General features: G+C 40.6%; 1 long non-coding RNA gene across 1 annotated transcript; it reads left to right on the forward strand.

Annotated features, from left to right (window-relative positions):
- The first annotated feature begins 1,033 nt into the window (after positions 1 to 1,033).
- On the forward strand, positions 1,034 to 39,343 carry LOC148183102 (uncharacterized). Its single transcript, XR_015773866.1, has 5 exons — positions 1,034 to 1,124; positions 2,265 to 2,670; positions 3,214 to 3,321; positions 8,510 to 8,654; positions 39,245 to 39,343. It is a non-coding gene; the product is annotated as an uncharacterized LOC148183102 (long non-coding RNA).
- Positions 39,344 to 72,089: the final 32,746 nt, after the last annotated feature.

Consider the following 72,089-nt stretch of genomic DNA (forward strand, 5'->3'; position numbering starts at 1 on the left):
AATCGCACCAGGCTGGCTATGCTTTGCAAACCAGGAGATGTTGTTACCTCTTTAAAGGTGAAAACCTTAGAACTGTTGAACATTCTCTAAAAACCAGACATTTTAATCCCTATCTCTACTCTTACCTATTCTTGATGTAAGCAGTCATATTATGAAATTTAAAATATTCATCATGTGACTAATTATTTGCCTAAATCACAATTTTTTCTTTTCCTTCACAGATAACTGATATGGCAATCTCTGATTTTCAGTTCTCCAGATTTAAAATTTAAATACAAATTTATTTATTTATTTATAATCAGAGGGGTGGCTGAGTTTTGGTCCTGCAGACTTGCCTGTCACTGCTGTTCAGTAACAACACAGCAACACAAAAGAGAAGCACAGGTTCTCAGAGTGCCAAATATCTTGAATAACTCTGCATTATACAACTATAATTGAGATTATAAATGAGTTGATAATTTCTCAGTCATGACCTTCCAGTCATACAATTTTCCTAGGATGACCTTAAAACATTTTATAATTTTGTTTTGTGTATCTGTCTGAGTATTAAACTGTGCTCGTGTGTCATTTCACACTCCTCAGCTGAGGAGGGTCCTTGCTTTGGCAGAGCTGGGTGCTGATGTCTTTATGGATGGAAAATTTTGGGTTTCTATTATATCAGTAACTCTAGAAAATGTGATACTGGGATTTAGGGATCTAATCTCCTGGAAATCAATGGGTGAGACCCAGCTCTATTACTGCAAAGCTTTGAGAGACAGGCTGACACCAGGGGCATATGCAAGAGCTGTTTAATCGTTTGCTTGAAACTGGAAGTCTGAAGAACATTTTTAGCCTGGCTCTAGCATATGTATTTATACAATCCCCAGATTCTCTTTATATTTTATTTTTAAAGTAAGACTTTAAAAAGCCTGAAACTTCAAATGTCATTCTCTTGGAATAGGACATTATGGAATATTTATTCTTCCTGTTGTGCAATATTTATTGTCTTACAGCCTGCATCTACGGTCTCACAGCACAGAGAAAAGGAATCCTGATTAAATCTGACAATTTCAGTTTGCTATGAGAACATCATGGGCTATTTTGTGTTTCCCCAGAAGCTTGTTGGAATTTACCTTGGAAGTTTTGTAAGTGCTTCAGGTTTGTTCTTCTTTATATGTGACCTGTCTGTATATTACAGAAAATGTTCATCCTCATTTCCTTGGCAATGATCTTTGCCTTTCTTGTCTTCTGCATGAATTAATGTTTCACTGTACAATAACTGAGGATTAGATGATCAAAACAGCAGCCACTTTTCCACCCTCTGTGGGCCAAAATCATGTGAGGTCCATTTTCAGGATGCTACTACAAGGCAGAGCCGGTCTGTAGCCTCACTGTGCTGTGGAACAGGGAATTCCACAGAGCCTGAGGTCAGGCAGCTTTGCAGGAATCTTCTTAATGCTCCATGACACTCTGGATCCAAAAGCAGTAAATCCCAAGTTTCCCCCCTCCTGGGCATTACAAATGATGTCTTAATCTACCAGCACTAAGAAAATTCTTTTTCATCTCATTGTTTATAACACAGGTTTAAATTTATAACAGAAAAATACAAAAGCAATTCCCACAAGCTTTCAATTTAATTTTTTTAAACAAAATGAGCTGTCCTAAGTCTGTCTACAGCAGACACTATCAAGACAATTCCATCTTGAATACTTTCTGTTTTAAAAATGTTCTGCCCAGAATATATGTTTTAAAATTTTGATTAGTCTTTTTTAAGTGATAGACATCTGTTGTTGAATATGTTGGGATGAACAGGGAAAGTTTTTCCGACTAATTACAGTGTTAGCACTTATGTCACATTCCAGATTTTTTCCCAAACTTGGGAGGTAGGTGAATAAAGAGAGAGATCCTCCTTCTGCAGAGGGAAGGGCAGAGGTGGAATAACAAAGTAGACCCAGGTTTTGGAGTCTGCAGTTCACAGTTCCAAGCTCACATCACTACATACCAATACACCAGTAGACACCGGTTCATTCAGCCCTCCAGAAATCTAATCATTTTTGGATTTCCAGTGTCCAAGTTCACATAAACATTAATTACCACACACAAGAATGGCTATTTCAAGACAATTAAGAGATATGAAGAGAATTGGTGGAAGAGTGAATCAGGGGTCATGGTGTAGTTCAGTATACAGCCAAGCAGTGCTCAATCTGACAAATGAAAACAAAATACAAAGCTTGAGAGGAGCCAAACAAGATCTTAATAAATAATTGAGAGTTTCTGTGTTTCAGGGAGTTGGGTTTTCTTGGCGACAGCGGGGGCAGTCGTTTCTGAACAAACAAGATTGAAATTTGTGTCTCAGTGAAGCGGTGCTGGGAGATTGTTTGTCCTGCTGCACCGGGGCCGTTTCCGACGCTTGGTGCCAGCTGAACTTCCTCCATGTGCTGGAGGTGGACAGGAATGTGGTGCATTCACAAGATGTGCCTCAGCTGAGGTCGTTCTGTGCTCCAAAGGCATCTCAGGCAGGGATGAGTGTGGGAACTGCTGGGGGCATCTGCTTTGAGCTGATGAGGAGCTGACTTGTACCTGTGCTTTGGAGTCCAGGGGTGCTGAGCTCCTGCACCCAGCCACTGCCAGGGGGTTCCTGTGAGTGCAGCAGCTGAGAACAAACAAACCAACAAAAACCCAGGCCTGCAGGTGAGATTTATTTACTGCAGTTCATTCCTGTCCTGAGTCTGAGTGTGCTTTGGGGAATAAATGCATTTATACAAAAGGCCAACCCTGGGAAAGACCTCCATAAACAGCTGCCAGTTCATGCTTACAGAAGGGCTTTGCCACTGCAAGGCATTAACTGTTGTCAAGTGCAAAACAGAAACCTGAGGAGCAGGAAGCAGGCAGGGCTGTCTCTCTCCTCATTGTGTGTGATGGTGAGGAGCCCAGACTCTGGATTATCGTCCCTTTCCATTCCCTGTGGGATTTTCCTCCCTACCCACTGCAGCACAGGCACGGCTGGGGGTGAGCAGCCAGAGGGGCTCTAGAGCAGTGAGCCACGAGGGGAGCAGGGTTCACCCTCCTCTGCATTTGCTGCCTCAGCCAAATTCTCCTCTCGTTCCCTCTGTGGCCTTACACAAAGCACCCCCATCTTTCTGCACCTGTCCCTCTGTGCAGCTCCTCCTGTCCCTCAGCTGCCAGGGGAAGGGAAAACCAGCTACAAAATTAACACTTTTTCCTTTTCTACAGCTCTCTTGCACCATCCTTTTCTCCCCTTAGGCCTCAAGGGGATTGTTCCAGCCCTGACTGCCATCACCCCCTTAACTCCTGGCACCTGCTGCCTGCTCACATTAAAAGGTTTGTAGCTTGAAGATGGTGTTTGCTGTAATTAGGAGGGAGTGTGAAACACCTGGTGCCAATGAGCTTGATGGATGCCTAAACCTGATTGGTTGTGAGGAGAGGTTTAGATGTTGTCTCCTGCTCCTCAGCTCTGCTGGAAGGCAGCTGGGCTTTGCTGCCCAGAGGGTGTGGACGTGACCTGAGGTGTGTGAGTACAACCCCCACTGAGGGCTGGGAGGAAAAGCAAAGTTAGAGGTGGTCTGGTACTGCTGCTGACTTCAGTTGGATCTGATACACTGGGTAGAGTTAATGCTTGGAGTTATGGATCAGAGCCGTGACGAGAACCTTAATTTGTGAAAGAGAGACCACTCTGGATCTGGGATAATTTGGGATTTCTAGGGAGGAGCTTGCCAGCTGAACAAAGCAGTCTTGGTTCCTGTTAGTATAGCTCAGCCTTCCTAGGAAGGCACTTCAATGTGTGTTTAGTTAAGGAGAAAATGGGCAGAAGAAGTGGAAAATAACAGTATATCTCAGAGAAAATTCCAGTGGGCAAGAGCTATTAGTTGGCTTCAGATAGAAAGGCTGGGCTGTTTGAAGTGATCTGCTTTTTGGAGGTGAGGGAGAGGGGTACAAGTGTACACTTTCAGGGTGTGAGCAATTAAAGGGCAGCACAGCTGCTAAAAAATTGAAGTTGATGTATTTGCCTCTCTAAATGCAGCATGTTTGCCAGAACTCTGTAGTTGGATTAAACCCAAAGCATATGTTCTCTGACTTCAGAATTATCCCACACTGGGATGCATCCATCACTCCTGCTCTCTCCTCAGCAGAACAGCTGAAGTTCTGGAAATGAACAGAGTTGCCCATTTGAAGTCCAGCAATCCTTGCACCACTTCCAGTTCAGTGCTTATCTTCTTTGTCCACTTCTTTCCCCATACTGGTGCTTGCTACTTTCTTTTGCTTTCTAATTTCTTGATTTTTAATATCTCTTCCTTAGTTTTTTGCCCCACTTTTAGAGATATGGCTCTATCCTTTGTTCAATGATATTCCAAATAAAGTAAGTTTATGTTCTTGGTTTTGCTTCCTTTACATTTTGGAGAGGCTCCTCAGAAGTACCCCAAAATAACCCAAACTTTCATGTTTTCACATGAAAAAAAAATCAACTGCAATAGGCTTCTGGTTTATTCCTGTTTATTGTTATCAATATTTCTTTGGTGTTTCCTTGCTATTTTCAGTCTTGTTTAGATTGTAAATAAATTGGGTCAGGATCTTGTCTTTTTATTATTATTATTGAAAAGTAGTACAATTAAATTTTGGCTTGTCCTTAAGGCTCACAGTGAATCCTAAACTGCTGATAACAAAATAATTCAGCAGAGTGAAATTGGTCTTTCTGTGTAAGGTATTTTCTAGAGTCATTGTGAATCCATAAAAAAGATTAATATTTTCCAGTGAAACACACTCATGATGACCTCGAGCTGCCTACTTATCTTTGTAAGTGACATGAAATCCAGCACGGCTGGAAATCCAAATCCTGTCATTTTGACGTTGTGTGTGTTCTGCTGATTACCTGCCCAATGAAATAAAGAGGCAAGATGAACTTTTTGTCATCCTGAAACCACATCTGTTCATGAAACCTCTTTCTGGGAAAGTGGGTTGGAAACATTTAGGTGAAGGTTTTTATTTCAGTATAGATTTGCTGTTTTGTAAAAACATAAGAATGTTATTGATAGAATAAAAGACTCCAGACTTTCCTCTTGCAAGCTGTGGTAGTTGCACTAAGTCAATTAAAGAGAATAAGCTCTTTACATTGCAGTGGTTTTGCCATTTTTGTCTGAGTCAATTTTGATATATTAAAATTGAGACTCTTTTTTTTTAAAAATAAGAATTTAATTCTGCTACTTAGTAGAACTGTAGCTGATGAATTCTACTGGACAGAGCTGTAAAAACTAGATTTGCTGCAGTTACAGGAATATATTGATGTCAATACAGAGCTTATTGTGCCAATGGCAAACTGCCAGGAGCATTGATTTTTTTCTTCTCTGTTCCTGCCTTGTTTTAATTTTCTCTGACTATTTTATCTCATCTGCACCTCTTTTCCAAATCTGCTCACCCAAAGCCCAGCAGACCTCTCTGCCCTTCTGGTTTTGGGTGAGGCCCCACTCACCCAAAAGAGGGTCCTGACTTCCAGGGTTGCCATTGTTTTAGCTGCCAGCTTCAGTTCAGGAGGTGAATTCTTTCTGTAGCCATCCTAGAGGAACGGAAGGATGTTACAGCATAACTGGGAGCTATTTCCATGTTCTGGCCATGAGCTAGTGGCTGCTAGGATAGGTCATGTGTGGCTTCAGTTGTATATGAAAATTGATTTTTGTGACCTTCCCTTTCATGGTATTGAGCACTTCTGACCCAGGGGAGGCTTCAGATCCAAGAAAGGAAGAAGATGCATAATTAAGAATTAGTTGATAATAAATTTAGATTAGAGGACAAGAATAATAAAAACTATTAAGGGGTTAACAAGTCCAAGGCACCATTTAGGATGCTGAGTTCCCTGGTGACTGATTGCCAGGTACAGGGTGTGAGCCCCTGGGATCTGCCCAGGGGAGGAGCAGAGGAACCAGAGGGCAGCAAAAATCTGGGAGAAACAGTCATGAGCATGGCCCAGAAAGATAAATGGCAGTAGGACTCCACAAGATGCAGAGAAGAAAGCAAACTGGAAATTGCACATGATTAATCTCCTTTCTGTTTTCTCGTTGTGTTGTGGAGACTTGAGTTTATAATCTGAGTTTTGCCAAAGGAATATCTGGTTTGTATTATCGGTCTTGTCTCCATATGGAAACAAGTCAGATCAAATGTCAAGATTTCTTATTCTTTTAAGTGCCATTGTGTTTTACTGCATCTTTTGATATCTCTCATAACAATTTTCTTTTTATTCATCATAAGTGATTAATTCACTAGGCAGTCGGCCTCCCTTGAGTATTGCAGGGCTCTAAATTGCTTATTTTGCCAGAAAGTGTTTGTTACTGGATCAGAAAAGCTTGACTGACTACTAAGGAGGGAATTCTTCCTAATAAATATTTCTTCTGGGTAGAGCATGCCTCTGCATTGGAAAAAAGAGACTATTTCTGAGAAGTATTCAGTGTTGTTTTACTTACTGTACAAGTTGGAATTGTAAGAGGCACTTTGCCATTCTTGCCTTGTGAAGATGCTCTGAAAGAAAGAAAAAAAAATTCATCTAAAGAATATGATTTTTGATTTGGGAAGGAGATTTTATAATGCACAATATTACAAAAAAAACCCCTCAGATCTATGATTCACACCTTAATGCAGATACGATATTAATATTAGACTGATGCACTGGTGCATTTTTCTGGACTCTAATTTCTGAAACTGCTCAGGGAGAGGGAAAGTCTTTCTGATTTTTGTCGATATAATTATATAGCTCTCAAAGGATTTGCTTTTATTTTCACCAGTCAGGAGAGAAGTAGTAGACTCATCGTATGAAAACAATAAATTCCACTTCCTGCCTTGAGATCTCTGAGTCAGAGAGATGAAGGAAGATAAAGGAAAAAAGCACTCAGACAAAAGGGGTGAAAGTCATGTTTGGTCTTTTTGGAGAAAAATGAGAGTGGAGTTGCTCTGACTGGGCTGTAATCAGAGTTGTTTCAGTGGGGAGGGGTGGCAGGAGGTGGGACATTCCCTCTGCCAGATTTTGATTTAAACCTGAGCACAATGCTCATGCACCTGTTGAGAGCTGAAAGCTTTTCTAGAGATTGTGGTGCTAATTGTTGCTCGAAGCTGGGGGATTATGTGTAACCTGAGCACCCAGCACTGCACTTCTCAGGGCAGCCCTGACAAGCACCGAGGGGGAAAGCTCCTCTGTTTTCTACTTTTAATGCCACAAAATAGGGATTTGTAAAGTTTGTCTTTAATCTCACCTTGCACTGATGTCCTCTGCAGAAAAAGAGCTACAATCTGCAAGTAAAGCCACTGTAAATGAAAGTATTTTAACTTCAAAAGAATATTATATCACATACATGGCTGAATGAAATCTCTCATTCTCTGTGCAATAGGACAATGTGTTGGGGTTTTCCCCTCCTCTTCTGCATTTTAAAAATACCTTTTATTGTATAAACACAATTAATCTTAATGTATCCTCTGATGCCCAGAATTGCTGAGCTAATAGAACAAACAAGAATTAATTTTATTCCTTTTTAAGTCTTCATTCACTTCACTGAGCCATCCTCAGATCAGTGCATTTGAATATGAGGAGAATTCATGCAGTTTGTTCTTGTCCCAGTGAAGCAAAATGACTTGGATGGCATCAGCCTTTTCTCAGTTGTCTGAGGCCAGGCAGTAGAAAGCAACCCTGGAGGAATTGTGTGCCATGCAGAAGGAAGAGCTGTGAATCATGAAATTATGCTTAAAACCTTGTTCTCCTTCACTTATAATCCAAAATAACTCTGGAAGCTTCTTAATGTTTACATTAAAATGCAGTTATGGATGAAAGTTCAGCACAGATTTGGGGTTCTTAATTTATTATGGCCTGGACTCTAATGAAAAATAAATAAGTAATTTATTGTAATGTTTCTTACATAAGCAGTGCAACCTGCCCTTGGAGAACATTATGAGTTACTTTACAAGCAGATCAAACCAGCTGCATTCATCGTCTGCCCTGCTTTTTTTCCTAAAGTTATCAATCTGTACTTAAAAAATCATTGTGGAAACACAAAGACCCAAAGAATGTTTCCTCCACAGGTGTGCCTTTGAAAGATACTGTGTAGCTATAGAACATATAAATGTTCATGTGAAGTAGGACAATTTTGGTGATAAAATTTTGAAGACATTCTAGTACTGGGTTATTACATGAGAAAATTGTGTTGAATTCTTGTCTTCCCCCTTGATAACATCGGATTCTTGTCTGAAAGCTGCTTCATTTTCTGTACCAAAGTGCTTTGTATTTAGGACTAGCTCAGCTTTTGTCAAAAAAGGCATCTGAATTTCAGTAGTATTTTTATTTATTTGTTTAATAACAAGAGCTACAAAAGATGAGCACAGACCATTCCTTTGCACCAAGGCAATGCCATTGGGTTGCAGAGACAGCTTTTAGTTTACACACCTACCTTGAACATGCTGCAGTTTATCTCCTTTTTTTTCAAAAGGGAAATGATCCAAATATTTACAGCAGAAGCTAAAATGGAATTGTCTTATTTAGGTTCAAACCCAGCAATGAAGACACAATTTCTGCAGTGAGGAGCTGGGTGTTGACTTGGTAACACTGGCAGAGAAATGATTAACACCTGAGACTGATGAACAGTGGATGAAAGCTCCTGTGTGCTTCAGCTGTGGCTTCCATCAAGGTAAAATATAAAACCTTCATCAGAACTGCAAAATCAAAGAGTTTATCTTGAATATTTCAGTGAAAGAACCATTATTTCTGCAAGTTCATCATTTTTGTTGTTTATTTACACTATTTGAAGGAGTGGAATGCATCACTTGCACTTGTCATCTTTAAAAAGCTTTCTTGAAAATGTAAAAATAGTCTGGTTTGCCTGATTCATCTTATTATTGTTTAGTATTTCCAGTGGATTATCTACAGCTCACTAAGCAGGCAGACATAGTTTCATAAGGAGTATTCTTCAGTGCAATAGGGATAAAAATCTAAAGCAAAAAATGTCATTTCAGTATGGTAATTGCAGCAACTTTGTATTATTTTAGCTCAGCGTGGTTGCAAATACAAATATGCTAAAAAAGAACCAGGAGAAATGGTACATTTAAGCACAACATTTTTAAAAGGCATAGTCACTTACTTGTGTTAGAATCTACTCATCTATAGGCCTGGAAGTACTTAGAACGCTCAGGTTTTTGAACAACTGACTGATTTAAAAAAATAAAAAGAGTGGTGAAAAGAAATCTTTTCGTTGAAGAAATGTGAAAGTAACGTTTTTGGCAGGCTGCTTTGGGTGATGTCATTCTCTAGAATGTGCTAAAGTCTGGTATTTTACAACAAGAAGTGATTTCTCAAGGCAGGCAGAGCCTATGGACACTTAGTGCTGCTCTCAACTTCAGCCAGCCAAGACCTGTGCATCTTTACACCCTGTTTGATGCAATAAACCATGCACACCCCCAAACATGGCACTCAGGCTTTATTAAAATAATGTGTAAACACATTTAAATGTACCTTTACATGCTTGAAATCCATTTGTTGTGTGGGTTTTTCTCTTGGCTGAGGATCTGCTCAATGCCAGTGTTGGGTATTCATTGCCTTCTGTATTAATTCAGTGTTAAAGTGATTGGATTCTGTGTAAATTATCCAAGAGGGAGCAAAAATCCAGTCATCTTTGGAGGCTTAAAGGATTGTTCCATTAAGGGCCAATAAATGTAGATCACTTGTGTGAAAATACAGTGAATATTTGTATTTGTTGCATTTTAAATCACTGCTTTTCTTCCATCAGTTTGAAACACTGGGCCCAATAGTGTGGAATATTAAATATTTTATTTAAGTATTTTATTTTAAAAACTGTAAAGGATACAGCTGATAGTAGTGAATCCTCAGGGCCTGATTCTGCAGAAATTTTGTGGATTGGTAATGGAATAAGGTGTCTCTTGATTGGCCTTGTGGTTATTGCATCTGAGAGGAAAACTGCTGCATACTTTTCCTTCTGAGATTTACTTCTAGTGACAAATACCATGGCAACAGTCTGAGTAAAATTTTTGTTACTAGACATATATTGAAATAATGTTCTATCAGACATCAGTGTCTCATGAGCAGGTTTATTCCTTATTTCTGTTTGCTAGCATGAAAATATTGATTTGGTACTTTGATTTGAGGACTTTCTATTAAGTCTATATCTATTAAGGAAAATCTGTTTTCTCACTTCTTCCCCAAATACCAATCAATGTGAAACCACTGCATAAAGGTCTGGGGAAAAAAAAAAAATCCCATCAAAGCCTCTAAAGCTTTATCAAGTCTTACTGACATTAAAAAAATGCATATATTTGATCTAATCTCAGTGGACACCTTTTACTTTAAGACTACCATTTTATAATGTTGAATATTCTTAACATTAGTGTATTTAAAAACCAATATTTTTGAAGATTTATGCTTGTAGACAGATTATAGCAACTCTTCAGCTGTGGAATCCCAAAAGAATAGCACTTGTTATCGACACACCTGCATGATGGTGGAGGGTGCATCAGGAGCTTGGATTTTGTCCCAAAGATCTCAGGTAGGTTACAGCAGAGGAAGGGTGTGGCAGCATTTGAAAAATGGAGTTAAGACAAAAATTCCAACATTTCTTCTTCTCATTCCCCACATGAGCCCTGGATGAAGAATGTTTAAAGCTGTCTGAGAACTAATGTTTGAAAATGTCTACCCACGTAAACGATTTTTTTTCAGGGTTCACATAATGAAACGCAAAATTTTATCTGATTCTGTTTCAAAGGAATTACCAATATTTTTCATTGGTACCATGAGCCATTTAACACTCAATAGACTCGTCAGGTGCTGAAGGTCTAATTTAATTTAAAAAAAAGTCACTATCAGCAGGCTCAGTTTCCACTATCTCTGTAGGACTCCTTGTCTGTCATAACCAAAGCAGAAATTTGGAGCTTTGTGCTTGGTGTTGACCAAATAATTATATTTAAAAGCAGGTAATTTTAGCAAGTCTTCATTAACAAAATGCAAAAGCATTTTTGTTATGACTACTAGACCTTCCTAATAAAAAGAAATAATCGATGTATGTTTGAAATATAATAGGCTTAGTATCCAATTGCAAAATGTAAATAAGTGTAATGGAGATTTCTGTAATTAGTCAATATTTTTATCATTTGTATGGTCTGGGACATGTCCAGCTGTGTTTAGATGTTTAAATGTGTCATTGGAACCTGCTCTGCCTCTGCAAATTCTCTTGGGAGCAGCTGCTGCCTGGGCTGGCCTTGCTGGGGTACAGGAGGATTCTCCCCTTTGTTTTGAGCTGAGATTTTATTAGGTTGCCGTGTAAATCAGAGGGATGGATGCCTGCTGAGTCCACTCTGAAGTTGAGATTTTTGGTTATTGCTGCACTGAACTTGGATTTTGGTGTTTTAAAGCTTTGGGAGCTCAACTGTATTGAGTTATTTGTGAGCAAGCAGGAGTTGGGAGAGATTCAGCCCCATTTGCTGACAAATCCAACAGACACACCTACATTCAGGAGTGTCCTACAACAGCCTCATGCATGTGTAGGTCACACTGAAAATGAGGGAGGAGAGACAATTTCATCTAGGGGAAAACTGCTTTATCATATTGTATAACCCATGTCCTCCATTTCCATTGTAGGGCTAATTTCCTCAGGATTTGGACTTTCTGGGAGTCTTGTTTTAATTTTACAATGTAAAGAATTACAGGGGCAGAGACCGTGTCTTATTTATTGCTTTTATGAGTCATTTAGTTCATTTTTGGATGCTTGACAGATAATAATGTGTTTGATTGCATCATGTGGTACACCAGGTCTGGAGGAAAACAGACTTTCAACTCTGTAATGAAGTCTTAAGTTTGATTTAATGTTTACTCATTCAACAGCAGATGCAGGCCAGAATTCAGCTCATTTAAATTCTATGGGCTGGCTCAGCCAAAGGCAATATAAAATCAAGTATCATCAGTGTACATCTAATAGTTCACACTGTGTAACGCTGTCTAGATTTTCATCATTAATGTTCTTGGACTAAACATGGAGCATTGGATAGAAGAAAACTTGGATGGATTTCAGCTGGAAAATATTCCCAGTATCTAAGTATTCTATAGAATAACATGTTAATGGTTGTCACTTTGCAGTAGTCCATATTCACTCCATATTTCCCAATTGTTGAGCCCTACTCTAATTAACCTCTCAATAAAACACAACAAAACCTTTCTCCCCTTTTTTTTTTCTCCCACCCCACTTGTGTGGGCTTTGGAAAGCCAGAGTTGTGGAAATATCAACAAATTAATTCTTAACAGAATAATTGAGCTGACAGCTAAAGAGATGCTCACTTTCTTAAGCACTTAAAAAATTAATTCTTTTGTTAGAATTTTGTTCTCCATTATTGGTTTTTCCATTGAGTGAAGCTGAGTGTGCTGCAGAGGGCTGGGATGCTTTTGGCCAGGCCTGGGGATGTGGTGTTCAGCCTGAGCAGCTGAGGGAGGAGCTCTGGATTCCTTTTCCTCCTGAGGGATGTGGCAGTGGTCAGTTTGAGGACAGACCTCGTTCTAGGGCATGTACTCAGCCAAGGAAATTTGATCAAGTTGTGTCATGGGAGCAAAGATCCCAACCTGCTGTGGCTGGGGAGTGCCAGAAAGGCAGGGCAGCCCTGCCTGTGGTTAAACTCTTGTGTCAAATGGGTGAATTGACAGAGTGTTGGTGTTGGGGCTGCCACAGCTCATTCAGTCCCAGGGGTGCCTTGGGATCTGAGCTTCCAATCTCCCTGAGAAACCTCAGGGAGCTCAGCCATAGCAAAGGGTTAACGAAGAAAAGAAGACTTAAATGTGGTGGAACATTAATTGGTCCTTCCAGGTAATGAAGAGAGTTCCAAAGGGGAGAGGCCTAAGTGGTCAAGTCCAAATAATGCAAAACTGACTTAATATATTTGATTCAGACTTATAACACATCTCAATTGAATGGCTGGACAAAATCACACAAGCTAATTTGGACTTCCAGAGCAAGATCAGGGAAGGGAGACCAAAGCTGCTCCTAGGAGACCATAGAATTCATTAGTGAATCCTAATCATTTACTGGAGAAATTAAAAGAAATTGTCTTTAATGAGGAGAATGAAAGTTGGAAACTATTTTTGTGCATTTTTGTGTTTTAACAACTGATCCTAAACTAGCTTATGACACATGAGAAGATAAATTCCAAATCTGAGTTGTCTAATTGGCATTAGATATAGGCACTAACTGGAGAATTATGCCCATCCAAAGCTGGAGGTTTTTTCAAAAATGGATTTCTAGAATTTAAAAAAAAAATAAAAAAAAAAAAATCTTTGTAGCCATATGAATGAATGAATGAGCTGGTATTTTATTATGACTAATATCTTTACTGAAATTCCAGATGCATTCAGGCATTAAAGACTAATAATGTGACTTAGATCAAGGGGTGATTTGTAGATGATTTGTTTTTTTGGGTTGCATTTTTTGTCGATAAGTTGCTGTGTTTTGAAGGACATAAGGCCTAATGTCAGCATAACCTGCTTCTGAGAAGATAAAGGGAATATCTGACACTTATTTTGAAATCTGTAATCACAGCTGGGGAAGTTCAAATATTTTCCATTCTAACTGCAATAACTCAAATTTCTAAATTTCAGCTTGGTTCTTGGATCAATAGTATGTAATAACATTCTGGCTGAGTTATCAGACAGTTTCTTCCAGAGCCTTTGTATTTAGATTTATTAGACACAATCCCAAGCTTACAGAAGGAATTCTTCATTCTTTTAAGTGCTACTGCTTTTATCCAAAATGTTACATATATGAGGTAAAACAGTTTATTGGGTACTCTAGGAAGATTCAGATAATTCTCTTGCTCATTATAATTCTTTATATTGTATGTCAAAATTCCCTAGGGACTTCTGGGGACTCATCCATGCCTCTGTGTGCACACAACCTGCTCTTGACTTTACCTTTTGAACTCTGTATGTGTTTGTTGCTGTTAAAAGAGCAAATCCTATGCACCAGAGGTCCTCATGAGCTGCCAGATCATGTTCCCCCATGTAAAGATGTTTTTAAAGGAATAATGTGAGTTGAAGCACTGTCAGACCAGAGCTTCCAAAAATGTCTGTAGTAACCACTAAAATGTTGACTCAAGGGCTGGGTTGTTTCTCTAAGCATTTTGAACAGGTAGTTTCTAAGGAACAAACCCAGAAAGAGCAGGCAAAATTGTTTTCCCTGAAGCCTGTGATAATATGTACGATGTTTTAAGCAGGACTGGTATTTGCTTCTTGCTTAATGGCTGTATCTTGATTTGTAGCTCTTGCCAGGGCTTGGTCTCATGCACTCTGACCACATCTGCTCAAAGCCAGAGGACTTGCTGGCAAAGGAGCAGGAATTCTTTCAACAGCTCTTTGAGTAAGGATCAGCTACTTTTAATTTACCATGGGATGAACACATTTACATGATGTTCCCACAGCACAGGTAATACACCCTAAAGGTTCAGAAAGTTTACCCTGTGCTGATTTGTTCATGTATCTCTGTTTTAGTTTTCTGGTAGCTGCTTTATTGTGTGAATCAGCTGTAATTACCATGAACAACACGTTTGTCATGTAAAGGAGACAAAACCTATTTCAAAGACATTTTTAAATTTCATTAGATTAAATATCATTATGGTGAAACCATTCTGTAACTTCCTCTGAAAGCTTAGCAAACAGCATTTATAATTAAACACGTTGTGCTTTCCCTGTATTCCTTTTGTATTACACAAATGGTTGGAGCAGAAAATGGTCATGAAAGCCAGGAGTTCCTAATAACTGGTGTGATAGAAAAGCAAATTGGTAGCTCAGTACCTTTTAAAACAGCTGTAAAGTTTTTACTTGGTAGCAGAAGTCAATTGATTTTTTCCTTTCTTCCTTACTTTGCTTTTGGGCTGTAGTCTGAGGATATTTTTTTTTTTTTCTGCCACAGCTGCCTGCGAAAGCGCCAGGTTTGGCAGCTCCCACCTGTGTAAGCACTTGAGGTAGAGTGGTGTGAATTAGCCAAAAACTCAAACTGTTATGCACCGAGGTGGCTGAGGAGGGAGCTGCTACCAGGAAGGGTTTCCTGCCGTGTCAACTAAAAACATTTTTATAAATATGGAACTCTGGTTTTTGACTTTGGCTGTGTTGTGTATATTCAGGGCTCTTTATGTGAGATTTTTGTTTCACTGTCCAATTAGGAAATCAGCTGGACTCCCCTGGCCTTTGCCCTTGGAAGCTTTGTTGCTTTTACATATTCATGTATTGCACCAACATCAGTAACAGCTGGGAACATGAAACACAAAACTAAACTTTCGAGAAGGGGATTGAGCATTTTTATCATTACAATTTTTATTTTAAAAAAAATTTAAAAAAATCTCTTGACTTTAGCCTTGTAAAAGTGTTCCCATGCTCATTTAAATTGGGCCACTGGAAATCACCTTCCACTGCCCAGCCTGCTCAATCCGCAGAGAGCATACTTTGATTTCCATCTTTTCTATGAGCAATGGGAACAGCATGAGCCTGTTGCAAATGCATACCTTAAACATCTCGATTCTGTGGCCGGTTTCAGGTTGTATTTATTATTTATTCCTTGGGGTTTGTTGCTGCAGAAATAAACTGCTCTCTTTCTGCTCTGCAGCCCTGGGTATCCACCTTGGGCTTTTCCCTTCCTGAGAAGGGATTTTTTAGAGGCACTGAGACCACAAGATCTAAAAACCAGTGAAGTCCACCCCATTAGCAAGGACTAAAGGAAGGGAAATTTCAGGTTCTTTATTGTTGTGTTTGCAGCCAGCTCTGGTGATGGAGGTACAGACCAAAACCAGGTGAGCGAGGACCCAAATCACAGTTGGAGTGGTCACCGTGTTTATCCAGAAACTGAAATCTTAAAATGGAATCTTAACTAGAAGATCTTAAATCTTAAAGAGAAGCTTTTCTCAAAGTACAGCTCAGACAAAGAACGTTGAGGAGTGTTTATGAAATGTGGTCTTTGGGCAAGCGGCGAAATCCACGGAATGAGGAATTTTGAATCTGGATTTGCCTGTGCATTTTTTTCACGTTTGTAGCTGTGTGGATGAACTCCTTTGTGCCAAGTCAAAGTCCCCCTCTGGAAAGGAAAGGTTTTCTTGGTTCTTGCCCCTCTGGAGGACACGGGGAGGGGTGGAGCTGAATCAGGTGGTTGCTACTAGAAGTGGTTGTTACTATATTTGAGCACCACCTTGGCCTCGGACTGAGAATTGCTCTTGGGGAGAAGGGTTGCTTTGGCAAAAGGGGAAAAGTGTTTCCTGGGATTGACAGCAATCCCTGCTGCTCCTGTTATCTGGTGTTTGTGTTGTTGCTGACAAGTGATGGTCCTGCTTCGGTTAATGCCAGTCAGTCCCATTTAATGCTGGGATGCGGAGAAGCCACGTGATTTATGGGCCACAATTGTCAAAGAGAACAATTCATTAAGCTCCTAAATCTGTTGACTCCTCCTTATTTCCTTTTAACTCAGTCTAGTGTGTTCCCTTATTGCCATCTTAAAGATATTGTAGCTGCCCAAATCTGTTCATATTTCTGTAATCCATCTGTGTTACTGAACACCTTGTTTTTCACTGCCAGCTTTGGCTGAGAGTTTCATGATTCAACAGAGAAATTCTACTTACAAAAAACCTGTCTCAATTATAAAAGGCTTTAGAGGGATAGGGCATAGTTCAGGAGTCCTTCCTTTAGATTCTAACTGTTGAATCTGGGATCCAGTGTGAATACATGATGTTTTGGATCTAGGAGTTGGATGTGTTTTTTTCCTTATTGACCTGTGGCTGATTATCCTTGGTTTATGTGGCTGGAGTTTGTGCAGTGAACTATCATGGGTAACTGAATATTTTGTGTTAATAAATTGAAGCATGTTTCCAGGTTGGGTCATTAGCCAGTTGAGCTGGGACAGTCACTTGAGGGGGAGCAGCTTCTGTCTTTACAGTGGTTTGAACAGTTGAGTTCAGAAGTTACAAACCCAGTCTAGCAGTCTGCACAGTTATTATGGGCCAAAAAGAAAGTATTTACAAAGAAAAAGAACTCAAAACAACCAAAAATAACCACACCACATCTAGTTATTGTAAACAAACTCTGTGCAAATTTATATCCCATGCAGTATCACTGCCTTTACCACAGATGCACAGTGTGAATCAGTGACTGCAGTGATTCATTCTGCAGTTCTTTCCTTTCCTTGCTTTATTTTTTTTAGCATAAATGTGACACTTGCAGAAATCAAGGAGAAAAAACCATTTGGCTTTGGCAATAGCATAGTGTGGGTAGAGAGTATAAAATTCCAAACACAGCTGTGCCAATGTGCTTCAGTCCTAACTTACAACATTTCCTGCTCTTCCAGAGCTGGGGCTGTCTCAGGGATTGCCAATCATGACACTTTTTATGGTGGTTTTGTGCTGTGCACCAGTGGGGACCAGAATGAAACCAGCAGACTAATTTTAGTTCATGATCTGAGGTTTTGAATCCAGGTCTGCAGAAGTGAAAGATTAGTGTGTATTAGCTCACTGAAAATTTGAGCCCACTCTCCAGCTGGACTGCCTTGACCACCTGCTAACTTGTTGATATGGTGAGAGATTGGGCACTTTGGATCCAATTCTGACCTCATGTGCCCTGGTGCAACTTCCACGGGTTTGTAAAATCAGTTTCAATTGTTTGATTTAAAATTTAGTTAGGCCTAAACCTCTCTGCTCTTTATTATTTTAAATAAAACCATAGCACATTTGCTTTTTGCTTGTCTAACCTTTTCCCTTTTCCTTCCAATTTTTCAGTTTCCTAAGCCATCCTTTTTCTACTCGTCTTGCTTTTCATAATGCCACCAAAAAATAGCTTTGTGTTTGTCTGCTGCAACCCTTTCTTCCTTCAGTGGTATGGAATGTACCTAAAATGGGTTTGTTGTCTTGGTATTGCCTTTTCTCTGCCATTATAAAGTTTCATGGCAATAATTCAGAGACTGGATAGAGCATCCTGTTTTGTCATTGCTTCAGAAAAGGAGAGCATTGGATGTATGGGATGGTCTGCAGGTGGATCATGGCATCTTATTCAGAACTAACTACAGTATTTCACATTCTTCAGCGCTTTCTCTGAGTCCTGGAGGGATTTTTCCTGTTTCCAGTTGCATGTGAGGACTTTTGAGCAAGTTGTTACCTCCTGGATAAGTCACTGACCTGGAATGGCTTCATTTCCTAGCTCTGACACAGATTTCCTCTGTGGTTTTGACCATATCGTTCAATTGCTTGAAGGCTGGATTTCCTTATCAGTGTGCTGTCTCGAGATAACAGAGCCTCCTTGCATCCCAGCAGCTCTGGAAATAGGTGCACGCCAATTTGTTTGGCAGAACACACGAAGACCTTGTTGTTTCAAGGAAGCTAAATCTTTGCATGCCTTCAATTCTGTTGACTTGTCCAGTGTTTACAGAGGCAATCAGATTTTCAGAAATTAATCATAATTTTTTCTTGACTGGTTAGTGGCACCAAGTAAAGAAACACGTCAGCATAGTACTTTCCCTATTTTATTTAGTATTTTCCCTGTAATTTAAAGGCTGTTTTTAAGTTGCTTGAAGTGAATGAAACTGCTTGTTCATTTCCAATTTAAAAAAAAAATTAGAGTAACTTATGTTTGCCCATGTAGAACAGAAGAATGCTTTAATTTTTTTATTTATAATGAGGCCACTACTATGTTAGACTGTATTTTCTAAGACACATTCCCACATCAAGAATTAAAAATCTCTATTTTTGACCCGACTAAAATTCAGGTGCCTGTATTTGGGAAAGAGGGTGAGCAGAGGGCTGGAGAAGCTCTGAGGAGCTGAAGGCTCGGGTGCCATCTAGTGCTGCAGGACCCAGGGATGGCTGCAGCCTCTGCTGCTCCTGTCACACCTCTGCTCCAGGGCAGGCTCGGAAGATGAATGAGCTGACTGGAAATGCACCATGAACCCATTTCCCCCTGAACTTTACATGATTTGAATGAATTGCTGAGAAACTCTGGGCTGGAGTTGCAAGAGAAGTATGTAATATATATATATATGTGTGTGTGTGTGTGTATACATGCACAAGACATCACAACAGGTTGAACTTAAAGGATCTGATTCTTTACCTCATAATGTTGTTTGAAAATGGAGAGATTGAGATACATTTACTGATGAGAGAGCAGTGTGAGAAAAAAAGAATAAACTCATCATGCTTCAATTAAAATAAGCATCTAGGAGTTTGGGAGCTAATCCAAACTTAGAGGAATCTCTTGAGGCTTCAGTATAATCTGGATTTCCAAGTTTTGCAACTTCTTTCACTGTTTTGGTTGTTTCATTCATGAGCTTCATGCAAGAACTCTACTGAACTGAGAAAATAAGGAAAGGAGCAGATTTAGTTTCTTTCTTTTAAACTTAGGGCACATTGCAGGTTGGTGGGAGTTTAGCAGCTCTTTAAATTTGTTCACACTCTCACTGTTTTTTGGTTTGGTTTTTTTTGAAGGGGCATGAATGGCTAAGTGTGATTTAAGGGTACAATATAAGAGCTGCATCATCACAGGTGTCAATTTTGATCTGCATCAGGATGTGATATCACCTTGATAAGAGATTTCAATGAACACAGAACTACTTAAAACTTACCTGACTGTAGGTGATGTTGGAAGTGGGAGTAAATGTGCATTTAAAGTAGAATCTTGTAAACAACTTTATAAATACAGGCACAACTTTTCTTTCTGGGTCATGAAGGTATTATTTTTGGAAGAAAGTTAAAATGGAAGAAATATCAGTAAGTACCTCTGACACCTCTTTAATGTATTTTTTTATCTCTTTTTAACTGAACTTTTAAAAATAGTAAAAAATCCATAGCTGCTTTTCCCACAGCTGTTCAATAAGTGGTCTCTGAAAGCTGGATGCAAAACTCCCCTCTGATCTGCTACTGCATTGCTCTGCATTTGCTTTTTGACCAGGCTGCTCACATGATAACTTTTCTCCTTACCCTTAAGGAAGCAGCTTCAAATAACAAAGCAACAGCCTTTCCTTAAGAAGAACTGGTCATCAGCCCAATTACAGAGGAGCCTCCCCTACCTCAGGCTGGTGAGCAGAAGGTTTTTCTGGCATGGAAGTTTTCCAGTCATGCGAAATAACCGTGATAGGATTTCTAAGGCTCTAATGGCTTTTGAAAAAAAAAAACCTGCACAATGTGAGCCATTACAGCTCTGGCTCAGGAACTGTGTCCCAAGTAGAGCCGTGTGGAAGAAAATGGCACCTGTTGCATTTTGACAAGTCTTAAAGCTTTTGCTTTAATCTCTTGTCCTCCAGTAGAAATTGTTACAGGATCTCCCAGTGTCTTGCAAGCCCTGGTGAATTAAGCACTATGCTTGGCTGAATCCCACTTTGTGTTGTTAACTTACTGAGTGATTACAAGTGAATCACTTCCCACAAATGCAAAATAGGAATTAGAGCACTTGGATGATAATTTCTTTGGCCCAAATCTGTCTTTTGTTCCATTCTACAAGAGTAGCACAGCAGGGGTGCAATTCTAGACTCGGTCCCAAAGTGCTACCACAGCCCAGTCCCTGCTGTCTTTATCAGTGGTGCTGTGGGATTCCTTACTGGGATATCTGATGGATTCCTTCCCTGGATATATGATGGAGCCATCATCAAGATGATTGGAACAGAGTGAGAGAATGCATATGAAATACTTTTGCTTTAACCTTCTTCTGTAGAAGAACTGAATGAATTGAAGGATGCTTGTGTTCCAAGGTGATGTCACATGCCAAGCTGGCTGTTAAAACACACTCAGCTTGTGAGTCTGGGTTTGGATTTTAATCAGCTGTCTTTGGTAGAAGGGGTTTTGGGTTTGGCCTGAGCTCCTCTGTAGATAGTGAGAAGCATTAATAACCTTGCAGTTTTCATTTCAGGAGGGGATTTTTAAATCGTTACCCAGGGAGGTTGTAGATTCCCCATCCCAGGACGTGTTCAAGGTTGGGTTGGATGGGGCCCTGAGTAATGTGTTCTGGAGAATGGCATCCCTGTCCATGGCAGGGTGTTGGAACCAGATGATCTTTAAAGTCCCTTCCAACCCAAACCATTGGGTGATTCTATTATAGAATATTCCACTTTACAGGGAATGGAAGCGCCTTCTGATTTTCTTGGAAGTTCTTTCAGTACATTCTGTCATTCAAGGGAGATACTACTTTTCTTCATTTTTGCCCAAAACCAAGACTCTTCTTTGTTTTAAATTTCATGATGAGAAATACTTAACCTCCTTTGTGTCTCTTTCTAAATTCAATTGCTTTGTTAAAAGATTTTTGAGGAAGATGTGAAAATGATGAATTCTGTATTCCACACCTTTCTGTTGAAAGCTTCTCTAGGTATTGAAAATTGCTCTTGGTTATACCTGGAGGTGTTTTTGGAAGAAAGCTTTTTTTTCACTTCTGGAAAACTGCATCCTGTTAAAGTTTTTGTTCTTATCAGGGAATGTTTTTTACTTCACTCATGCAGGTGATGCATTATCAGTCCTGGAGAGAATAGAAGTGCCCATGAATTTTACAGAGAGGGCATCTAAGTGTGACTAATGTCTTCTAGAGTAGGGTTTTGAGACCAGCTAAACATAGATTAGATACTGCATTGCTTCATTTTGATGGATTAGTAAAGAGACAAGGAGGTAGAAGGAAATTGCATCTCACACAGTTTTAATGCTGAAAAGTCCCACAGCATTTTGTCCAGCTGTTGAACACTTATGAAATCTATACAAGGATGAAGTACAAGAATCTATTGAGTAGATAGTATATATTGAGTTGATAGTAGAAGTACAAGAATACTATTAGAGGTAAAATAGTTACCTAACTTAAAGTGTTGCAAGGTTTAGCATTCCTAGTCTTATTAAAAAAAATCCCAAAAAAACCAACCAAACAGAAAACAACAAAAACCCTGGGGTTTTTGCTCAGCTTCTGCATCTTGCCATTTGAGAGGATGCTGCTGATTCCAGAGCCTTACTGGTGATTCTGGGGATGAAAAGATGGATGGAGCAGGGAATGCTGTAGGGTCATAAATAATTACCTGTAGATATCTTGAGGGATACCTTTAATTTGACTCATGATGCCTTTAACAGCACAGTATTCTTAGAACCAAGCTCAGGCATTGGAGTTGGAGGAGAAACTGCAGGAAATGCTTTGACAGAGAAGAGATGGGAACAGGGTGGGAGCTGCCTGGGGGAGGGATTGAAGTTGAAGTCAGTGGTTTAAAGCCAGTGCTAGATTATGGCAAGTAGCACTGGTGTAATAAGATGAAATTTTGGAGGAGATCCCACACATCAGACTGCCTAACTCTGGGGAGCACTACAGAAATGTGTGTCTTTGCAAGATAAAGCAAGGGAGTTACCAGCAGTGAAATGGTGCTGGGCTGTACAAAAAGAATCATTAATAGTCTGATTTGTCCTATCCTGGACTCTTCTGCAGGTTGGCAGGTTCTTCTTGGTCCTGCATACACAATTTTCTTATTTTATTGGATTTAAAGTAATGAGTAGACAAGGAGAAAGTCAAAGATGTTATCCTGAGAGTATTCCCTAAATGCACTTGCCTTTGCTGTCCCTGAGGCTTCAGTCGTTTCCAAGCTTGGTGTTGTCTAATTCCTCAGCACGGTGTTTTTTCACTGTTAGTACAGCTTGCTTTGGCCTGCTGATGAGCAGATATCCATGGAAAGCCACGGTGCCCAGCCAGAGACTTATTTTTGTCCTGAATCAATAGAGCTGTGCGAGCACAGGTCCAGGATCAACAGAGATCCATGGAAACTCTTGCAGTGCTCCCAGCAGTGAGGGCTCCGTGTGCTCCAGAAACGGCTTTGTCCTTCTAATCTGTGTTGTGGGTAAAGCACAAACCTCTTCAGGGGGAAATGGGGGGGAAATACTGAATCTGTGAAATATTCTGGAATGGATGAGATGTTCTGGCACCTACAGTCTAATCCTTACTGAACTTACCCCTGCTTCAGCTCGAGCACAGGTGTTCTGTCAAGGTACAGCTGCTACAAGATGGCTTTGAGTTCTCAGAGTTGGTAAAGAAGAATCCAGAATAACACAGGGAGAAAAGACATCCACCTCCTTTCATAGCTGCAGGAAAAGGATTGTGTGTTGTGATTGCAACTTGTTTTCTTTTAATGCATGACTGCTTTAAAGGTGGAAGCTTATCCCAGTGGGGAAGGTGAGGCATGAACAAATGAACTGGTTGGTCCTGTAAAATACAGAACAGTTGGGATAGGCTGGGAGGGCAACCTGGACATTCCAGGGCCTTTGTGTAATCACCAGCAGATAACTGCAGCCTGGTCTAACCAGTCAGCTGCAGGACTTGAACCCCAAACCAATTTCCAGGCTGCACTGCCTGCTTGGGGATGGAAATGGCACAGGATTATTTATTTATCTGCCTTGGTGCTGACACAGGAATTAATTACTCTAGATAAGGTGTGAGGCCCTATAGAAAAGAGCCTCATTTTACTTAGTGATAAGCCTAGGGAAAAATATTACAATATTATTTTAGGGATATTTTCCCAAACTTTCTCCCAAGAATTCTGAATTCAAGAACTGCTGCAGCCTGATTGTGCCCTAAACCCCTTTGAATTTCTTTCATTATCTTGTTTGATCTCCCCTTGAACCCCTGTAAACTTCCAGCATAGACAGTCTCTCTGAGCCAAGTGTTCCACACTGCAGGTTCTGTTCCTTTTTGGCAACTTGAGAGAGAAAAAGTGATGTGATATTCTGGTTTTGACCTATAGCTATGCTGAGAGAACATTTAGGAGTTCCATTAAACCATGGACAACCTGCTTTGGTAACCCTGGTGTCTTCCTTGTGAGTAAAACAGGAAAAGCATTTGTTCCTCTTATACATGGAACATAGGAAAAGCAGAAGAGTTTCTCGCCTGTTGAAGCTGCTCTGCTTTGCAGAAAAACTGGAAATTCCCTGTGTTGTGTAAAGGTGGATTTCCTGAGGCTCTGGTTCTGTCTCTGGGCTCTCATGAGAGGTGAGAGGGACATTCCAGCCCCACAGAGCAGCTCCATTTGGCTTTAGTTACAAGGCTCACTTGACTCATTTAGGGAGTATAGAATAGAGGGACTCAAAACTTTGTGCTTCAGTTTCCTTCACAGCTATTTTAACTGTTCCACAGGAAAAAAAAAGCTCTGTATGCTCAGTGGGAAGGGGAGTTGCAGCTGACTTGCTTTTGAAACAGAGCAATGAACCTTGGAGAACTCTTGGAAATTTGTATTGTAATGTATTTTTCTAATAGCAAATGGAGTTGAATATCCTCCTGTAATAATGTATTCTCTCTCTGGAATAATTCATTATAATATCTTTCTAAAAATGTGCTCAATCACCCCAGATAAACCCTGTCCTTTAAATTTTAAGCCTGTGTTCCAGTGTTTAGGATTACATGCCATATGAAGGTTATGAGAGAAATGGCATGGGTTAGGACAAATTTCAGAAATATTTTGAGACTGACTTAGCAATGAAATGGCTAATGTGATTCAGCATAAATAAATGTACAGAATTCTGCATGTGGGGAAGTGACAATACTGCCTTCACATGTAAATTTGATGCAAGATCTTGGGGGTGATGACAACAGTTCCAAGGAAAGATCTCCTCAGTCTCTGGCAACATCAGGGAGGAAGAAAGGATCTCAGTTTTTTGTGCGGTGGTAGTATTGGATTAGAAAAGTCTGACTTGCCTATACTACCTGTATCTCTAAAAGGGCATAAAAAGTGAATATGTAACAGGGAAGGACAAAAAGGTGCAAAAAGTATGGGTGGAGCCAATGTAGTATTAGAGATGAGTAAGGCCTTCAGTCTGGAAAGAAATAAATGAAATGGTGGATATATGCACAGTCTCAATGGCAGAGAGTGAGTGAAGTGTTTAATTCTTCTCCTGATACAGGAACTAAGGGATATCTTGTGATGCTGTTGGGGCTCACTCAAAATGGGGGCAAAGGCAGGTTTTCATGGGATGAGGAGCAGAATTGTAGAACTTGCTGAAGGGTATGGATGCTGGAAGTGAGAAATCAGGCAGGGAGCACAATGTCTGTGTGAAACTGAGTCACATAAGTTTCTCACTCTGGCCTGAGAAATCATAAGGAGGAATCCACACAGCCCTTGGAGAAGGAAAACAACCTTTGCAGGTGTTGTTTGTCTTCTTGTTGTTTACTTGCAAGAAACAGTCAAGGGATGCTGTTCCTAATTGTCCAGTGATGGTGATGTGTTGGTTTAATGACCAGTGAGAGGTTTACCTTCTCAGATCTGTCTATAAAAGAAGAGCTGGAAGAATAAAACTGGCTCCTTTTGCAACAAATCTGAAGAGTTTGCGTTGTTACTTTTGCTTTTCCTAGTGTAGTGAGACAAAATGACACCATGGATGCTCCAAACTTGAGAGGTTTCAGAACAGACAGAGGAAGCTCATGAAAGAGGAGCCTATTGAGGATTAGCAACTTGGAGTGGAAGATAGGTCAAGGCTGGAAGGGAAATGTCATACATGTATTCCAATGAACATTTGAGATAGGCTGATGGACCTTGGAGCTGATGTGCTGAGCAATCTGACATGTGTCCTTCTCTGGACAATGCCTGTACATTGTGTACAGCTGAGGAGAGAGGGCTAGAAAGTTTCCTGCTCCATTGGAAGGATCAGATATTATAAAACACCCACCTGGCTGCACCTCAGGCTGCCCAGGGCAGCCAGGAGAGCAGGAACACATCTGGAGATGTGACACCTACACCTGGAAAGGAAAGACCTCCCTCTTGGAGGTGTCATTTCCAGGTGGCCTTTTCCCCTCAGATATCTGAGGAAGACATCAGAGAAAGATGCCAGCTCTCTTTGCTGGTTGTCTTTCTGAAGTGAGGATTTCAGCACAGCCGCTGACTCTGCTGCTGCAGCAGACTCTAAAGCCCTACAGCGGAGAGGAGACAATAGCATTTTCTTAACTCTGTTTGGCCCCTTGCTCTGTACCATTTGAGAGTTCTCATCAGTGTTCTCAGTAATTCTGTTAAGCAACGTTTCCATCAAAACTTATTCTTGGCATTTCCTGCAGATTTTGCCAGGACTGACTCAATATGGCTCGTGTTTCATGCAGTGGAACTTATGGCATGGTGGAGGTTTTTTCTAGAGGATTTGAAATTAGTCAGGCAATGGAATATTTTTTAATTTTTTTTAATGATGAGACTTCTGATGTTTCTCAGTTGAATATTTTGCCAGGTTCTCTGTTCAGACTTGCTTGGCTTAAAAAGTCCAAGTATGTCTCAATGAGAATTTTATCAGGAATTTAATGTTCACTATTTGGGTGCTCAGCCTGGGATTTAGTTTTTGAGTGTGATATCTGCTTTTAATTTCAAAATGGAGTTTATAAACTCCAAGTTGCCATAGTGGAGGAAAAATGGGTAAAGAAAAACACTGAGAAGCAGGGACAAGCCAGCAGGTAAAAATAGGCTGGAGCTGGGGCTGTGTTATCTGATAGCTTCATCCTTGGAGAGCAGAGGCAAACTTTGCAATACCTCAAATTCCCCATGACTGATGAAGGTTGTCTGAGAACCAGTATATTGCAGGTACTTTTTCAGGAGAATTACATTCTTTGGTTAAAATAAAATTAAAAAATAGGAAGGGTTTGCATTTCTTTCCAGTTCCCCAAAATCAGAAGAGTTATTTGGGAATGGCTCCCCAAATGGTGCTGTTGTTGTAAAATAAAGAATGGACATGAGAGCCTAAACAGGGTACTATGAAATTTTCAATGGAAAAATAAGATTTCAAATAAATTATAATTGAAAGGAAATATACCTTTATAGAAATGGACATATTCTAAACAACATAGGGTGTATTTCCAGAGCCCTTTATTTCGCTGGCATATGGGGCTGGATCTGACTTCCCCATTTGAAAACCCTCTAAATATTTAATATTCTTTGTTATGGCTGTCCTTATCAATATTATCTGTATTTATGTGAGAAATTATATGGGTTGACAGTTTCTCAGGTTGGTGATAAATGGAGATAGAACTAACAACGCTGGTTGTCAATTATGGTACATTTTATTTTCACCATTGCTTGTTTTTGTTTCTGCGTGCCTTTCTGGGTTTGTTTAGTTGGGCTTTTTTTAAATGCTTGTTGGCTGTTTGCTTTGCTTTGTTTAAATTTCAAATTGACTCAAAGTATTTTTTTCAAGCTTTTCTGGAAAACACTTGTGTGTTTTCTTGGGAGGACAGATACAATTTCCACCAGCTCTGTTTGGTACTTTGACTAAAGGGTTTCTGCCACTGCTTGCTCCTCTTCTTGCCTGAACTTTGTAACTTGGTCATCTTTATAAGCTTCCTACGAAGTAAGGGAAACCAATACTTAGTTTTAAAAAATAAATAAATTAACAGCTTATGCCTTTTTTTATTGTGGCTCTGACAACTTTTCACAGTCCCCTGGGAGGGGAAAGCATCTTCTTTTTGAGCTGGACAATACAGGAGGAAAAGAAATCTGAATTTTTACACAATGCCAATATCTTTGTAGGGAAGTTTTTACAGCATCAAAAGGAGTTGCCTCTTTTTGTTTTGGGTTGGTTTTTATTTGGTTTATTTTTGGTTTTTTGGTTTTTTTTGCTTTTTCCACACAGTGGAATGCATCAAATTACTTCTCATAACTCTGGAATTATTATTCACCTCAGTTAGTGGAGGTTGGTGGGAACATTGTTTCCTGGTGCCCAGCACTCTGGGTTTTCATGGAAAGAGGGCAGATGCTTTCTTTTTTCCAATTTTTAAAGCTTTTTTGGACGTAGGAACTGGCAGAAATTGTCTTTTCGTATGAGTATTTGATTTGGCATGGAATGCTCTGGCTGGGATTGCTTTGTATTAGAAGTATTCCTCCAAAGTGATATAAATATGTGATTTATTAATCACTGGTATTTTATTTTAAGAGATAAATTCCTACCTCCCTTTCTTGTTCAGCATGTGGACAAGGATTACATATTGTCACTGTTAAAGCTGGAATCAACGTGATTAAATATGGAATTAGCTCAGGCTTGGGTGGATTCTGAAGCTGGGCTGATCCAGATGTTAGCAGTAACTGGTATCTTAACAGCTGCAAAAATTTGGAAGTCAATCCTGTTCATATGTAGTCAGATTTCAACTAACTCCTGGAATCCAGTGATGCAGAACAGTGAGAACCAGGGAAAATTCAGCGCCTGATTCTGCGGTGCAAATTTATCACAGCTTTTATCTGCTGCCTGGAATTACAGATCTGATCACTGTCACCCTGCTGGAGAGCTGCTGTCTGTGGCTTGATTTTTTTAAACACGTAGGTTTATTCTCTTTCCCGATTATTTCTGCTTAATATTCAGTGCAAGAGAAAGAGGTCCCTCTCTAAGATATGAAGGGTTTGGTTTTTTAAAACTGTTCTTCTGGGTCAGTCTGTAAAAATCCGTTTTGTTTCTCTTATTTCGTGATGTTCAAATACTGCTTTATCCAAATACCACATATCCAGCTTGTCTCAAAGTGTTTGGAAAGCGTTTTTCTAGGATGATTCACTGTGTGTAAAATGAAATATGTATATGGGGAAATTCTAGACGTCCCTAGCTTTCTCCTAGAGTTACTGAATTCTGGCCCTGGGAGAAGGTGCTATAGGTCTTGCATATCTTTGGAACAAGATTTGGCTCTAACTTAACAATGAAAACTCTCATTTAATGTTCTTAAAGCAGAAATTGTAGGCATTGGTTGTGTGTAGGCCTGGTACCTTAGTGATAGCAAATATTTGCTGCAAGTTCTACCTCATCCTCCTGCGGTGTGGACAGCCCTGGCAGAGCACAGAGGAGCAAGAGCTCTGAGGTCAGATGTTGTTCTTCTCCCTGTGTGGGGACTGACAGCTTGGAAAGCAGAAAGGGATTTCTTTGTGGCTCTTCTCAGTTCATCTTCTTTAGGAAACTGAACCGGTGCTCCAAAGCCTCCTCAGTAGTTTGGGGATCACATGGGAAATCACCGGTTCTCCTGGGAACCAGAATTTTGTTGGGTATTTGCTGGTGCATTTTACATTAGTTGTTACATTTGCATTCTCTTGTAGTAATAGACTTTACTAATTTTTTAAATATCTTTGCAATTTGTTAAGCAGCTCCAAATATGCAGTGTATGGGCAGATGCCTTTTAGTGTCTCTGTGTAGTGCCCAGCACTGGCACCAATCCTGCTCTGATTCACATTTTCCTGAAGCTCACAAAGACAGCAGGGAAGAGGTGGAAGAAAAGCAAGATAATTACATTTACAGAAGTGATAGAAACACATAATCCTGATGTGAAGTTTTGGAAAAAGTTTGTCTTTAGCTGGAATTTGGGGCCATGAATTCAGCTTCACACACTTCCCATTCTTTCTTACCACGCGTTTCATCCTTCATTTTATGCTTTTCTTTGGAGGAGCAGTAATTAAGTAATATTTTATGAATTGACAGGCAAGATGTACCAAAACTCTTCTTGTTTTCTTTCCAGCATCACACTCTTCATGGCAGTTTTATGGCAGTTGTCACTAGGCTGAGCTGTGTGTTACAGCTCACTACCAGCACTGCACGGTGCATCCACACAAATTCAACAACAATTAAACATCTTTGTGTTTATAAAGCTTCCATTTTATCCTTTCACTCTCTCAACCTTGTTCTGAGATAGGTTCCTTTTTATAGATAAGAAAATATCTTATTTCTGGACAACTTAGGTTGTCCAGAAAGTGGACACAATCAAAAACTCAGACTTCTGAGTTCCATCCTTGGGTTACTGCACTACATTTGGCTGTGCTTTGTTTTCTTGTGTTGTTGAGGCAGCAACGTGTGCTAGTTCTTAATTGATTTAATTCAGAAATCTTCTGTGGTGACATCTTTTTATGGCTTGAAAGTGTTCCTCAACTTGGGATGCACTGACTGTGGAAATAACACTTCCATAACATGTCTTATTATTTTTATTATTATTATTCAAACCCAGTGATTTAAGATAATGGAAGTGCTTTGGATGTGTAATGTTTTTTCTTGCTGGCAGGGACGTGCTGCGGACTCAGGCCTAAGAAAACTATTGACCTGGACATCCACTGACCAGTTTTTCTGAGGATTCTGTACAGGGTCTTTCATGACATTTTGGGTGTACCTCAAATTCTTGCCAAACTCTTTGGAACGGTTCAAAAGAGCTTTGATTGTGTGCAGTCCTCTGAAGTAGGAGGTGCCAAAAATATAAAGGTCTTTTTTAATATTTTCCACAATGTTGCAAAGCTATTAATGTAAATTACAAAAAGACTTTTTGATTACCAAGGCAAGCTACAAAAAGGGAAAATGTGGTGTAATCCATATAAATCACTTGACTAAACCATGCACAATTAATCCAGTGTTGATGAAGCTGAGTTCCTCTATCTGGGACCACTGTTTTCTCTTTGCAATCAGCATTTACTTTCTTAATTTGGCAGTTGGTGTTTGCCATGGACCCCCTTCACCTTTGTTCATATCCTTGTGATCTTCTGTAGCTGTGCAGCATTCTGGCCTTGTTGACATGTTTAAAAAAAATTTAAAAATTGAAAAAACAGTGGGGAAGTTGCCACAGAAACAGTTAAATATTTGACCTGTTTACTGCCAGCTTAGATAAAAATCAGATTTACCTCCTTGTGAAGAAAAATTCTTCAACCCATTTTATGTGCACTGACAGTGGTAGGTTTATTGCAGCCCATTGGAATTAGGGATTTCACACATGTTGTAGTGAGGGGAACATTTTAACCATTTGCTCCTGTTTGCCACCTGTTTCCTTCACCCACTCAGTGAATTTCACTGCTGCAGATGGTATTTCCTAGGCCAAAAAGAACCCAGGCATCTCTGCCTCCTTCCATGTGTCCAGATCAGTCCCAGCAGGGGCTGCAAGATGTTTGTCCCTGCCCTGTGTCCCTAAGGATGCTCAGATGGGAGTCTGGATGGGCTGGGCTTGGGTCCCTGCTGACACCTGGGAGCAGGTGAAATGTCCACTCCTTGTGCAACTCTGTAAAAACCCATTATTCCAAATGCACATTTGCCTTTCACTGCCATCTAAGCACTTGATTTAGAATCTTCCTAATCCAAATATGCTAGATAAGGACTAAGAGCTTTGTTGTGTGGGCTCTGTTAGCCAGGAATGAGACCCCTGTCTGGGAGAGTTTGGTCTGGAGCTGGTGAAGAGTTGGATGTTTCTGCTTGGCTGCAGCAATCCTTCTGCTGCTTACACTGTGCTTGGTTCTCTTCCCCACGCAGAACCTTCCAAAGGGGATGGCTGAGGGAAGAACGTAGAGTTTGTAGATGTGATCATGCCCTTCTGTGTGTAGTTGGAATTTTAAGAACTCTAGGGACTACTGAATGCTTGGGAATCAAGGAATTCAAAGTACTTGCCAGCTGGTGGCAGATTTATCTGGCTTAAAAGATCAACCCAGGACTGAAATGGGGACATATGGCTTGTAAATAATGACCTATGCCCTGTGCTCATTTTCTTTTTGTCATTCCGTTATTCTTTTAATGATTGAAGGATTTGTATTCAAAAAAAAGATATTATTTGGTTTATTCTATAGCTTTATTGAGGAATCCTACTACAAAATGCTATAAACAAGTGCAACTATTCTGCCTTGGTTTGTGTGTACTTGGCTGTCTTGGGGTTCATTTGAGTTCTGGGCTCTCTGGAAATGTTCCTTGGAACAGCAGCAGGAATTAAGATCACTCTGGAAAAGCCCCATCTTCAAGAGACAGTAAATGTGAGAATGAGGACAGACAGTGGCCTTGGGATAGCATCAGGTGAGTTTGGTTGTCTTGGCCTGCACCTGACTCTTTCCCCTTTGCTGCTGATGCCCAGCATTGGCAGGGGTGATACTGAAAAACACAGACAGTGCTTAGGATTCCTGTATTCACATCTCTGCAGGTTTGTGGTGGTCTGAGCTGTATCCGTAACATCCTGAGGAAAACCTGAAATAAATTAAACCCTGGTATAATATAAATGTTATCCTTTCTAGAGTTGGATGTATTTCCCATCTGTTTGTGGTTCTCAAATCTACTTCTATCCCATGCCATTGGCTGAAGAGCAGAGTAAGCTGGCTGTTAAAGCTGTCTCCTACACAGTGCTGTGACATGACAAATGCCACCACCCTGTGACACCAGCTGCAGGATTTTGGCAGTGAATCGATGCAGTGAAACCAATTCTAGTTTCTGTGCAGGGAGTCAAGTGTATCAGATGTGATTGATTAATATTGCAAGCCATCAGTAGGTGACCCACAGAGGTTTGGAGTTCTGTTTCAGAAAAGCACTCACAAATCTGACAAAAGGTGAGAATTCTATGGGTCTCCAGGTTCTTGGATATACAAAACTGGGTTATGAGAACATTTATTCATGAGATTTTGGATTCACACACTTGCCTGTAATCCCACAGAAACCCAACTAAGCAAACTCCAGCCTGCAGGTCATGGTCACCACGAGCTGTGAATCCCGAGCAGGGGGGAGCACTGTCAGAGGCTCAGTGAGCAAAGCCTCTGCCCCTCTCTTTGCAGGATGGTGACACCAACCTGATTAAAGCTCTGTGGTGCAGAGCAAGGGACAGTCAGAGCTGTCTATACAACTTAAACTTTGATTTAAAACAGTAAAATTGCCCAAATCTCGATGGGGAGCTGCTGTCATCTCCACCATGGAAGCAAACTTTCTGTGAAGTTGTTTGTTGTTCTGGCTGCACTACAGGTGAGTGTTTGCAGTCAGGTATTGCTGTGGGCAGGAGGTGAATACACCATCCATTTCAGGCTTGGCTCACTTATACTCTCTTTGCATCCTGCAGTGTCAGTGAACTCTATAGCTGCAGGTGCAAGTTGATGTTGAATTTTCCAATGAATTGTCTGGTTCCACAGCCACCTCTCCATCTGGCTCAGCAGGCAGTCCCTGTTCACAAACCCCGGGGTTTGACAGGCCAGCAGTGCGATGTGTTGGCAGAGCCGTGCTGGGGCTGAAGGGTGTTCACAGATCAAGGCTGTCTGGACTGAGACTGCTCAGGAAAAATTGCCCTTTCTCCCAGTGCCTGGCACTAACTAGTCCATCATTTTTGTGTGCCAAAGCTGGTGAGGGCTGTGGAAGTGGCAGCAGAAGCAGCAGGGCTGAGCCTGGCAGCCAGGAATGCTAATGATTGTAATCCTGCTGCACTGACTCACTCGGCAACCTCAGGTTAATCTCTCGACCTTCTCTGGCTGCTTTTCTGCAGCTGTGAAAATGGGCAAAAATGAAATTTCATCAGCCTCCAGATGCTGGATCTGAGCTGAGTTTGCTTGGGGAAGCAGCTCATACAGAATATTAATATCCATCATAAGTTAAAAATGGGTGAAGGTGGCTGGTTAATTGTCGTTTGTTAGAGAATTGTCTCCTCCTGAATGTGACATTGGATTGCAACGTACATTAAAAATGTATGTTAAACTTTTAGTTTATTTTGCTAACTGTAATGTTTTGAAAAGCTAAGCATGAGGTCCTTTTCATTCAAACTTTCTCCAAAAGGGGAAGTATGTAGAGCAAAAAACTATAAATCCTTTCCATTTGACATGTCCCCTATTGAGGTGTTAGAGCTATAATAGATCCTTGTATGAAAGACTATAAGTTTTATTTATAGATATTTGAAATTAGTTATGGGGGAAAAATCAATACCAAAAGCTCCAGCCAACATAGGATTTTTCTGAATGAGGGTTGCTTTGTTTTGGTTCCCGAGTATTTCTTGAATAATTGTGGTTTGGAAAACCAAGTTCATGTTGAGTCCATTGCTGTGCTTCAGCTGTGGATTTGATTTTTCAGATGGGAGCACATAGACTGGCACATGGACTCTGGCATTTAAATTTGTCCTTCCAGAGAGCTACAATGCAAGACTGGAATGTAGGCCTAAAAGTTAAAAAATTGAGATGAGCATACACTAAAAAACTGGAGTTAAGGTGTAAAATAATCAACATTCAAAATAAGCTGACCTTAAACCAAATTTGTTAATAAACTTGGATCCATATTCACCCTTAGCGAACATCCCAAATCCCAGGATACAGTGAATTTTGGTTTTAGCTTGTTGCCATTTTTGTCTGGATGTGTTTGTGTGTAGTCTGTGCATCAGTCTGGAATCATTTCCCTGCAGAAGGCATTGTCTCTGCAGCAGTGCAGAGCGTGGCATGGCCTTGTGGTTTCTTACGGGGAGATTTTTAACCTGGTACGTAATTCTTGTTAACGTTCACATGATATCCATCCCGTTGGTAAGAGTGCAAGTCAGGGCTATCCCCTCAGGCAGACTTCATTTAAACACTCTTCCTAGTGCCAAATTTCTAGGCGTTTTTCTCTTCTAATGAATGCATGTGTTTTAGAGCAGAGACCTTTCCAGCACTCCTCTCCCCTTCCCCCAGTCCTGCCTGTTTCAGTGCTGTGTATTGCACAGGGTCGTTACTCAAATGTTGCTCTGAAGAGTTTCAGAAAACCTGTCAAAATGATTAAGAGTCTGAAATTCTATATTACATTAATGTTTTTAAAACATCTTATTCAACAGACAATATAATATGAAATATAACAAAAAAAAAATCAAACACTGGCTCATACATAACACTTCTTGAGGGGCTGCTGTCACTTTGTTGAAAGCAAATATTTTGAGAAGTGTGTCTAGCTCTGCAATGTGAGGAAAAAAATTGAAATAGTCTGTGCTGGTGTCAAATCATTTTTTAATAAACTGAGAGCATTTATAGATTTCAGTCTCCATTAGAAGATTTTCTTGGGCAGATTTGACTGTAAACTCACACAGTTTATTTTAAAAGGGCTTCAAGACCATCTGGGATTTTGAAGTTTGGGGTTTTAAAATATTTTGTTCCTTACTGCGATGAGCAAGAAACTTCTTTGGAAATGCTTCATGTTGGCTAAGCTGGCAGGGCCATCCAGCTCTTAAAGGGAAACTGATTCATTTAATAATTTTACACAGGTGGTGAGGAAAAAGCCCAGTAGTGGTAAAAGTAACAAAAGAAACTCCAGGCTAAATATTCAGTGACTTTGATTGAGAGAGGACAGTGATGAATAAGGTGGGCAGTTCTGAATAAAGACTGCAAGACATGAATCAAGCTCATTTTTACAAGCTAATTTTAATTATTTTCTTCCTCACAGATTTAGAATCTCAAATTTTGAATTTGGTGTCAGAGCTACAGCTCCCATGTTTCCTGTAGGGAGCTTTTAAGTACTGAAAGATCACAAGAAGTTGTCCCCTCTTTTCAGACTGAATACCCCCAGGTCTCCCATCCTGGCTCCAGAGCAGAGGGGCTCCAGCCCATGGAGTATCTCCATGGCTTCCTCTGCACCTGTCCCAACAGCTCCCTGTCTCTTCATGCTGTGTCTGCTGCTGATTTGTACCCTGCCTGTGTCTGTCCTGTTCCCCTGCTCTGAACTGAGGCCCAGCACAGAAGGATGGGTGGCTTCTTAAAGTGTTTTGCCCACCAAGTGAGTACAAGCAACCTACACCTGGTTTCCTTCCAGCGCTTTCAACTCACCTGTTCTTGAAAGTCCCAGTGATGCCATTCCAACCTTCTATCGGCAATTTAGTTAATTAAGCTACAACTGTTGGGTAATTCCTTACATGCCTAAGCTGAGTGTTTTGTGATGAAATTCAGACCTTCTTTTCTTCTCATCCTACTCATGGAACATTCATCCTTTTTTCAGCAGCCCAGGGATGTGTCTGAAGACAGTTACCCATCTGCCTCCACCCCTGTCTCCAGACAGAATGATATCATGTATTCTTTTTCAGCTTGGCATCTCCAAGGAGTTAGGTTTCTGCAAGTTTCGTGGAAAAGAGGAGTTGAATAAAGGAAAGATGAGGGAACCGGTACTCGTACAAAAAAGTCATATATACAGAATTCAAATGTTACCCATTCTGAGGCATCATCCTGCCAATGTGCTGGCTCACAGTGGCAATGGCTGCCTGTTCTCCAGACAAATAGGAGAGGGTGGGAGCTGGAGATGTGACTGGGGGAAGGAAGGAAAGGGGATGCTGGAACAAGGACTGTCTTGGAGAAAATAAATGCTGAGATTGGAGGGAATAGGACCAAACACAGAAAATTTTAGTTTCAATGTTTGCTGAACTGTTGATGTTAAGACTTGTTGTGAGCAGGCGTGGGAGTCTGGTTCACATCCTAGGACCCAAAATTCCTGAACTTTCCTTAAGGTCATTTTGTAGTTTGAGCCAGTCTAATTATTTTATAATGGGATGTAAATTATTTGGAAAACATATTGAACTGAGTGTTCAGACTCACAAATTTTGTTCCATGTTTAACTGCTGGAATGAGAAGAAAGATCTTTTTTATCAGGATTTTCATTATTAAATTGGTGATAATTATCTGCATTTTGAAATACATGAGTGAAGAACAGCACAGACATAGTGAGTTATCAGTCTATATCTTTTATCAGAGGAGGCAAAAATGTTGAATATCCTACAGAAGCATTATATAAAGAAAAAAAACAGTGCAATTTGCCCAACAAAAAAATACCACGTCTCTACAACTGAGATCTTGGTACCTTGCTCTTACATGAGATAACATGCCAATCTAAGCATTTCAGCAAGTATATGATTTATACTCAGGGTTATTTGTGCTGGAAAAGTGTGGTGATCTGTAGAGGAAAAAATCAGACTTGTCATATGAACTCATTTCAGCACAAGAGTCAGTCAAGAGAAACATTAGAGAAGTGTGTGTGCAAAGGGGGGACTCGCTGCCAGGATTTACTTGCAGTTATTTTGTTCATTTATGATTTCTATTGCACTTTCTGTTTTGAGAGAATTTCCTCCTAAATACTTCTAACTCCAGTTTAGGTTTAGTGAGCATTATTTAGTGTACAGGTTCTTGTTTCCTCTACCATCTTTTGGTGGCCCCTTTCAAAGCTCTCATTTAATCCATTCCTTCACCTTTGTCCAGTAGGAAAAGAGGAGTTGAATTACTGCACTAAATCCACATGAGAAAGCTCAATAACAGAGATTATTCTTCTTTCCTCAGTACTGGTTTTATTTATATTTTTTTCAGTATTTATTTCCTGATTTTACAGCTTCTGAAGGAGCTGTTTTGAAACACACAAATATAGGTTAACACTATTGGAAACCTAGAATTTGCTTCACATGCTTCTTGAGACTCTACAGTTGTCGCATTTTTGGATTGACCAGAGGTTTAATTGAAAGAATGTTCGTGAGTTCTTAAAAGCCAGGAGAAAAACAGTGACAGCTGAAAAAAAATCCCCAAATGTGGTGTTTGAGTTGTACATAGATTGTCTTCAAAGTGGAGTTTCAACAAAAACTTCTGGAAAGATTTTTTCAATAAAACCATCTCCACGGCTCTGTGTCATTATTTCCACAGAGGTTGGTGCCGGAGTAGATTGATAGTGGAAGGGTGGAAAAAGTGTAGGAAACTTTGTTCTTGTTAAATGGTAAATTAAATTGTGTTGCTTGCCTGCTAAAGAGCAGATGTACCTGCTGGAAGCAGTTCCAGGAGGAGATCTGCAGGCTGAAGCTCAGAGGGTTTCCCTGCAAGGTGAATTTTTTCTTGAGTGGCTGTGTAAGCACCCTTGGCCCTGGGGGATTTTGTGTCACCAAGGGACACCCATGCCCTGCTAGCACAGCATTTTCCACTGGCCCATTGAAGAGTTTCTTAGAAACTTCCAACTTTTTGCCACGTTTTTCACAGGTAAGGAAAGAATGGACAAAATGTGTTGCTGAATTATTTTGGCAAACAACGCCAAGAAACCCAGCCATGGCATGGCTGAGGTCAGGCCCCACTGGACTGAGTTTTCTATTTAAACCACTAAACCACACTTTGAAGACAAGCTTGCAAGTAATATGCTGTCAAAACTTTTTTTTCCCCTTCTGTCCTTCACACTCTCTGTGTATATCCTTGCCAACCAATTTATCATAGCTGTTATTTTACTAATAAAACCTCGTTATTGTGTTTTGAATGTGAAAAGTATCTAAAGTGCTAGCAAGTAATTTGTATGGGATTTTAACTCTCAGGTGGTACAATGTTCCCCTCTCATATGGGCATCATCCTCTCCAGCTTAAGTCCCCTCTGCAAATCCTATGGCTTCACTGATATAAACAAGTAAAATTTATAACTGAAACCTGCAAGCTCTAAGTGTCAGCCTTTGAAATTCAAATTTCATCAGTGTGTCCTGCAGCATCTGCAGGAGGTGTGTGGAAGTAAATTTTGGTGAAAATAAGCTGTATTTTGAATACAGAGCTGAAATAGAAGAATATTTTTACACTATTATTCTGGATTGGGAATGGACACTGAAATATGAGATGGACAATGAAAACTAAATTCAGCTAAATTGTGATATTAAATGCCTCAGGAAATGCATTAGAGAATCAAAGTGATGTAAAACTCTGATTTTCTTGCCCAGATATTTCTGTGCAGTAGATACAGATTCCAGGATCTCAGTATTGTGGTGGCTGAAGAAAAAGGGTTTCATTCTCACTTTGTCTCTGCAGTCATGTAGTTCCACTAATTTCACCAAAACTTGCTACTGCTTGGCAGCTGTTTCTGAAAGCAGTTACTTCCAGGTCTGAACTGGGAATGGTGGATTAGCAGAAGTTGAAGGGACAAGGTGGTGAGTGTGATCTGACCTATCCTGTGGGATGGTATCATTTATTCAGTCTCAAAAAATCCATAGTGTTCCATTCCCATGAAATGATAAATTCAGTAATGTGAAACAAAGATGGTGATTGCTCCTTGCTGTCTCACACTTTGGAGAACAAAAGGAAACTCAAGGCCTTAAGTCTCGGTTAATCTGAACCAAAAAAGGGGAAAAACAAGCTGTGTCTTAAAGGTGATGCACCTCTCCAGCAGTTCACATTTTTCTTTTATTTTCCATTAGTGAACGTCTGCTCCACTGTGAGGTTTTTCTCTGAACATTTGGAAATATTTTAATGCCCTTAAAATTGCAGATTTCTCTTAACAGGCTGTGCTTTCCTCTTGCTTTGGTATCCTCACACCTGTTTTGCCTTTGGCACTAGGCAGTGGATAATGAGGTTACCTAATGTGTTGACTGTTGGCTCCAAACTCTTTAATAGTCCAGCAGGATGCCTTTCCTGAACTTGTTTGGGGTTTTTTTGGTGGGCACAGGGGAGAGATGCTGTGTAAGGAGTCCTTCCTTCTCGAGGCCTGTGTTTGGTGCCCTTTTCAGCAGAGTTTTTTGATGCATCATGATTTGAAGGAGAGCTGTGTCTGCTCACAGTAGGAAAAAGTGCTTGTCTTGGGTTTGTCACAGGAGGTGCTCCAGGTCTCATCCTTTTTCCTGCCTACAGAAACCTTGGAGACAGTGCAGCTCCTGATGGAAGCTCTCACAGCCCGTTCTATGGCAGCTGATGAAGCTGCAAAATGAAGTGTGACCACCTAGTGGGAAGGAAGAATGTGAACTCTGCCTCATTTCTTCCCAGATTTAATAAATAAGTTAATAACCATTTTTAAAAATACCGTTTTATTGAAAGATTTAATTTTACAGCTGTTGATGAATTTGTGTATTTTATTATTATTATAACTTTTTTAACACTCACTACATGTATCAGAATCAAAAAATGGTTTGGGTTGGAAAGTACCTAAAAGCTCATCTCGTTCCTCCAGCCTTGGGACACTTTCCACTATCCCAGATTGTTCCAAGCCCCAGCCTGGCCTTGAACACCTTTGAATTCCCACAGTGAGACTTAGGTGTTGCACCTGATGAACGGAAAGAAGTGTAGGAAAAGTTCTTGTTATTCCAAGGTTCTTCCTCTCTTCCCCACAGCAGTTTCAGGGAGTGGCTGTAGTGATAATCAGTTCTGTCCCATATCAATGTGTTATTTTGTGTCTTCCATTCGAATTACAAAGGGGGAACCTACTTTTGGTCACCAAACCCACAAAGGGCAGGTCAGGATTGTGGTGGAAGGAATCAGAACAAAGCATGGGAGCAGCACAGTCTGTTGTGTGTGTGCCAGGTACACTTTTGCATCTCTACCAGATCTGTTTTCTCTGTCCTAGCATGGAACAGAACTAGAAATGATACTGAGAGGAGCAGAATGAAACAGCCTCAGTGTGTCTGGACTGGGAAATGTGTTTGGAGGGAGAGCAAGGAGCAGCTCCAATGCATAATTATTGACTGGGGGATTTTCACAATGTAAGAGCTGAGGGACATGCAAGAAAATTAATAGGTGAGGTGTTAAGATAAACAAAACCAAGTGCTTTTTAGATAACTTACTTGAAAACTTTAAAATGAAGCAATTAATATATTTTTTTAATAACACAAGTAAAATCAATGGAATAATGAGATCTCTGACTCAAGTACCTCTGAAATATGCAGCAGAGCATGTGTGTCCAGGTTGTCCTCACTAGATGAGTCAGTGCCAGATCAAGTGAAGATTTCCCTGCTTCTGAAGGTGTGAATAGACAGCAGGTTCTCTTGGTGGCATGGAAGGATTTAGGGGAAAACAAGCAATAGAAGAGAGCAAACTCTGTACAGAGAGATTAAAAGACCTTCAGCATGGAAAAGTCTTTCCCAATGAAGTTCAGAAAGCTGTTTTTGAAGAATCAGGAAGTTTTTTGGCAAATTATATCAAAGGTCTCCTAAAGGATCAATTTTTGGACTTATGATCACAGCAGCTTAACTTCCTGAATTTCATTCCCCACTTAAAAGCATAACTGGAAGCAGAACCAGGCTTTATCTATATTTCATAATAGGGTCATACTTTTCAAAGAAGGCAATTATTTTTTTAAAGGTTCTGCAAGTTATGTGAGAAAGCTTGAAAAGAAATCAAGTCTATGTAAGGTTTAGCAATTGTCCAAATGTTCCGAATTTCCCTTGCCCAGTGCAGCATTCAGGCCCTGATTCTTCTGGGCAAGATTCAGAGTTAGTTTTGTGGCACCCTATAGCAAAACATTACTGTAGTTCCTAGAATTTGGTGAAAAATGTAGGGAAAATGAAATCCATATGCTACCCTTTGAGGCAGACCTGTATCCCCCCAGTTACCCTTAAGCTCCTGAATTTCATAAAGCATTTTTTTTTCCTTGTTAAAATTAATACCAGCTTTAAGTTAGATAAGGTCACATGTTATGTAGTCCCCAGTGAAGATGTCAGAATTGAAATGATTTACACTGGAAATAGAATTACTGCTTGTTATTGCAGAATGGTGAGAGGGGGTGGTTGATTATATGGAGATATATTACAGTGATATATATTTATATGTTTTCATGGAGAGATAACTCTTTGATGCTGTTGATGCTTTACTCTGAATGGGCTCCCTCATTTTTGAGGCTTTAATTTTTTTATAATACTTTTTAAAATTATTGTTTTGCTGAGAAATGGGTATGACTTTCTACAATGAATGAGTTTGATGAATACTGTGATTCCTGCCAGCCTCACCTGAAAAGGCCATCTTTAGAGCTAGAATTCATGCAAAGGTTGATTTTCTGATCTCATATTTAATTATAATCATAGCTGGTCCTGGTTTTAGGGAGCAAAGTAGGATCATAGATTTCTGCTCCTTTTAGAAAAAATTAGGATAAACTGCTTTCTCAGATTATTATACCCTGGGTATGGATACTTTGGGTAATAATAAACTTTGAGATTATGGTTTTTTGGGTCGTTTTTTGTTTTTTTTTAAAAACACGTTTACTGAGGATTCCCAGCACTTGGAGTGGTGGCTCAGACCATGTTGTTGGATGTCTGGGAAACCTGGATGTGCTGCCTCTGTGCACTGCAGCCTATGTGGAGTGAACCCAGCACTCCTGGGAGGTATCAGCCCTATTCCACATGGGATAAAACAAAAATATATCCTTGTCTAGGAAGTTTGATGCATCCTGGAGCTGAGATCTTGCTGCACATGTGTGTTTTTGCCTTTGGGGCAGGGTAGAGAAACTCTCCCAACACAAAAAGCAGAGTAAAAATGTCATCAGCTCTGGAGTCAGACTCACTTTAATGTCTGACTCACTGAATTTTGACAACACATTTCAGTCTTCTGTGCTCTTTTTCCCTTCATATCTACAGTCTGTTTACACCATGGGATTGCAGAGAAGGTCTGTTCCTTAGTTTAGACACAATCCCTAGAGCATGGAGGGAGGGAGGAGAGTCTTGATCTCAGTTTGGCCCTCTGGGAAATTTTGTACTGTAAATAGAAGTAGTAAAAACTATCAGGTGATGACACTTTTTGGGCTGAATTTTTTTGAACTGGAGACCTAAAGGTGAAATCATCTGTATCACATTACCCACCACTGTGCTGTCCAGACACTCTTAACTTTCCATGCACTGACAGATTCCTACTGGAGTAGCACAGCCTGTCTTGTGGAAAGATTGCTCCTATGCCCACAAACCAAGCTGTGTGCAGCTTTGGAAAGCCACCTTGGGACACTCCTCAGGGACTGCCACCAACCCAGAAGGTTTTCTTAGGTGTTTCTTATGTCCAGAAGGAAAAATAAATTCCTGAATTTCAATGTTATAGCTTTTGTTACTGTGTTTATTTCCTGAGAAACTGTAATGGGGAGTAGTGTTTTTCACAGGTGCAATATTGAGAGGACAAAAAATTGACAGTTCCACATGGGTGACAGCTGGGCCACCTTAACACATACTTGGGAGAATTGTCTGGGCTGGTTTTTTACTGTGGCACCTTTACTGTTTTATTACTGCACATTCTCACATTTCCTTCATTCCCTCCATCATCCATTTTCCTGCTGCTTGTATTTTTATCTTCCTGTCCTTTTTTTTTTTTTTTTTTTTCAAAAAACCCTCAAATTTGCATTTCCACCACACCTTTTTTCTCTTCAGTAAGTATAAATCAGTAAGGCTCTTTGTATATGCACAGACCCATAAAGGTCTGGGAATGCAGGTTTGCTTATAGGTAGAACAGCCAGTCAACTCTTCCATTCAGCTTCTGGAACATTTTCCTTATTCAGCTAAGAGCTCAAATGATGTTTCCTATGATGATTTTTGAGTGGTTTTGTTCCACTGAAGAGCATAACCAAATAAAAACTTAGAGTAATATTTTTAGGGTTTTTTTTCACATGCATAGACTTAACATTTTATCATTCATTATCTTTGAGATAATTGTCCTCTAGCATAAAGCCTAGGCTTGGATTTTGGTGAGATAAAAAGGTGGTTCAAAGAAAGAATTTTGAAGGTGATCCCTCAGTTTGTCTCCCCAGACTGAGCCATCTTTTCACATGCATGGAGCCATTGCTTCTGACCAAGTGGAATTTTGATTGAAAAAGCCTGACCCACCTGAGCACTCTGAGCTAGCTACACCTGTGCAGCGACAGGAGCAGCCAAGTTCTCTTTCCCGTAATTTCTAAATAACTGCAAAACACATAAATTCCTCGCCCTGACCTCTTGGTGCATTCCATACGCTTTTGGCAAGGGAACAGAGTTGCCTCGAGCCCAGACGTGCGTTGCAGTGCGGGCAGGAGAGCGCCGCAAATGTTCTGTGCACTTGCACGTTTATATCCATTTCTTCAGGGCCCATAAAGCAGGAGCTGCTGGGGTTTTAATGCACGGCTCCACTTTTTCCCGTAAGCATTTCCAGGCCGTTTGTCTCAGCTGGTTATTGGTGTCTCCAAACACGTGGAGTTGGATTGCACCTTGTTAACGTTGGCCTCTCCTCCAGAGTCTGGGACTGCTGCAAGCCTTGAGCAGAGGCAGAGGATGCAGAGACATGGGGAACCTTATCCCTGCAGCAGTCTCTCAGCAATTAAGAGAGATTTCTTAGTTCGTAAAACCTGGAACTGAATGTGGAACGTGAATGGGAATTAAGTTCTTTCAGTGGAACGGAATTATATCAGTTAAAAACAATTTCGGCAATATGTGATGGTGATTGATCCAATCTTAAAACAGTGACTCAAAATGTTTGGCTGGTGCTAATTCTTGAATTGCTGATGTTGAAGGAGCCAAAACCTTTGAAATTCATCTGTTGGAGAGTAGGTGAAGCAAGGTGTTTGGGATGTTTTTCTTTCCTTTGAAGGAAATTGCAAAGGTATTTATGAAAATGTGCTGCATCAGGGATTGGGATAAATTGTTAAATTTTCCCTTAGAGAATGCAGCCTGAAATATTGGCCCTTCTGAAACAAAATGAAGTGATGAAGTGGATTTGCCATATTAATCCCCTTCCCAGCAGAGAAAGGGGAACTGGTTGTGAATTACAAAGTTGTTATCTGTATATCTGCCTCTGAAAGGATTTCCTTGTCTGTTGAACAAAGCCAAACATTCCACTATAGCACTTTTACTGATGAGATGAGTGTAGACTCTGGAACTCATTTTGGGAGAGATTCAGGGTGGGAAATCTGGAAATCTTGTGAGGCTATACCTTTATAAGCAACAGATCCACACAGTAGATTTAAGAGGACTGGTAACCGAAGGGGAGTAAATGTATTGTTAATTTGCATTTTTCTTTTTAATCTGTTTTTAGGTGTTATTTATTTACCACTCATATTGTGGTTAATAATTGATACCCTTTTAATATCAACTGAACAGATGAACTTGTTAAGAAGAAAAGAGTTGACTTTAATTTGTGCCCTCAGAATGAAGAAGAGAGGCTGTTGCTTTACACTGGTGGGTGCAGAGGGAAGTGAATATTTGTGTGTGGTAATCAGGCTTTAAGTATCTTAAAAGCTGATATGAACACAGATGTTCCTCAATTGAATTACAAGATCTTTGTAAGGAAAACAAAAAAGACTCTGCAGGTAAAAAGGAGACAGGGAAGCAGCTTTGAAGGTAAAAATATTCTATTTAATGTCCTGCCTGTCTATTTCTCTCCAGGGCATCACACCTACACAGTGCAGGTATGTAGGAAAGTTTGGCTTATCATGCCATGCTCAATTACAAAAATCAATTAAGTCTGATGTAGCCTATTTGGACAAAGTGTGCATACTGCAAATCATATCTTATCTTTTGCAAGTTGATCAAGTTAGCATTTTGTTCTCAATTTCTTGTAGGTATTTTTCTTTGGAGTAGTTGGTACTCATTGCCATTGAATTATAGTCTTGGCTTTGTTGTCTTAGTTTTGGAGAAATGTTTTTAAGAGCTTTTTAACTTGTATTTAAATGTCTCAGGTGCTTTGGTGCTCCTTTCTCCCTTTCTGCCTCGTGTAGACGTTTGCTTTGCGTGAGCTTGCTTTGAATTTGACTTTTTCCCTGTAGGTATTGCAAAAAGCGTGATCTCAGTTCTTCTGGCTTGTGCCGTTAATAACATACCTGAATACTTGGCAAAACCCCATCATTTGATGATTGCTGAGCAGCTCCAGGTCTCTTTGGCTACCCAAAGGAAATATAAAATTAATTAGCAACATAATTTAGGTTTTTACCTGCCTTGTAAAAGTGCACAAATGTTTGTACTATTTAGAGGCTTCTGGCTGCAATCCTGTTCTCCTGTTTGAGGAGATCAAATGCTGAAATTCAGCTGAATTGCTGAAAAGCTGACAATTAGTATTGGAGATTCTCCTGAAGTCTTTCAATGCCTATGCATTTGTTTGCATGTCAAATGGCTTTTGAGGTGAAGTAAATACTAAAAATGGGAGGTTTTTTTATTAAAAATTGCTTTTCAATACTGTGAGTGATGTTTCCCTAGCTGAGGACATTGAAGTTGTATCTGATATTTTACTATCAGACCTAAATTGTTTTATATTGTATGAGATGGCTGTCTCTTCTGGATGATGAAATGCCTGATTTTCTCATCTTAGTGGGTTATGAAGTTTCATCAACACTTTTAATTTTATATCAGACTCTGATTCTTGAATTTTGATGGGAATTTATCCCCTGGAGAAACTGATGGGAAAATCTAATTCTCTTGTGGTCCTTTGTACTTACAGTTCACTTGTCTTTACTTTCTAAGTGTTATTTCTTGGGTTTCAGCTGATTTTTGTAATGTAGCAAGATGATACAATCTTTCCTTTCTTCCAAGATTCCTTAATCTGATTTTCAGGAAGAAATAGTTCTGACTGCCTTTTATTTCCTTGGCAGGGGACCAGCTTTGAATGAGGACATGTGTCCAGACAGCAGCTGGTCCATAAGGTGCTGAGCAAGAGCTGACTCAAGCCCTTCATTGGGGTGACACACGCTCTCCCAGCTCCCACTTTCCAAGGTTGCATGGTAACCAAAAGGTCAACCTTATTCCCTCAGCAGTGGAAATCAAATCAAACTTCACAATCCTGAGCATTTTTCATTCATCAAATCCTTCAGGGCCCATTCAGTGCTGGGGTACGTGTCCGGGTGGATCTCTGCTTTTCCATGATACCTCTGTCCAGCTGGGCAGATGTGAGGGCCAGATGAACACCCAAAGCTGTCCTGATGGCTCCACACACAACTGCAGCTTCCTTGAGAGGGAGTGGAGCCTTCCAATTGTTATTTTGGCTGTTGTTATTGAAGCAGGGTTATTAGAGGTGCATGGAAACGTGCAAAAGCCCCTTTAAAGGAAGGCAAAGCTGGTGGTGTCCTGTTCCTAGCACTGCTTGATTAAATGGGAAAAATGGGAGAATCTGTTTCCTTTTCTGACAAATTCAGTGAAAAGCCATTCTAAGGGCCACGAAGGAGGGGTTAGAACACCTCTCCTGTGAGGAAAGTCTGTGAGAGCTGGGGGTGTTCAGCCTGGAGAAGGTCCCAGGGGAATTTATTGAAGCCTTTTGGTACCTAAAGGGGCTCCAAGAGAACTGGAGAGGGACTTGGGACTGGATCTGTAGTCACAGAATAAGGAGAAATGGTTTTAAACTGCCAGAAGACAGAGTAAGGTAGGATATTGAGTAGAAATTCTTCTCTATGAGGGTGATGAGGCCCCGGCCAGGGTGCCCAGAGCAGCTGTGGCTGCCCTTGGATCCCTGGAAGTGTCCAAGGCCAGGTTGGACAGGGCTTGGAGCAGCCTGGGATGGGGGGAGGTGTCCCTGTCCATGGCAGGGAGAATGGAATGAGATGAGCTTTAAGGTCACTTCCAACCCAAACCATTATATCATCATAAATAGCTCCTTTGCTCTGCTTTTACACCAGTGTTTTCATATTGACTCATGTCTCATACAACTGTAAAATGTTTGATAATGAGACCCAGAGTGTTCAGAGAAGCTTTGGAGTTCTTTTTAGAACGTGGTTACCTAAGAAGTTCATGGTCATTTTTCTGTGGCCCAGGTTCAGTGGCTGATCCTTTTTTTCTTAAATGTGTATTTAGCATAACTTCATGTGGCCTTTTAAAAAAAGATCTGGGTCTGCCCATTCTAGTTCTAGGGAGTTCCAACTTAACATATACAGCTGGTTAGAAAAATGCTTTACTATCCATGAAAAATTTTAAGTCTTTATTTGTTCCAGGTATATACATATATATATATATATATGTCTTGAAAGAGATAGATATAAATTTGAAAATTTTATCTGGAAGGCAAAAATGTGTCCGTTCCATTAGATCAAATGATGTATGATAATGTTGCTTTTAAATTTTTGGTCACCCACAGTGAGAAAAATGAAATCAGTAAAAGGGACAGTTTATAGTTATTTACAAGGCTTGCACAGTCATAGAAATAAATACCTAACATTTATTCATCATTGCAAATATGTCAATAAATGCAAGTTGATTATTTTTTTACCAAAGAAGTGTTAGATTGGCTCTGTAGTAATCAGCCTGGAAAGTTATGCTGATAAATCCCTTTTTGCTGTCCAGTTTTTCTCAGTACTCTGCTTAGCAAACCTCTGTTTTGTTCCTCATATTAATATGGAGGTAAACTACATTTGAATGTATTTTGTTTGGTTTTAAAGTTTGAAAAGTACTTATCCAGGTCTTGATGTAACAGTCTGTTGTTAATGGTAACCCCCAAATAAAAAAGATGGGAGATGAGCAGTGATCATCTGTGACTTCTGGCATTGCATGAGGGAGATTCAAACTTGAAAAAAATGGTTTCACTTCCTTCCTTCTTGCCTTTTTAGTTTAAATGTGTAATTTTATCAAGGTAAGTATTACAAAGATTAATCAGCTTTTCCTTCTGAATGAATGTTCCCTATATTTTGAAGCATTTGCTGGTTTGATTTTTTCCTTGTGATTAATGTTTAAGTGAAAACCCAGTGCTCTGCCTTGTTTCTCATGCACCTTGACATGGATTGTGTGGCACAGGTGATATGGGAACCACAAGTTCAACACCAAACATCTGTTCTCTTACTGAAGCTAAAAGTGGGTGCTTTCAAGCACTGAAACCTCTCCTAAATCCCCAGAGAGCCATTGCAAAGGCAATTTCAAGGCTTTAGCAAAAGAAATAATAGGAAATATATGCCAAATGATTTGAAGTCATCGTGCCTGGATGTCTTGGCTCTCTTTTGGGCAGAGGTTGTTGCTTCAGCAGAAGGAAATTAATGATTGCACCTTGAATTGCTCCACTGCTTTAGTTCATTTTGTATCTTTATGGAGATTCTTCCACTCATGTCACCATAAAAGAGGAACTTGGAAATTGGAGGTAGGGCTGACACCCTTCCTTTTTAGTAGCAAAATGTGCAAACAATGCTGAGTGTGTTCTATGTGCATAATTCAGCGGAGAACTCCCTGATGGCACTGCCACATTCCAGATGCTCCTCCAGGCTTGTAGAACTTCCAGCCCTAGATGGGACTTCACCAGGTGCCAAATGAAACATCCCCACATTTCCTTTCTGCTGGAAATCTTTCATCCCCCAGGGAAAGCAGCAATGTTCAGCATCCCATCACAAATGCTCTCAATGACTTTTTGCTGACAGAAGACTGTTTCTCCAGTGTCCTCTCATCTTCCTACTCACTCAAGGCTGCTGGAACTCCATTCTGACATTTGTAGATGTGTAATGTTCTCATGCTAGAAGTCTCAGTGTCCTCTGCAGAGTGCTGCTCTCTCCTTGGTCTTGGGAGCAGAAAACAGGAGTAATATTTCTAAAGCGTGTTAGTCTCCTCCATGCCAAAGCAACAGTTGCCTGTGTTTATCTAAAGTTTATTTCACTGCCTTGTAAAATACTTGTTTTAAGCAGCAATAGCTTTCAACACCACAGATCAGCTGAACTTTGCTGCAGATTCTGGTCAGAATTTGGCCTGCTCTGTGTTTTCTATTTGGTCTAAAGTACAAGAGATCAGACGTTCAGAGAAACGTTAAACTTGTGTCTATGTGCACATGTGTTTTCTTGCTAAAGTACTAATGATTAAAAAGAGCATTTCTGACAGCAGGAAAGTTTTGCATTACAGGATATTTTTGTGTAGCAGTCTCCTTCACCTGATCTGTGCTAATTCACTCCAACCTGAAGCACTGCAAGCACTGACAATCTTTGGAAACATTTCTGAGCACCTTAACCTCTATTTTGCTAAAGGCTTCTAACTCAGGCTATTCTCTGTCTGCTTGAGGCCTTCTGTCTCATGTCTTAATCATCTTCTGGTCCCTTAGGCTGGGAGCTGAGTCCAAACCTCAGCCTGAGCTCTTGGACAGGTGCTATGCCTGAGCTTCAGATGGCACAGGAATGAAAAGCTATGTGCTCTAAAAAGTGGCCATGGACTTAACACTGTGGTTTAGTCCCAAGCTGTAATCAGATATTTCCACCTACTTTTCAATTTCCCAAGATTCTTATGGGATTCTCATTTCTCTAGCTGCTGTGGGCATAGGTTTTTTTTCCTTCTTACATAGTGCTTCAGCAAAATGCTTCCCCAGAAAAGGGAGCAGAGATCTCTGGAGCAAACATTTTTCAAGACTTTAATCATTTAATGGAAATAAAGCTTTCCAGTGATGAGCTGAGACCTGACGGCAGATGTAAAAAAAAACAAACAGTGTTTTTAGAAATAGCTTTACTGTGATCCAGGATTGTGACTTTTTAATTTCATCAATGATTTCTTAAGGGTTGCCAGGCTCTGTGCATTAGGTGGTCTTATCTTCTTGACAGGTCAGCACTTCAGTACAGCAAGATAAGTGATTGAGCCACTGACTGTAGTTTTATTTTAACTTCTTCCACAGTGCTCACAGATGTGGACATTGCCATGGCACCATCCTGGTGTTTGGCTAAGCTTGAAGCAGGGATCCCACCACCAGAAGTCCCTAAAAATGCAGTTCCTGGAATTAGTGGGAGGACAGACCCTGTGTCTCTGAGTTTACCTTGTGTCCTGTCATCTACACTGCCTTTTAAAAATCATACATAATTTTCTTTATTATTAAAATAAGGATCTAGAAGTGAGTGAATATTCAATAATTTGTGAACCTAATAAACCTTCTTGCTTTCTACTGCTTTTGGTAGCAGAGGTCTTCTCTCTGTTGGTTTTAAAGAGCAATTATGCTCAACAGTGACTGAAAAATATACTTTCCAAAGCTTGGAAAGACTGTAAGGAGACAGCTTTGTCCCACTTCTTTTGTGCTGCCTAGTCCATCCCTCTACACTTCTGTAAGGATATATTGTAAGATCCCTTTTTGCATATCTTTTCCCTGTAAAAAACCTTTTACAGTAAAAGAGGAGATTATATTCTGGTAAATATACCTGTTACTTCCAAGGAACAAAGTCATTAAAAAGTCAATAGGCCTTTTATGTAACTCCAGTCTAATTTGCTTCTCCTATTCACCCTCTCTTCTGTGCTGCTCTGTTCAAGCCAACACCCAATATCCACTGAAGCAGGGTGTGCATAGTAGCTTGGGGTCCCAGACACCGAGCTCCAGAATGTATTTTTCCAGCAGCCTTGGATTTGCCTGGCTGGCTTCTTAGCTGGCCTCAGCTCAGGCATTTTGGCTGGCTCCACTGCTGGCTGCTCTCTTAACTCCCAAAGGCTCTGATAATGGGGTCAACTCGCTCCTTGAGATACCATTTGCCTTTTTAACAGAGCTCAGATGGAAAAGAGTTTGCACTGTTACACCAGTGAACTGTGGCTAATCCTGGGAATCACACAGGCTAGGGGGAGAGCAAAGAAATCATCTCAGCTCCTGGAAGTTGGTGTGTCACCATTATTGGTGTGTCTCATTTCTAGACAGTCCTTGTCCTGTTAGCGACTCCTGATTTCCCTTGACAGATGCTGGCAGAGCACTGGGGCTGAATCCTGCCCTCATCTTTCCTCTCATTCCTAGGGAAACAACAGCATCAGCAGGGAAAACTTTTAAAAGGCAACCTGTGGCTTTGCTGGGTTATGTGGCACCACCACAACGTGGCAAAGACCAGGAACTGGTTCTGCTGTGATGAGATTGTAAAAAATAAATGTTCACAAAAGCCCCTCCCTTCAAAGGACATTGTGCAGGTTGTGTCAGCTTTTCCTTCTGCACAGGGTGCATTGTGTATGTGATGTATGTAGCAATACTGCTCTGCAGTAGTTTTTATTTGAATGAAAATTTCAGCTTCTAGGAAACTGGACAGAAGGACTGAAGAATTAAATGAGAGTGTTTCACAGTGCATCAGAACTGAGATGTCTCTGGGGGTTCACATTGGTGTGTTTTGCAGAATGACAAATTGACAGAACATGGGTCGAGAGGAGCCTAGATCTCAAATACTAAGGGGCTGGAATTGTGAGGCATTTCTGCTTCAAAATATTACTGGGGCCCTAACTGAAGGTCCTGCTTTGAAATTTGCCCCCTTCAGGCATCATTCCATATTTCTTTACAGTTGGCACTGCCCAGTTCAGCTTCTAAAGGGGTTTTTGTAGAAGTGTCTGAGACTTGCATTAATCCCAGAGATATTTTACTTTCTGACATCAACTATAAAAGCAAATTGTGGCATAAATAAATCTAATTGTTTACACAAGCTGGATTTCAGGTTATTGAAGGAGATGGGAAATAACCCAGAACTCTGTATTTCTTCTGCGCTCCCCGTTTAGCTCTCCGTTATCAAAACTGCCATGATTTAAATCAGGAGTTTCCTAACTCTTGGCCAAAATGAGCAGTGATGCAAATGGGTTTGCATTGTTTGATGCACCGAGGGAGCTGATGGTTCAGTGGACAAACCCTGAGGAGTGAGAGGACGTGTTAGGGAGAAGTCAATCCCAGCTGTTGTTCTTTCCGGTACGGTGTAGGGTTGGAAAATCTGCAGCCCCATGAATGAAAGGCTGCACTGGCACCCTCCCCAGCTAGGGGTGGGGGTGGAACAAAAGGAAACTCTACATTTTATAGATTTGGAGAGCCACTACAAAGGCAGAAAAATATTTTGACTCTGACTAAGTAAGGTCTCAGCACGGCTCAAATGATCTCCCAGGAATTAGAAGCTATGCTGAGAAATCTGGGAACAACCCTGAGAAGGTCATTGGTCCTTTTTCAGGCTAATAATTTCCAAACTATTGCATTAACCTTTTTACCTTTATCTAAAGGTCAGCAGAGGTAACATATTTGTGAAGATCTCCTATGAAAATACTTTTTTTTTTTAATAGCTCATTTTCCCCTTCTTTGCACGGAATACTAGTTGGAAACATCAAGTCATGTGTTGAATAAAACCCCACTTCATATTCTCCTCTCTCTGATCTTATTCCTTTCAATGTTTAAAGCTATTCTGGATAAGGTTCTACACTGTATAAAATCATAACTAATTAAGATTAAAAAAACCAGGCTTCAAGCATACTGATTAATTTATTTTTTTTTAGTATTAAACTTACATCTAGCAAAGAACTACAGCAGAATGGCTGGAGAGTGAAATTTGCCTGACATTTTGGGACTCTTTTGAGCTACTAAATTGTAAAGAAACCCGCTACATATCTGCTTTGGAAACTTTTCTATGTGGTCCAGCTCTGGAAAAATGCTGTTGGTTCTGGATGGCTTTGAATTTGTTTTTTTGTTGTTTTTTTTTTTTTTTTTAGTATGAGTGATGTTGACTGGAGACTCATAAATGGAGACTTATCAGTTGCTTGTAATTTATAGCAGGTGAATGATTGCTCACCACAAGCGTGTTTAAAAGAATAAACAAGAACATGACTTAAATATCACTTATTCAAGATACTCTTTACGTGCTCAGCCAAGATCATCTTTTCTTGCCTTGTTTTTCCATCTTTTTTTTTTTTTTCTTAACTATGGTGTTGTGCTGGGCAAGGGATAGTGGAGTTCCTGAGCATTACACCCTCTGCAGCCTTTCCCTGCCAAGGAACAGCCCCTCCCTATCCAGTGCTGCAGCAGCTTCATCCATCCAATACAGATGCAACATTGCCTGGTGCTTAAAGTACAGGCTCATTACTGATTATTTTTTCCTCATTAGTCCTTGATATTTTTAAACAACTATATCAGTTTTCTCATGATAAATATTTCCATGTTCTATGGTGTTACAGAGTTTAAGTGACTCACAGAGCTGTTTTTCTAAAGGTAGAAGAACTTTTCATAGATTTCTTTATGTATCCTGCTTCCTTTGGGAAGTGCTGCTCTATTCTTATTTACTGATGTCAAGAACAGGAAAAGTTTCGTTGATTCTTTACCTAAACTGCACCATAGTGCTGCAATCCAGCAGAAAGGGGCTGTGGGGGAGAATGAAGTGCTCAGGTCCTGCAGGAGCTCCACCTGAAGTGTGGAGGTGCCAAGAATGAGATCCCTGAGACCAGAAATCTTGAACAACGCCAAATGCCAGCCCCAGCAAACGGGGCTTCTCTGGTTGGGTCTTCTGCTGACTATCCTAGAATCATAAAATATCCAAGAGTCAGGATCCTGTCAGGATCACCCAACTCCTGGCCCTACACCCCAGCAATCCCACCCTGGGCATCCCTGGCAGCGGTGTCTGAATGCTCCTGGAGCTCTGGCAGCCTCAGAGCCCTGGAGAGCCTGGGCAGTGCCAGCACCCTCTGGGTGAGGAACCTTTCCTGATATCCCACCTAAACTTCTCCTTCATGCAGACTCCTTGTGTCCTGTCTCTGGCCATGAGTGATCAGTACCCACCCCTCTGCTTCCCCTCATGAGGATGTTGAAGAGTGCAGTGAGATCTCCCCTCAGTCTCCTCTTGTCTAAGCTGAACAAACCAAGTGCCTTCAGCTGTTCCTCATAAGGCCCCTCCAGACCCTTCCCCAACCTCGTGGCCTCCTTTGGACACTCCCTAGGTGGCCTCATGTATTTTTTATATTGTGCTGGGCTGTGACAATGACTCTGTACATTGTGCTTTGCTGTCCTACAGCTCTGAGCACAAGGGCTGCTGAAGTTACTGTCCAGCACTGGCAATAACCTCTTAAAACATGAAACTGTTGGTTTTTACTGTCCAGTACTGGCAATAACCCCTTAAAACATGAAATTGTTGGTTCTTCTGGTTTGTCAGAGGGTGCTGTAGAGGGTCCTGCTCAACTCCCCTGGTTTTTAGGGTGTCTGCTGCACCTCTTCTCTCTGAGCTTGTGGAGGAAGACATCCACCAAAACTATTCCCCAGCCAATGGAGCAGTGTGGGCACTAAACAGGAGCCCAAAGTCTATTTATTCTAATGTAAATTCGAGATCTTTTCAGGGAGAAAAAGTAATCCCAACTGCCAAATATCACCCTATGGATTCTTGCTCGGTTTTGAAATCCATCCTGCTGTTTCTTTGCTCAGCAGGGCTCAAGGAGACAAACAGAGGCAGTTTTTGGGGTCTGGCTGTGAGGGCAGGGAGCACTCACAGCACCTGTCTGAGCAAGGCAAGAGTCCCCTCAGCATGGAGGTGTCATCACTTGGTCCTTACCTACGTGTAGGGAATGGAATTTTTCATTCAGGCTGGGGATATTCTCTGCACATACCCTGACAGTAAAGGCTCGATGTTTGTTGTCCACTCTTAGTTATTATCTGGCAGCGTCAAGTGGAAAATACTGATAACATTAAAGGCTGTGAAATTACAATGTTTTAATGGGCCTTAACCTTGTGCTGTGTGACACCCTTTTAATGCTCTGATGTCCAACAGCCAAGGCCAATTTTTCCCTATTATGTTTTGTAAATTACTCCAGCTGTGGGGCATTATTTATTTATTTATTGCCCTCTATTGCTAACAGGTACTTAGACTTATAACCCACTTTTAGATCCTAAAGAAATCTGATTTAATTTACCTTGTGGTCACCACAGCAACTGTAGTATTTGATATTAATAAGGTAAAGGAAAGAATTTCATTGCCTGAAGTGTTCATTCAAGAACTGGGGAAGCCTTTCTAATAACAGAGATGTCTAATTGCCAACCAATAACCCGTAAAAACAAAAAATAGACTTTGAGAGAGGAAAACTACGGGGAGGATGGGATGGGAGAAGGGACCCAGTGAGACAAAACAACAGAAGGGAAGTGGGAGCTCTTGTGCTTAATCAAATGAGAGTTCTAATTAGTGCATTACTTCTATGATGGAAGGGAAAGGGTAATAACAGATGTTCCAGCAGGCCTTCCTCAAGGAGTACAGAAAAAATTAGGGGAGAAAAAGAGAGCAAAAAGATCTCGGAAAAGTTTCTAAATATGCCATGGGTTTTTTTTATTTCAGGCTACATTTTACTAAGAAATCCATTTCCTCTCCTCCCTTTTCTGTCTGCCTACCAGAACTGCAGGATATTCAGTTACCAATGGGAGAAGAAAAGATTGCAGTACCTTTCATAAAATTTTATAGAATTGCAGTATGGTGTTTTCTTCTAAGCTAATTCACAGCTCAGCAGTCTAGTCTGTCTTCAAATATTCTGTAGCTGATTTCCCATAAGGAAACCTGCAAATTGTATAACAGGGACTTGATTCCCAGAAATTAATATTATGATCTCTCATGCATAAACAATCCTTAATATTGTACATGTGGTTGCAGTGGCCTCTTTTAGAAGGACCTTGGTCTAGACTGAAGAACCCTGTGTGATTGAGATCTTGACACATTCCTTGGTAACTTGTCTGTGAAAAATTTCCATCTCATTTCTAGTTTGAATGTAGGGTCTTGAGCACTTATTCTTGTTATACCTTTGCTAAGTTCAGGATGACTTACTCTTTCCTTATAAAATAATTCTGAAATACTTCGTTCAAATTTTTTACTTTTTTATTTTTAATTGACAAACTGAATAGATGAGGATTTTTCAGGTCCTTTAGTAGGTATATTTCCCTGAAGTTTTTCTTTTTGTTCAAACTCCTTTAAAGTATGGATGCACATTCTAACCCACCTATTACAGCAGAATCAAATGTACTTCTCTAAAGAGCAGACTGCTTCAAGAGGCAAAGCAGCAATAAATAAGTTATGGTTGTGGGTCTGGAGAAACTGAAATTTCCCCCTAACGTGAGGAATGTTTGAACCTGTTTGTGTGAGTGGCAGGGTTACATTGATGGCTGGTTTCAAGGCATGGCTGATCCTCCCAGCAGCTGTTACCAAGGCCAGGCCCCGCTCTCAGCCCCAGGGAGATCATCAACCCTTGGATCTCTGTGGAAAACTCAAGGGTTGTACTCAGTCTAGACCAAAAGAAAACTCCAAGTGTCTGCAAACATATTTAAGGACTGTTAGGGAAAGGACAGGGACCAATTATTTTGATTAGGCAATAAGGCCAGAGAAGGCTTAGGAAAAACCATGTGAGAAGTGTCAGTGCAGTGAGGCTCCAGGGGAGGTGACTGGCCCCAGCAGGTGAGACATTGACACCCACTTTCTGGGGGGAGTTTAGGGATGGTGAGCTCCCTTCTGCTCTGAAGGAAGATGATGGATTGTGTTGACCTGTCTGGGATTCCTTCTAAGCCTGCTGATCCTGTGGGACTATCAGCACACCCCGCCAGGCTTCTCTAGCAACTTTCCAGAAATAAAAATCTATTCATAAAAAGTGTGTGTGTGTACATGGAAGTGTGAGACTCTAAGGGATAGCAAGTTCTGGGGTTGTTTGGGATGTCTTTGTACATCACAGACAGCGTTTGAAAGTGCAGCTCCTCATCCGGCTTCAGGCTGGCTCTGACTATGCCACAGAATGAAACCCAAGTTAATTTTCCAAGAATATCCTGTATTTTCTTGCAACTCCAAGCTTCTGTCTGCGTGCTCATGAATCTTCTTCCCACCTTTACTTAGCAGGTGTCACAGGGAGAAGTGTGAAATGCAGGTGTAGAAGGAGATATTTTGAGACATTCAGCTTAACTTTTATTTTCTTAAACATCCCCAGTGTTCTCCTGAACTTAAATACAACCATCTTAGGAAGAATGTGCTTGGATCTGGCTTACTCAGAAGGTCTCTGCTGCAGGCTTCAGGATATTTGAAATGAAAGCACTGTGTAAGCAGTGAAAGATCCTTTCTTCTCCTTAAGGACATCATCACTGCTGGGGAACTGGTTATAGAATATTGATCTAGGATTCCAGTCTGGGGATTTTGGATGTTTACCAGTTCAGTAAAAGGAAGGAAAGAGAATCTATATCAAGAGGAAAGGAAGGAAAAAGATTTGTTATTTTTTTACAGGTTAAATTCAGGGGCTGAAGTTCATTTTCTATCAGGTTCTGTACATCTAGGAAGGTTTAAGGTCCTATTAATACTGAATTATTTATGTGGCTTCATTCAGCAGCATCATAAATTCCTGGATTTTGCACTTATAATAGTTTGTTTTTAATACATCCTTTGCAAGTCTGTCTTGGTGATATTCCACATGGCTGGGTGGAAGGTGGATACGAACTTTTCATCATGACCATTCTTTGGCTGCACATTTTAACAGCCACCCTCAAACTGAAGAGAAGCACAGAATTATTTTCAAGACTAGCACAGTAGTTGTTGGAGAGATGTGTCCACAGAGTGGCATTTGCAAGCACAAGGAGTAGAGGTAGCTGACTCAAACGAGGTCCAGCTTCTTAAAAAGCTGATGGCCGGACCTTTTATTTGAAAACAGGGCTTTTTCTGCTGGTTTGTGCTGCTTGCTTCCTGTGTTATTGCATTTAGACACCTTCAAAACAAACTGCTTACTAAATTTCATACTGTTCTTGCTACACAAACTGCAGATCTGTAGATATTAAAAATTCTGAGCTTTGGTGGCCTAATTCCCCTACAAAAGGAAGAGCAAATCAGTAGAAATTGTTTAGGATTTTTTGGTTTTACATTCTGTCAAAGAGGGATTTAAATATATTTGAGTTGGTGTTTTTCAATCCAATTCCTGCAGACAATTATTAATTAAATCCCAGGTTCCTGATAGAGTAGGAGGGTACAGATGTCAAACTGATGGTGCAGAACCCTTGAGTGGTTTGTGGAGGATCAGAATCTGGCTTGTGGCATCCTGTTTATAAGGATTCAACTTAGATACATGTTCAACCCTGTGCTTACCAGCCTTCATTCCTGCAATCCCCTTAATTCAGCCTCTCTCCAACATGAATCTTATTCTGTATATCTGTAAAAGATATCTGCATGTCCATAAATAAGAGAAACATTATTTATTTACTGTGTATTTTCTTATACTTTGACTTTTAAAGGTAATTTTCTTTTGAAACACCTTGATCACTGTCTTTCCAAAATTCCATAATCACCTCCAGCTCCAATTCCTGCCCATTAGAACCCATTGTGTACAAATATTTAATATCACATCTCACACTAGGCAGTGTTTCCTGGTTTGCCTTGAGTAGCTATTAGGATTTAGTGCTCTTATGTGGGTACTGCAATTTCAGGCAGTGCCAGGAAAAAACTAATAACTCGACTTTAGCAGAGCTTAGGTTTTAAAAGTTAATGAGGGACACTTGAAAACTGGCAGCTTTTCAGTCTCAGAAGAAAGAATAGGACTAAGTATGATGTAATAAAAGGGGGGAAAAAATAGAAGGCTCTTCCTTCTTCTGGTCCTGCTGTTTGTGAGGTTGGAGTTGGAGGTGTGGTGCTACAGCAGCAGCAGTGGAAGGTCACTAAAGCTCCCAGGTGTGTTTTCCAGCCTGACAAATGGGTATGCAATGGTAGGAGAGGCAATAAAGGACATAGAACATCTTCTTGTCTCTTATCATTTTTTCTTTCGGTCATTTCCTGCATTTATAAGAGGGAGTATTTATGTGTGTGGGTGTAACTTAAAAATAAAATTTTTAAAAGTCCTCTAGTCTGGAAATGAAGACCAGCAGAATTAAATCATAAATATTGTTTAGTCACTGCTGGACTGCCTGAAAATCACAGAAGGATCATAAAGTCCAATAGGAAAGGATTAGGAATATTAGCGGGAGAATTTCTTTAGGCTATAGCAGTGTTATTGCAGAGTTTTTACCAGGGATTATGAGCATTAATCTGTGGTTACATCTGCAATTTACAGAGCCCCTGGGACTTCTTTCAGAACGTGGCCATACACGGATAATAAATCACAGCCATGTGATTATTAAGACTTGGTCTTTGGCAAGGATGAGGGAGCCTTAGGAACCCCTTTCAGAGGTTAAGGACCTCATTTGCTTTTATCTCCATCATCTATCACCTCTTATTTTGATACTTCTGAGCAGATTTGTACCTTGCCTAATGCAAACAGCACTACACAAGCAGGCAAGTGCAGAGGGTTTTTAATTATTATTCCCCTTTCCATGAATGTTTCTGATGTAACTCATGTTCAGTGCTACATAAATGGCTTGTGGAGTTAAAATCATTCCTGGAGGTTTTCCTATCCCAGGAAAAAGAGGTGCTCTCGGTGTGGCACCAGCCATGGCACATTTGAACCCATGGTGATGGGTGATCCTCAACACCCAGGGCATCGCTGACTCCCACTGGGAGCTTTCCCAAGGAATGCTCATCAGAGTTAGATAACACTCTTAGCAAAATCATTGCTGGAAGTGATGGAAGCTTTCGCTGCCATTATCAGAAAATTGAAGGAATTTAAAAATTTTGTCAGAATCCTGCAAAAAAATTCCCCAGCCTGGTTTTCCTTACCCCCAGCTGTCAGCCAAAACAATTTGGCAGAGCTTTAACGGTAAAGCCTTTCCAGAACTCAACACTTTGCTTGAAAAAACAAATTTTTTATATTTTTTTTGCATTGGAAATTACATTGCTCCATAAGAAATTGGGAGAGGAAATTTTGATTACTAAGTGGACAATGAGGCTACGTTTTGGTTTTGTTATTTTCAGGGAACAGGTTTGGGCCAGTGCTCCACCTGATTTCAGTGGATTACCTCTAGGAGAAGGATTAACCAAAATTAGTTAGAAAGATGTGGATACAAAGTGCAGCTGCAGTTGTTTCACTTGAAGTTTGGATTTTAAATTCTGGTTTCAGAGTCTTCCTAGGCTTGTGATGTACCTGAAAATGGGCTGGGGTGTGTTACAAAATGTGGTGGGAAAAACTGATAATGATGAGTTAGTATTTTAATATTTCTTTTATCAGACTTACCAATTTTTATTGTCCTTCTCTGTTGTAAGGACTTTATAGATTATATAAAAATGCTTTTTGGACACTAAGAAAATACAAATAAAGAGTAAAAAAATAATAATTAAAATGTGTTTTGCTACCCTTAGAAATGTAATGATTGGGTAAGCTTGTGCAGAATCTAAAGTTAGTAAAAAACTCCGTTAAACCATATCCTTGTCTTTGGAGAGAGAGTGAGAGGGTTAACATTAACTTTATCTGGGTTTTTTTTTCTTACTTTATCCAGTTCTGGTTAGATCTGGTGGTGTTTTTTTTAATATCTCTTGCCTTTTAACTATTTAAGATAAATTCATGAACAACTTTTCTGTTATTGCCCAGAGAAGTTGTGAATTCCCCATCCCTGGAAATGTTCAAGAACAAGTTCACCAGGGCTTGGAACAACCTTGTCTAGTGGAAGGTGTTCCCATGGCAACAATGAGACGACCTTCAAAGTCCACCCCAACCCAAACAATCCTGGGATTCTGTGTACCCACCTGGGAAAAATGGGATGATAGACCTGTGGCTGCAGGGTGAGTTGTAGTCAGGCATGAGACAGCTTAAGAGTCTCCAAAACTCTTCCCAAGCCAACTGAAAATATCTGCACACATTCATCCATGCTCTGTTCCTGCAGTACATGAACCGTGTGATGTTTGCACATCTCGCCAGTGGAGTGCTTTGGGGAACAAAAAGCATTGTTTTTATATCCAGTGCTAGGCTGCTTCCAGCTAGTCTGAGATTTGTTGTGACTTTCTCTCATTTTTTATCAGTTGAAGCCAACTCTCCTATCCCTGTGTTAATTACTGAGAACCCTTTCATCCCTTCATCCTTCCTGGGGATGTTCCCCCTGTTGGAGACTTTCAGTGCAGTACTTGAGAATCAACGGAAGGAGCCAGACAAGATATCTTGTACAAATATTGCATTTTCATTTCTCTCTGACTTTCTTGTCATTGGCTTTCCTGCAGTCAGAGCACACCAGCAGTCCCTCAGCACGGCTGTGCTCTGATTGCTCAGCACAAGCTTTCTCACAGAACAGCTTTTAAGGTTTGATTACTTTTTTATTACCTTAAAGCTATTCCTCCCATGTAAATCACAGTAACACCCACCTGTGCATCTGCCACATGAACAAAGTTATTGGACAGAAAGCTGTTTTGCAAATTTTCATAGTTCCCAACTCTGTGCTTTGGGAACATTGCTGTGGGAATTTTCATCTGATGAAAGGTCAGTTGGGAAATGTGAGGTCTGACATTTCTGTTTTGCACAGACAGCTATAATTATCATCATACTTTTTTGCTCCACACTTATTGAAAACAGATTTAAGGAAAGAAAAAAGAAAGCAAAACTTTAATTCAAAACTCACTGGAAGAAAATGCAGGCTATTTCCATGAGCTCCCCAGCCAGAGCTGAGCTTTATATTATTCCTGCCTATAACCCACTTCTGTCATTGCTGCTTGTAGAGATTCTGGGACATCTCTTTTATCCTGAGACTATGTACAAATATATATGTGTATAATAAGAAAACAAGAGTGACTTGACTATGTCCCAAAATAAAATGCCCAGGGAAGAAATTGGAGTGAAATGATGCTTCATTTTACATTCTTCACAGTATTTTCATTAATAAGCTCCAGCTATCAAAAAAACCCAATTCTTTTTGATTCAAAAAACAAGGATAATTTTTCTCCCTTTCCCAATGGATGTTGGTTGGCTCAGTGGAGGAAGCTCCTTTTCCATTGCCAATGAGTTTGTGAGTGAAAGGTCCAGGGAAGGTGAACAGTCCCTGACTTAAGTGCAGCAACCTGTCCCAGGTGGGACCTTTTGGCATCAGCTTTATTTCCAGCCAACCAATGTTGCTGCTAACATTTCTCTACTCAGACTAAACTGCATCCACTCAGCAGTGTGTAAAAGAAACACAACTGGCCTCCTTCTATAGAGTGTAATTCCCTCTGGCTTCATAGATCTCCTCTTTCCAGGAATCTTGTGGATATGAGGAGCGGTGCTTTGTGGTGGGAAGTTCTGCTTTATTATAGCTTTCTGGTCAGTGCTTTCTCTGCTAAGCTGCATTTCCATCCCTGCTGTGGATTTGGTTTCCAGCTGGTGCCAAACACCAAAATAGATGTTTATAGATGTTTATCAGGTTGGCCTTTCCGCTTTGCACTTGTGCCATAGCTTAGAAATATAGCAAATCTGGCTTTCAGATTCCTGGTACCTGATAAGAATTCAGTATTCTCCTTTGGTATTCTCCTAGCTTAAATCACCGAGATGTATTCAGAATATCAGGGGATGTTAAATCAGTTAAACTGATTGACTTTATTCCGGTTCAGGGTTTCTCTGTGGTACTGCTGTGCTTTTATGCTCAGTCTGATATGCTCTGATGCTGGCAGGGAGCCATGGAAAACTGGCACAAATTCCACTTTGGGGGTTCTGGCTAATTTTAGAAACATCTGGTCCCGTGCCCACACCTGATCTGGATCAAACTGTGCCATGGGGTGATCTGGTGCATGACCTGGTGTTGGTGCAACTTTGAATAACCTGGAGATGAACCTGGTAAGTTCAGACTGCTACTGCATTCTCTCCTGAAAACAGATCTAAAAGCATTTGCATGTCAAGGATCTTGCACAGGATGAAATAGCAGCACTTACATTATTTAAACAAATGTCCTGTAGATAAGTCAGACAGTCCTAGCAATTATTCAGTATTTTAACTTCATATCAGGACTTTAACTTCACACCAGTTTATCGGCCTTTGTCTCTGCAGAGTGTCACGTAGCCATCCTTTTTTATTTTAAATTAAAGTTTTATCCCTATGTCAGTTGTAGGCACCAGAAGAGAACCAAGGTGGAAGGAGGGGGATCTCTGGCATAGCAAATTGCTTTGGGCTAAAACCTTTGTGAGAAAGCCTGGGCTGACTCTCTGCCAGCCCTCCCCTCTCTGCTCTGCTGCCCAGCTTCAGGTTTTAAGACCTTTATCCTGAATAAAGCCTAGGAAAATACATTGAAAGAAAGGATTGTAGCTGACAAAAGTCCATTCTTGCTGTGACAATCTCTTCACTCATTTACTTTGGTTTGCCAAATGTCTGGTTGCTATTTTCATTTACATGGATGCTACTTCATGGCATTGCTGTGCCCACTCAAAGCATTCCCAAAACTCCTGTGGGAGTGCAGACAGCCTTAAGGAGTGTTTGAAGGTTAGGGAATAGTAGTTGTTGGTTCATTTTTAAACTTTGTCTAAGTCTGTAAGAAAGTGCATCTTCCAAACTCTTTTTAGAAAATTTTAAACATATTTTTCCACTAAAAGTATTTTTGCATCTGTTCTTTCTTTTTCTAGTTGGTTCTGAGTTTAATTCAAGCAGAATGTTTTCATGCTTTCATCTAAAAATAGTTTGCCTGCATTTTTTACCCATTAGTCCAAAAGAGGCTGTGGCTCTGTTCTCCCACCTCATCATCCTGTTCTTCCTCAGAGGGCAGCAGCAATGCCAAGCTGTAAAGATCCATTCCAGTGCTGGTGTCCGGCCCCTCCGAGCAGTCACACGTAGTTGGAGCTGGCAGTGCAAAATCCAGCTGTGGGTCTGTGATGTGGTTGAACCTATTGAGGAGTTGCTGAGGTGTCTATGATGGGTTCAGTTCCTCTCTGCTGCTCAGACATGGTGCTACAAATGCTGCTACAGCAGTGCAGGCTCCTGGAAATGCGTGGTGATGCCCTGGAAAGGGAAACTGAAAAATGGGACATCTGGTGACAGACTAGGGGCACGTGAGCCAAGGAAGGGGAGCCTCATCACTAGGAACCAAAACTTTGATGTTTGCACCTAAGATTTCTCAGGAGTGTTGGGGGTGGCTGCACAGAGAGTAGGAAATCCCATCAGCGGAAACAACAGCACATGGAGGGAAACTGGTGTAAGTTTGATTGGTCCCTTAAGAGCAGAAAGTGAGCGAGACAGGAGGCGGGTTTGGAAAAACAGCCAAGGGACACCTGCTACCTTAATGAGTGGATGCACAGTAAATAACTGCTAGGTTTGTATTCTCAGGGACTAAGGAAGAAGTCCAGTCCTGGATCAGCCTGTAGCTTCTGCTCAGTCTGGCCTTGTTCCCTCAGGAGGCTGGTAGCTGGCAGATTGTACAGAGGATTGTACAAACCCCACAGCAGGGAACTTCCCGAGGGCTCCCCTTGGCACAAATCCTGGCACCCTGTGCTCAGTCAGGATCAAGGCTCCCAAATCCATCTGGGGACCATTTCCTGTCCATCTCAGATACTCATTGATGACAGTGTAGATAGAGCTTTGCCTTTCCCCAAAGCCATGCTTTTGGAGAATGTTCCCATTCCCTCACAGCTCAAGTTTGCTGTGAGCATCTGTGAGAATTCAGCCTGTGGCTGTTACATTTGGGGAGCTGGGGTCTGGATACTTGAGTGGGGGAGCGTCTCTTTTATTTTGTTAATCAAGTTTTCAAATGATTCTGCAACTGCTATTGTTTGAGACAATATTCAACTCATTTACTTTATTTCCATATATTCAGTGACTAATTTCTGTGCTGCTCTACAAGGCCTGGCTGCCTGAGCTGTAACCCTTCTTAATTTCAGTTTCTGTGACCTTGGAGCCATCTGTAAAAGGTATCATAACTTAATGACTTCAGAGCCTGAGCCATGAAAGCTGAGGTGGTTTGAAAGTTAATCACAGCTGAGAAGTGACCAAACACCTCTGAGTTTGCCAGACCATTTGGAGTTTCATTGACTAAGAGGCAGCATCAAAGACATTCACTGAATTTGAGTGTACATTGGGATTTAAATGACTGGGGAGGCAGATGATGCCTTCAACAGAAGCAAAGGAATCTCCTGGATGGTGCTGGGATGGGGGAGGAGAAGCCATTGCCGCGTGTGATCCATGCCCGCGCTTCCCGCGGCTCCGCTCTGTAGGATTAAGGAATCCTCACTGTGGTCTTGCTGAACATGTTCCTGCACTTGGTTGGCCTCGTTAAGACTTCACTCTCTTTTGTCACAGCCCTGCCCTAACTGAAACCACATGCCCTGGGATCGTGTCATGCTTGGAAGGGAACCAATCAAACAAGGCACGTTTGATTGGCCTCACTTGTTTTAACAAACTTAAGGAAAACATTTCTGAGGGGATCTTCCAGAAAACCACGCTTCCTCCAAGGCCTTGGAACTGAGGGTTCAGCTGATTTCTTCCACTGGTACCCAGTTACCTTCTCTAACTCAGAATTTGGAATGACAACGAGCTCCATTCTTTTCTTGCACATCCCTGGTTTTGATTAAGCGCATACACAGGTGGAACCGTGAGCACCAGTGTCTTCACACAACTTTTACAAATGATTCTGTCCGGGGGAGATGTTGCTGTTAGTTTTGCTGACACACCTCATGGTGTGCCCCACCGGCTCATAAAAATGCACATGAATCCTCAGTGTTCTTTTCTTTAAGTTACTAAAATAAATAACAGTGTGAAGAAGGAAATTGGTGGTGGAGGGCACTGGAGGACTGATAATCCTACCAGCTAAAGGGATAGGAAGGGAAACAGTGGAATGTTTTAATTACCAGGTGTTAAATCATTATTTCTAGAGTGATATCTACCACAGATGTTTTTCTGAGGTCATAACCGTTATTCAACATTTAACACAGTTGTTTCACCTTTTCTGAGCTTTTTGTCTGGATTTGTCCTCATATCAAATTCTTCCTTAGTAAGGAATGAAACAATTTTCAAGATACCATAAGTTTATTTCTGTAAGACACAGAAATTGGCTTGTATTTACATGTAAATATATATATTTATAGGGTGTGTTGCATCTGTTTGATTAGTCACAAACCACATTAAACTCCTGGCAGGGACAGAGGAGAAATTCAGCAGGAGAAATAGATTCTATTACTTGTAGAATTTTAACTTCTGCATTTTTAGTGAAGTCTGTCTAGTTTAATAATAACCTTATATAAATCTCGTAAAATACATATGGATTGTTACCATGAATATGGTTATTTTTTAACTGAACTCCCATCATGCAACAAACCAGCAGGTATGTATTATATCATGAATAATATTATTTCCCATCCAAATGACCAAATTTCAAATGCATTTTTGCAGTTATTTTACATCTAATACCAATATTAACTCTTCATCATCTTCTCTTTTTAACCATTCCAATTGCATTTCTTATTAAACACAGTGTGGTTTATGGTTACTTTTCCACTATTTTAACCCAAATCTGTGTTTCTGTCGATAACATCTGTGTTTCTGAAATTCTGGGATTTTACTGTGTCACCTTACTACATTCTAATTTGTACATCCTATCTCACAGAAGTTATTTTATAAGTAGATGTATCATGATTTATATTGAAAACTCTTTGATTTTAGCACACATTTCAGCCAGCAGTATTTAATTCCTAGTCTGCAACAGCCTTGAACTGATTAGAAAAGGTATTGAGATAGAATTTCCTCTCATTTTTAGCCATGAATTTATGTTTATTCCATAAGTGCCATTGTTGCTGTGTGGGCTTGTGTTTAAATCCCCTCCTCACAGCTCTGTCATTGCAGAGGCTGCAGATGGATGATAACAGGTTCTTACAATGGCCAGGCCTCTAAAATCTGCTGAAACCTGCACAGGGGCCACCAAGTTTTTTAAATAGATTTGATTTTATGGTAAAAAAAGACAAAAAGACTGCTGCTAGCTCCCCATTTTGCATTAATGAATGGAGTTTTCTGCTTCTAACGTTTCTTCAAAGTAATCAACACAACTTCTAAGGGGTGATCCCGCCACAGAAAGGGGAAAGTTTGCTTTTGGTGTAAATTTAAGCCTGTTTTGGCTCAGTGCAAGCGAGGAAGAATTTCACTGTTGTCAGTGGATTTCTGTCATCACAAAGCAGGGCAGAGGAGCCCCAGTGCACTCTCCAGGAGCCACGAACACAAGGCATGGCACTATAGTGCTTCTTCACTGCCTCTGCCAAATTTTAATGGCATTTCTTGGCAACTTGGGGAAACTGGATAAGGCTGAAGTAGCAAGAGGCACATTGTGATGGCTGTAAATGTTGTTTATATTTGATATCTTCAGCAGATACCCTCAAAGAAACATTTTTGGCCATAGTTTTCTGCCCTGATCACCACGGAGCTGAGGGTGAGAAGTCTCAGCCCTCCTGCAAAGTGGTCCCAGCTGTGCAAAGCAGCAGCCCCAGTGCAATCCCAACACATCCAGCACTTGGAAAAAGGGGGTATTGTTTCCTGGAGTCTGTTTGGTTTTTGTTTATGCTCTTTTGTGACCAAGTAAAGATAATAATACATTACTTCTTCCAACAGAATGCACACTAGGAAAGAGCTGAAGATTTTTACTCAATGAGTATTGATTCCCCTTTTCCAGATTCTCCAAAAGGCTTTGTAGGCAGGATTTTTCTCCCTACAAAAGAGAATTATTGGCTAATTATTAACCACAGATGTGCTCCCTGAAACCCAGATTTGACTCCACTGGGTGCAGTGGGTGGGGTGATCGAATAGAAGAATTGAAGAATTCTTGGGCATCTCAAGTTGTTTTCCAATAAACTCACAATAAATGTTCTATTCCTAAGTGACCTAATCCTCCTTATGTCGAGCTCAAAGCAAAAGTATGACAATAAAAACTCAAAACACTTTATTTTGTTATCCTGACACACCCTCCTCTTTTCCTTTCAAGATCCATCTTTTGGCCAATTTGTTTTTTGTTCCTAAATGTCTCTCCATATCCAGCCTATAGCAATATTAAATACTTTGATTAATTTTCAGATGGCATCAGTAACCAAGAGACAATTTGGTTATTCCCACCTCTCTCTGGGATAAATCCTACCTACAGTTAATCAAATATTTAGAAAATACTATTAGTTCCTCCACAGTTTGATGTACAGCTGGTCTCATCACTGAATTGGAGAAGATAAAGTATAAATTGAATATTATTCCTTTTATTCCAATGAAAATATGGCTTGTTAGGATGAGAAATTTTAAACTTGAATCTTGAGGTCTTGTCTCTGCTTTATGTACTTGAAACTACATAAATTGAAAATACTTGTGTGTACTTGAAATGCACTTGAAAGTTCCCAGAGCAGTTTTCACAGAAATGGAGTTTTGACAACATTACCTTTGCCAACATTTTATTTCCCTCAGCCGTTGCACGATGTGTTTTTAGTTGCCACTGTCTGCCACGAGAGTGGTTCTGTTTCAGTGGCACTGGAGTCATTTGTGAGTGTTGGAATGAAATGCTTGGTGTAAAAACAAGATTTGACACCAGTCAAATTCATCACCCCTTGTTTGGAGTGTGGCTGTTGCTGGCTCACTCAGGGCACAGGCAGAAAATGCCTCTGTAGTGCCCAACACTTCACCAGTGTGAAGCAACTCATGAGCTGGTCCTGGCTGCGTGGAACTGGGAATTTTCTGGCTGTTTTGACAAGGATAATCTGAGTTTTAGCAAAGATATTCTCATGCCACCAAACTTGCATAAAATGGCGACATTTTCTGTAAATATTCCATAGCGATTGTCTCTATTGCAGTTTGTAGAAAGCTCTGTGTGTTACTCACACCTTTTCTTGCTTGAGGCAGTTCTAGTGAGGAAATGGTGTGGTATAAGTATTTATATGAGTTGGGATAGTCGAGTATCCTGCCTAATCCCCTTTATTTTGGCTGAATTGTCCTGTAAGACCTGTAGATGATGGAAGAGTTTAATTTTCAAACTCCTTAGCTTTAGTCCAACAGCTGATACCTGTGTCTGGTTTAAAAGATGATCATCCAAGAGAGCAGCTGGTTATCAGAGCCTGTTCTACAGACACAGCATCTACAGGAGGTGCTTCTGCCTCCAGAGATGTTTTTCAGTACACTTTGCCTGGTGTTATCAAGTGAACATGAGCCAGGTTTTCCATGAAGTGTTTTTTGAAGTCAGAGCTTTCCTTGGGATCTCGTGTGCAACATGGTAGGTGCCCACCCTGCCATCCTCACTTGTTACTGTGAATGAAGGAGTGAGACCACCCCAGCATTAGCATTGGTTCTGAAAAATTGCTAATTACAGACAAAAAGCCTGAAGATAAAGTTCTGTGATTGTCAATATTTCACTGATAATCTGCCAGAGAAATAGAGAACTCTTAAACCATTTTTAGTGGATGACAACTAATTTAAGAGCCTGGCCCCATGCTGTGTTGGAGCCAGAAAATCTGGTAATTAGAGCAAGGACAATCTCTGTTGCTTCTGTTTCCCAGCTGCTCCACTTGGGATGCAAATGGCAATATGGAATTTCCTTGCAAAGGCTGAAATCCAAATAATTATCTGGATTATTATATCTCACAGTCTTTCTGTGATTTCAAATCTCATCAGGACTCAAGAATGAAAATGCTTTGTTTCAGGCTATGTGTCCTCACCTCCTAAAAGAGAGCACCAAAATGATAAACAAACCACCTGCCTGTCACCAGAGGAGATCACCAAAATTTCTGAGAGGTGGCCAAAGCCACTGAACAGTTAGAAACAGCAACTGCTAGAAAAGATCTGACTTTGTACTTGAAAACATTCCAATCTCAGGCCTCCAGCTCCTAGGCTGCCCATTCCAAGAGGGCCTGCTTGTTTTCACTGCAGAACAATGGAAATTAGAGGTAATGGAAACTCTCTGCACAAGAGAACAGGGGGGTTTAACTGCACCTGCACTCTCCTTCTCTGTTTGTGGGGCTCTCTTGTAAAAGGTAACATGGAAATGTTACAGGAAAAGGTAGAAAAGACAATGCTACAGAGAAGTTCCAACTGTCACAGCTCTAAGTGGGATGGGAATACAGTGCCAAGAAATGGAGGAGAGATTTTGAAGAGTTTGAATCCTTTATTATCCAAAGCAATGGTTAATCTGAGTGAAAAGCTGAAGGGTTTTTTTTTTGTTTGGTAGCTTGTTCCAAGACCTAGAACTGAATATTGGGCCCTTTAGATCTCTGGAAAGGTTCAGCTCCAGACTGTGCAGGCAGCTCTTCCTTCATTGCAGGCTGAATTAAAGCTTGAACAAAAGGTGTCCCATTTGAATCTGGGCTCAAATTTGGTTTCTGGGGCACCTCTCTTTGTCAGTGTCCTTGTCAAATCCTCCTTCACACTACAAAATCTTCCAAAGTCCTTGTGTGTGTGTGTGCCTTCCCCTGGTGGAACAGCTGGAGAGCAGAAGTTATTGTTGACTGGTGCTGTGGACTCCCCTGCCCCACCTGGCAGCCTCTCTCCATCTTTAACTCCCGAGTCTGATTTTCACAGTGTATTTTGGATAAAGCAGAAAGAAATGGAGGAATGTCTAGAGATGTTGAAGCTTTGTGTCATTTGCCGAGGTGCTCGTATGCCTGATTAATTATTGCTTAATTACGAACCCTCAGGGTCATACTTTTCACCAGTGAGAAGAAAATGTTACGCAGACTGCCAAGAAATATCAGATTTTCCATCCCAGCTGTTTTGTGATTAAATGGCTGCACCACAAATTTAAGAGAGCTGTTCAGCTGCTCTTGGGGGTGGTTTGCCTTTTGTTTATCCCTCTAATGTCATCCCAAGCAGAACCTCCACTTTTCCTCTCTCTCAACAGGGGATTTTTTTTGATGTCTAGCAGTAGTGGATAGGTACAGCTGAAATGACATGCTTGGTTTTCCCTTTTTGTGTCCTGGAATGTTGCTGTGCCCACTCCAGGGGAAGGGGACAGAAACACAGTAATACTCACACTATGTACTGGGCAAAGGAACAGTGAAATTCTTTCTTTTTTCTTTTTCTATTTAAAGACGGAACAAAACTCTTCAGAAAACGTTGGAAAGGGTTTAGATGGCTAAAGGAGATGCTGGTGCTCCTGTTCCTAATTTCCCAGGTCTTTTCAAAAGCACAGAAACTCGGTCCCTGACACTGGAGGTCACAAACACCCTCAAGTCTCTTCTGATGCACTTGAGAACATTTTGGAGCCGTGAGTAGCAGCGTTACCATGGCCTGTGTGAAAAACAGACCCTGGGCTTGCTCTTGCTCCCTGCAGAGCTGCTCTGTGTGAGGTGTGAGGGGCACTTCTGGTCACAGGGCTCTTTTTGACACTGTATTCCAGAGTAAAAAGAAGATGCAGAATTTGGAGAATTGCTGATTCCTGGGCTGCTGGGGTAGACAAGGACTTCCAACAAATTCAAAATAGTGACTGATGGAGAACTTGCAAGTCCCTAACAAAGCAAGAAGCAAAGACAGAAAGGATGGTAGTAAAATACTGATTTGTGCAAGTTAAATGATCTTTAGCAGATTAAACTGTAGATTAATCAGCAGCAGAGCCATTTAATAGATTTGCAACATGTTTACTGCTGTTTTGATATTTGTCTCTGGCAAAGAACTGTCATAAATATGAAAAATATCCATAACAAAAGAAAAATTAGGGACCATCAAGTGACCTGAGAAGAGCACAGGTCAGAAATCAGGGTATGAGTGACCTCTGAGGCACTGTGGCATGTGTGGTTCAGAGAGGGATGGCTGAGGTGTGTTTGTAAGAGAAAGGTAGTGAACACTGCTCTAAACATAGAAATAGAATAGAAACCAGCAGGTAAGAGAATTTCAGAGTCAGACATTTTTGAAACATGCTAAAATGCTGATATCTGGAAGAGATTCTTTAAGGAGAGTGTCAGTTGTAGATTGCAAAATCCTGTTGGGATAAACACCTGTTCAAATTGTGTCGAGCTGCTCTAGCACCACATCTGGGGGTGAGCTCCATTTTCTGTATAACCAGTCTGTGCAGAAATGAAACATCACATTTCCATTAAAAGGCAACATGAAGAAAGTTTTCATTTTTGTTCATCTGTGCTTTATAGGAAACTTAATAGCCCAGAATGATGTTCACTTTGTCTTAGGACAGGAAACAAAGACTATTGTTAGAGCTGTGCTATATCAATCAGGAAGTCACTGAACTGTATAATTTAAACTGTGCAGTAGGAGTGGAGATCTTAAAGGTATGAAAAACAGAAGGGCACCTGACTTAATAAGCAAAATACAATTGTTTGTAGTTAATGTCTCTCTACTCTTTCTCTACAGCTAGAGGGGAATTTTGGCCTTTGCAG

Source organism: Pseudopodoces humilis, chromosome 15 (genome assembly GCF_049639895.1).
Source record: "Pseudopodoces humilis isolate 2021_Gansu_Grassland_sample_001 chromosome 15, ASM4963989v1, whole genome shotgun sequence".
NCBI classification, from domain to species: Eukaryota; Metazoa; Chordata; class Aves; order Passeriformes; family Paridae; genus Pseudopodoces; species Pseudopodoces humilis.